The sequence below is a fragment of the Coregonus clupeaformis genome, chromosome 21 (genome assembly GCF_020615455.1).
Source record: "Coregonus clupeaformis isolate EN_2021a chromosome 21, ASM2061545v1, whole genome shotgun sequence".
In the NCBI taxonomy this organism is placed as follows: Eukaryota; Metazoa; Chordata; class Actinopteri; order Salmoniformes; family Salmonidae; genus Coregonus; species Coregonus clupeaformis.
In genome coordinates, this window is record NC_059212.1 from 24,959,681 (window position 1) to 25,030,401 (window position 70,721).

The 70,721-nt window shown below is 43.1% G+C and overlaps 3 protein-coding genes and 1 pseudogene across 3 annotated transcripts; 1 reads left to right on the forward strand and 3 right to left on the reverse strand.

The window, feature by feature from the left end:
* Positions 1-938: 938 nt before the first annotated feature.
* On the reverse strand, positions 939-2,915 carry LOC121534605 (transcription cofactor HES-6-like). Its single transcript, XM_041841182.2, has 4 exons — positions 2,544-2,915; positions 2,364-2,450; positions 2,162-2,243; positions 939-1,812 (listed from the first exon to the last, which is right to left on the reverse strand). Exons 1-4 carry the CDS (start codon positions 2,619-2,621, stop codon positions 1,349-1,351), a joined length of 711 nt encoding a protein of 236 aa, XP_041697116.1. The 5' UTR covers positions 2,622-2,915; the 3' UTR covers positions 939-1,348.
* Positions 2,916-4,442: 1,527 nt separating this feature from the next.
* On the forward strand, positions 4,443-16,458 carry LOC121535147 (integral membrane protein 2C-like). Its single transcript, XM_041841907.1, has 6 exons — positions 4,443-4,653; positions 6,499-6,633; positions 8,432-8,620; positions 13,768-13,878; positions 13,974-14,127; positions 15,114-16,458. Exons 1-6 carry the CDS (start codon positions 4,561-4,563, stop codon positions 15,203-15,205), a joined length of 774 nt encoding a protein of 257 aa, XP_041697841.1. The 5' UTR covers positions 4,443-4,560; the 3' UTR covers positions 15,206-16,458.
* A 586-nt stretch (positions 16,459-17,044) lies between these two features.
* Positions 17,045-17,980, reverse strand: LOC121534810 (annotated as a pseudogene).
* An 11,415-nt stretch (positions 17,981-29,395) lies between these two features.
* Positions 29,396-30,531, reverse strand: LOC121534606 (lysophosphatidic acid receptor 5-like). Its single transcript, XM_041841184.1, has one exon. It carries the CDS (start codon positions 30,513-30,515, stop codon positions 29,493-29,495), a length of 1,023 nt encoding a protein of 340 aa, XP_041697118.1. The 5' UTR covers positions 30,516-30,531; the 3' UTR covers positions 29,396-29,492.
* Positions 30,532-70,721: the final 40,190 nt, after the last annotated feature.

Consider the following 70,721-nt stretch of genomic DNA (forward strand, 5'->3'; position numbering starts at 1 on the left):
GAATGTGTGCGTTATAGAAATCTAACCTAACATAGCAGGCGTTAAAAGAAAATGCCTGAGTGGAGTTCGAAAACGCCTAAACGGAGTTCCTACATCCGTTTTTTTAGCAGGAAAGGAAGCTAGTTTGAATTAGCTGTATCCCAGAAAACGGATACATCTGGTTGTTGGCAACTCCACTAAGGGTGTAGAAATCATTGGGGAGGAACTCAGATCCACTAATTGAGGAGAAGAAACTAACGTCCGTGGTTGTGACGTAGCGTTTGACCAGAGCAAGGAGTTTGGTTAGCCTGTCAAGACCAAAGCCAGACATTCTCACCTGATAAAGGTCCACTGGTCCAGCTGTGCTGAAGTAGTCTTCAAAGCCTACCTTCACACACACAAATGGCACACAGTGCTTATATGATTAATAACTAGAAAACAATGCTACCAGTGTATTGCTGAAATGTGATTACTGTGGAATGACTGTTTGATGCTAGTTTAGCAGGCATGAATTTAAACCATTTCTGGTCCCTGTGGAATGACTGTTTGATGCTAGTTTAGCAGGCAAGAATTAAACAATTTCTGGTCCCTGTTTTAGAAGTGTGCTAGAGCAATAGACTTCCCTGAAACAATGGACCGATTGTCCATTACTTCATGTGAACATTTTCACAGCTAAGTAAATAGGATAAACTGAGTCCATTATGATGAGAAAGTACATTTAATTAAGTGAACTAAGTCAGTGTATAACAATTTATGTCTGAAATTAGATATTGACATGATCAGCCACAAACCATTTGTTATTACAATGTTACAGATGACATACAATATTTATTTTATTAAACCTACACAAATAAAATAATTTACACACAACACTGCATTACTAAGTGTGGTTTACTGGGACATAGTACTTTCTATACAGCCATACTATCAACAAATACATATTTACATCTGTACCCCCTTCACTGAAGGTAAATAAACAACCTATATCTGGCTAAAAGACATCTCAGATCTATAACAATGTGGACTTATTCAAAGTTGATTTAAACATTACAGTTCATTCATTAAATAGTATTTGATATGTATTATTATTTATTCAAATGCATTAATAGAATGGTTCTGATACAAAAAAAAAGCTTTTTAAAATGATGCCACCTCTAGCCTATTTGCAACCGGACTTTGCATTACCAAGTATAGTCATTGTAGTGATAGTGTCCCACTTCTCATGCTATTCCTATATCTGTCATCCAACAGTCTAACAACATTACAAGGAATTTAATCTTCAAATATACTGAACAAAACCCAATATACAATAACTTTTGTAGGCTATTCCTCTAGTAATGGACAGTTGTGGGCTTCCAGTAATTTGGCTCTACCAAGGTCTCCACATGGACTTGGAATAGGCCACTGTGGGCATGTTCAGAACATCCTGGTTCTCAGCGTCCACAGAGATGTGGCTCTGCTCAGAGTCAGTCTCGTCCAGATCCGAGCACAGGTCATCACTGGAGGAGGTGGAGGGCGCCGGGGAGAGGGCTGAGGAGCTTCCGCTGGAGATGCTCCTTCCTCCAGCGGAGACCAGTGCTGCGTAAATGCCCTCAGAACTGGGCCAAGTGCTGCTGCTGTTAGTGGAGCAGTCCGTCATGATATCCTGGAGCATCACCTGGAGTCTGTCCTCATCGTTCAGGGGCATACATTCCAGGAGGTGGTTCAAGAGCTCCGCCGCGAGAGTTGCGTCGATTCCCGGGCAGTTGGACACAAAGGTGTGCACCTCATGCATGCATTGGATGTAGCCAGCAGCAAACCTTTCACTTGCCTCATGGCTCACTGTGTCTACCTCTGACAAAGCACAGACAGAAGCCCCGTTTATACCTGGTTCTAACATGCATTCGTTGTCCTGATCCTGTCCACATTCTGATGTTGCCCACATTTTTAGACAGGTGTAGACGACTAAAAGACGCATTGTGATCTGATTGTGATCAGATCCTATAAGTGTAAACAGACAAGATCATGTCAAGATCAGGACAAGATCAGGATGAAGGACACATGTTAGAGGCAGGTATAAATGAAGCTAAATAGATACAGTAATGAGACTCACAGGACATAGGCCAACACATAGAACATTCTACCAGTTGGATGAAAATGTCCATGTGCATAATAACATTGCGTGAATAATCCTATACCTTACCATGTGCTTGATTTTGAAGGATACTCTCCACTCGTTTTACAGTCATTTCCAGCACTTCTGCATTCTCCATCTTTGATTGTAACTGTGAATGACAGATTGATAGGCTACAATGTAAATAACTGGTTTACAATGCAACGACAATAGGCTACACAAAGAGAGGGGACATGTGATATAAAGTGACATAAAATGTGCAAAAACGTACATCTGTGTCTGCGAGAAGAACTCTGAGTTCCTGCAAACTTTCATTGATGCGAGCCCGTCTCTTTTTCTCAACCAACGGCTTTCTGGTCTGGAAAGAAAAACACAATTCACCGCCACGTTAATAAATGAGGCTACATTTAGTCAAACCAAAGACCACTCAATACACGACAATTTGGCCTACCTTTCTGTCCACTTTAATGCCGTAGTATTCATCTTCGTCTCTACTCAGTCCTTTTTTGTTATTGTGAGTGGGGGCCATGTTGTAGAAGTTTAACCCAGACACTGCCCGAGGTTTGGTAAATCCACACGACCGTTACACTCCGTGAATGGGACAGATGGCCGCCGGTCCCTGCTGCAAACAAAGCCGAGCTGTACTTTTGCGCACACTGGTACTAGATTTGTTATGCAGCCTCAAGCGCAACGATAGTGCCAGTAGTAGGTATTTATAACGCCTCATTTAAATGTGAATAGAGGGGCTGAATGCGAAGGGCTGACTGCGTGAGCAAGAGATTGTTAAACGCACTTGCGAATCAGCCAATCGCTGGTCTAGACTTTTGTCCTCTGCGCACCATAGAAATTGTCTGCAGAGAGAGAGGACTTGGCTAGACCACAAGAGGGATATTCTTTAGTTTCTGTCCCAGGCCGAAATAAATTGGTATTTTATAACCCACAATTCTAGTCTGCTCCTGACACCAATACGCTTTGAAAGATAGATGGAAATGAAATGATGACAAGAAACAGCAAAGAGACAATTAATCATAACTTAACACATAAAACAGATATTTATTGAATTAGGAAATATAAAACAATAAGTAAACAATATGCCCAAAGGATCATTATGAATGTGCCCTATAAATGTTAGATTTTGTACTCATCGTCATAACTTCCGACTCAAACAAACACTTAACCAATTCCCAAATCCATTAGCAAATTCCATTAGCCCATTGAATCGTGCAACATTAACAGACAATTCTCACGTTGTGTAATTAGTCACCTTTACGTGTATTTCAAGTTTAATTGTGGGCCATTGCACTTAATACATGTCCTGTCCAAGGTTGAGGCCAATTCCAACCCAATTCAAGACAATTAACAGAATGGGACATTGGGCCAAATTTGAATAGGAAAATGTGTCACATTATCGTCCAGTCCTTAGTATTGAATAGGCTAAATACACTTCTTCTCTACACCATGTGGCTCAGTTCGTAGAGCGTTGCACTTGCAATGCCAGGGTTGTGGGTTCGATTCCCACTGGAGACCAGTACAAATAAAAAATGCATGCACTCACGACTGTAAGTCGCTCTGGACAAGAGCGTCTGCTAAAATGACAACAAATGTAGGCCAACTCAACCTTTGGCATATGGGCTCCAACCATGCTTATCTTTATTGAGAGTTGTGAAATGAATTGAAGATAATATTTTTTTTTTCTCCATTTGTGCTCTATTGCTCCGATCGGACAGACAGACAGACAGCTAATACATTGCTATAGGGGTTGTTTCCTCATATGAATAGTTTATTCATGCTTAGGCCTACTAGGAAGATGCACATATAGTATGGCCTTTAGAATAATGAAACACAAAATTAATTTTCCACTGTGTAAAGTCAGACTCTGTAGTGATTATAAATATGTGCTTAACATTCACATAGCTTACTCTCACATATCCAATTTCACGTCATTAAAGAGATTATTTCAGTTTCACTCCTGTATAGGCGTATCATTATAGACTTCCGGATGATCAGAGTTTTTTCAGGAAAATCAGCAGAGAAAAAGCGCTAAAAATAAGATAAGGAAGGTATACCCATATCTGGTGCAAACCTTCAGAATAAAAGTCCCTTAACGACTCTCGCAAATAAACCCCATATTCTTAATCTAATTCATGCAATGAAAAACGTCCATTTAGGTGCAAACTTGTATAAGTCCAGCAATATCTATACAAACTCAATTATTATAAAACACAATAACATAAACAACAGGCTAATAAAAGCAACATTTTAATCAAACTCATATGGATGTCGACTATTACTTTGAAAAGTGATAGTGGTATGATTTTTTTTCGAGTCCCACATAGGATTGTTCGTCACAGCTACGCTTATCTGAGGTCAGAGAGGAGCTTGATAGGACGGGGGCGAAAGAACAGTACAACTATATATTCAACCAGCATCGAATGAGGAAGTCAGTGTGTTGAAAAAAATAAACAAAGATGGTGAAGATTACTTTCCAGTCGGTATCGGCGCAGAAAGCAGAGAAGGAGCTCGATGGAGACAAAGCCGAGATTCTCATGCCCTATGAACACGTGAGTTCAGCATCTCCTTTCTATATTCCATGTATTGACATAGCGTTGTGGAGAAAGAGGGATTTTTTGCTGACCAAGATGCAATAATTAGATTATATCAGGGCTATTTTTCCAAAACAAACCATAACATCAGCAGTAGGTCATTCTGAATATAGTACCACTACATCATTTATTGTTACAATATTCTGTGTTGGTACTATTGTTACCAGCAATGATACACTGTTGCAGTGAAAGCGCTGGAAACACGGATAGAAAGTAACCTTTTAAAAGCGATACAAGCCAGGCAGCACAGCAGGAGGATGTTGACATTACGTCACCTTCTTAGGCTTAGGCTAGGTGTGTGGGTTGGGGGGGACACTGCAGGGGTGTATTCATTCCGCTGATTTTGTTGCAAAACTTTTCTTAAACGGAACGAAACGGGGCGGGACCTACCTTAAATAGTCCAATAGAAACTCTCGTTTTCCTGTTTGCTTCCGTTTGGTTCTTAAACAGTTTCTGTAATGAATATACCACAGATGTAGCCACGAATTGTAGGCTATACTAGACAATTTTTGTCGAATAATAGCTATGTTTATCGAAAGCTTTCAATACAAAACGTTTATGTTTTGATATTGGGAAGTTGTATCACGTCAATAATTACGATGTAAATTGTGCATAAAAATGGAAACGTTATGGCTGCGCTATGGTTACCGAAGTGGTTTCCCCCGCCAATCCAGCAGGAAGCGCGTGAGAGCCACCTGCGCAGTGGGGCTGTTTATTTTTATTTTTTTTAAATGAGGGCGCAATGCATTAAGTTAAATAGTGTAATGTGATTTATTTTCCTTGTGTCATGATCACCCTAATCTATGCCGTCTGCACTGATCTGAAAATACTTCACAGGTGCAATATGGTAGACATAGGCCTACTTCGGGTGGCTTTCATCTGTTCTGTTCATTCAAACCAGATGAAGGAAAGGAGATGAGGAAAGAAATGAAGTCACACTGTAGAGAGTCATAAGAAATATGCTTTGGTTACATAACTGTCAGGGAGCTGCTAAAAGGGTGGCCATACTGGATTTGCATAAAAAGCAAAAAAAGACGGTAGGGAGGTGGGAGACGGGATTCTTGCAAAGGTGTCATAGGAGACATATATATACCAAATCTGTATAAGGACTATTAATACCAACTCCGGCTTGAGATTCCTCTTCCACGCAATCGCTCTGATCTCCCTCCCACTGGAGGTGTGTGATGTAACAGCTGTCACAGCTACAAATAAGGCATTTGGAAGTAGAGGCCTATGAATAGAGCTACCAGACAACCGCGCCAGCCTCCTTCGCCGTCACTCGGCACACACAACGCAACCTGTCTCATCCCTTTTTATTCTCCGTAGTCCCTAGCAACCGTGTGTGGGTACCGTCTCTAGCTAGCGACTAGCGTATCGCTAATAGCGAACAGATTGACGGTAGGGCTGAGAGACTGTGGGTGGGCTGTTGGGATGAGGAGGCATTTCTAGCCTTAAGCCTACAGTACGTCTTAGAGATGTCCTCTCTGACTAACCGCTTGGCAAGGACAGAGTGGTCTCATCAGACTAAGCAAGAAAATATGGCTTGGTAGGATGTAGAACAGGAAAGCGTGGCTGTGTGAGAGGTTCACTCTAAGATATTATATGACTGATTATTTCTGCTCGGATGAATTTGATTATATCATAGTCATGAGTTTTTTTTAGGTGAAGATAACTGCTTAGCTATTACCACCAACATAGATTGAAACGGAAACTGCTGTTACATAGTGGGAGCATCCTGCTGATAATTCTTATTGAACTTACATTGGCCTGTAGGTCTGACCTGTGTATTGTTTCTTCCACCAGGAGCTGGTTCTTCCTCTGAGGCCCAAGAAGTCTCATCTGAATGGACTCTGTTGTCTCACCTTTGGCCTGGTGGTGTTCATGTCAGGACTGGTGCTGGCCTCCATATACGTCTATCGCTATTACTTCATACCACAGGTACTATACTACTGTACTTCACTATACAACACTACATAACTACCACTAGTAACTTATTTTTCATACTACAGGTCAGATATTATATTACTTTTACATACTACCTCACACAACTTACTACACTATACTACTATAATATAACTATACTACACTACATAACTACCACTAGTAACTTATTTTTCATACTACAGGTCAGATATTATATTACTTTTACATACTACCTCACACAACTTACTACACTATACTACTATAATATAACTATACTACACTACACAACTACCACTAGTAACTTATGTTTCATACTACAGGTCAGATATTATATTACTTTTACATACTACCTCACACACCTTACTACACTATACTACTGCACAACTACCAGTAGTAGCTACTACTACCTGCTACATCATACCTCACATATTCAATCATACAGACAGATTGGTTCTGATTGAAGCAATGATGATTCATATACAGTACCAGTCAAAAGTGTTTCTTTATTTTTTACTATTTTCTACATTGTAGAATAATAGTGAAGACATCAAAACTATGAAATAACACATATGGAATCATGTAGTAACCAAAAAAGTGTTAAACAAATCAAAATATATTGTATATTTGAGAATCTTCAAAGTAGCCACCCTTTGCCTTGATGACAGCTTTGCACACTCTTGGCATTCTCTCAACCAGCTTCATGAGGTAGTCACCTGGAAGGCATTTCTATTAACAGGTGTGCCTTGTTAAAAGTTAATTTGTGGAATTTCTTTCCTTCTTAATGCGTTTGAGCCAATTAGTTGTGTTGTGACAAGGTAGGGGTGGTATACAGAAGAAAAGAAAGCCCTATTTGGTAAAAGACGAAGTCCATATTATGGCAAGAACAGCTCAAATAAGCAAAGAGAAACGACAGTCCATCATTACTTTAAGACATGAAGGTCAGACAATCTGGAAAATCTCAAGAACTGAAAGTTTCTTCAAGGGCAGTCGCAAAAACCATCAAGCGCTATGATGAAACTGGCTCTCATGAGGACAGCCACAGGAAAAGAAGGCCCAGAGTTACCTCTGCTGCAGAGGATAAGTTCATTAGAGTTACCAGCCTCAGAAATTGCAGCCCAAATAAATGCTTCACAGAGTTCAAGTTACAGACACATCTCAACATCAACTGTTCAGAGGAGACTGCATGAATCATGCCTTCATGGTCAAATTGCTGCAAAGATACCACTACTACAGGACACCAATAAGAAGAAGAGACTTGCTTGGGCCAAGAAACACGAGCAATGGACATTAGACCGGTGGAAATCTGTCCTTTGGTCTGGAGTCCAAATTACCAAGAAGGAGTGTGATGGAGTGCTGCATCAGATGACCTGGCCTCCACAATCAACCGACCTCTATCCAATTGAGATGGTTTGGGATGAGTTGGACCTCAGAGTGAAGGCAAAGCAGCCAACAAATGCTCAGCATATGTGGGAACTCCTTCAAGACTGTTGGAAAAGCATTCCAGGTGAAGCTGGTTGAGGGAATGCCAAGAGTGTGCAAAGCTGTCATCAAGGCAAAGGGTGGCTACTTTGAAGAATCTAAACTCTAAAATATATTTTGATTTTTTAAAACACTTTTATGGTTACTACATGATTCCATATGTGTTATTTCATAGTTTCGATGTCTTCGCTAGGTAGAAAATAGTAAAAATTAAGAAAAACCCTTGAATAAATAGGTGTGTCAAACATTTGACTGGTACTGTAGATATACCACATATAGATATCCCCCTGACTATCCTAACCCTGTTCTGATCTGTTCTCTCTCTGTGTTCTAGATTCCTGAGGACAGTCTGTTCCACTGCAGGGTGCTGTATGAGGACTCTGTGTACGCCCCCATGCACGGCAGACAGGAGCTGGAGGAGAACGTGGGCATCTACCTAGACGACAACTACGAGCAGATCAGCGTGCCCGTACCCCATTTCGGAGGGAGTGACCCCGCAGACATCATCCACGACTTCCACAGGGTAAGAACCAAGGGACCCTCAGTCATCCCTATGCCAATACACACAGCCAATGTGGAGTCTGATACAAGGCAGCCATTTTGTGCCAGAATGCTCACCCATTGCCAACTGGTATACATATGAGCATATGATTCTGGAGAATGTGTCTTTAAGGGTCTGTGTTCTACAAGGCAATGAAAGCTTTATGTGACCTTCTCTGTTATTAAGTGTCAGACTGGAGTACATCTGTGGGTTTGTGTCACGAGAATTCTGTTATCTCAATGGTTGAAGTCAACTACTTCTTAAATCTTTGAATAATTCCCAGAGGTGTAAATCTCTAGTTTAAATAATGAATTAAACAAAGACCCCTTTCTGCAATGGTCAGCCTTTATTCATGAGAGCGCTCTGCCACAAAATGGACGTACAATATTTTTATACACACACGTCAGAGGAAAAATCCCACCCTGCTTTAGGCGGGCTGTATTTTTCCACTGTACACATCTTGTAAACTCACACCTGGGTTTAGCTCATGTGGTTATCCTCTGCTCTCCTGACCATCAGGTCACACATACACACACACATATGTTCTTATCATAGTCTACTCCTTGCTCGGGCAGGCTGCATTTTTTCTCTATTCCCATACATAGTTATTGCTGTTCTCACAATATCCTGCAAGCCTTTCACTCCCCTTCCCTGTGTGTTTTTGGAACCAGTCTCCTGTTATTGGTTTCAATCGTTTTGCACTTCTGCTTGCCTAATTACAAGACACAAATACTCTGTTGCTGGGCAAATATGCATCTTATATAAACACATTTGATTAACTCTCTAAGCCAGGGGTGTCAAACGTCCGGCCCGCGGGCCGGATCAGGCCCGCAAACGGGTTTAATCCGGCCCGCGAGATGATTTTTGAAAAAAATAAAATAAATTAATAATAATAATTTTGTAAAGTATAAAAATGCGCTGCAATTTTTCAATAAAATAAACTGCTGTTCCAATTGCGTCCACCGGATGGCGCAATAGCAATTGTGTTAAGCAAGCAAACTGTTTATACCGGGGCAGAGCAAGTAGGTCAAGCACGTGCAGCCAATGAGCTACTTTGTTTTGCCCGCGATATTTATTACGGCTTCTACTTTTAACATTATGTGCTTTGGCACCCTCATTGCCCCAATATGTCTCTGTCAAAAAAGAGAAAAGTGGACGCAGAGTGCAGAGTGTTCCAAGAAAAATGGTCATCCTATTTATTCACGGAATTGAATGGGAAAGCTGTATGTTTGGTGTGTTCAGAGCATGTTGCAGTGCTGAAAGAATATAACCTTCGTCGCCACTATGTGAGTCTTCATGCCGACAAATATGACAACTTTCAAGGACAGCGGAGATGAGAGAAGGTGAATGAACTGTTGGCGGGTCTGAAGAAACAGCAGTCTGTGTTTACTCACAGCCGAGACATCAGTGACGCTGCAGTGAAAGCTAGCTACCTCATTGCTAATGAAATCGCAGTGGCTTCAAAACCATTTAGTGAGGGTGAATTTGTAAAAACATGCATGATGAAGGCAGTGGAGATTGTGTTGCCCTGAAAAGCGGCAGGCTTTTGCAAATATCAGCCTGACAAGAAACACAGTTGCAGACAGGATTTCCGATCTTTCAGTGGATTTGGACAGCCAGTTGAAGCAAAAGTAAAGTCATTTATTGCGTTTTCGGTTGCAATTGATGAAAGCACGGACATTACAGATGTTGCACAACTGGCCATTTTCATCCGCGGAGTTGATGACACATTGACCGTCACCGAGGAGTTCGTGGAGTTGGTGCCGATGACATACAACGACAGCAGCTGATATTTTTACCGCACTCGTCGGCGCGCTGGACAGGGTCGGAGTGGACTGGTCCCGCGCTGTCAGCCTGGCTACAGATGGTGCGCCCTCAATGATCGGGAAAAAAGCAGGCGTTGTGACAAAGTTCAGAGAGAAAGTGCAATCTGCAAATGGAGGACGTGATTTTTTGACTTTTCACTGTATTTTGCACCAGGAGGCTTTGTGTTGCAAGTCATTAAAGATGGATAACGTCATGAAGGTGGTCATCCAAACTGTTAATTTCATCCGATCCAGAAGCCTGAATCACCGTCAGTTTGACAGCCTTCTCAGAGAGAAAGACCACATCTATGGCCTGCCATACCACACTGAGGTAAGATGGTTAAGCCGAGGTGCTGTGCTGAGGCGTTTCTTTGATTTACGAGAAGAAATTGAACAGTTCATGGAAGAAAAGGGCAAACCAGTGTTAGAATTTCATTCCGCAGAATGGATGCAGGACCTTGCATTTATGGTGGATGTTACAGAGCACCTGAATAACTTGAACAAACAGCTGCAAGGGCGCAACAAAGTTGTCACGCAGTATTATGACAGCATACGTTCTTTCAAGTTGAAGCTGTCATTGTGGGAGACGCAACTTGCCGGTGGTGATGCAGCTCACTTCCCCTGTCTGAAAAATGTGTGCGCGACCCAACATGTGGCAGACATGAAGCGGTTCAAAGATAAAATAACGGGACTGTTACGGGAGTTTGAGCAACGCTTTCAGATTTATGTTTATATGTTTTTATGTTGATGTGCTATTGTTTTTAATTGATTTTATTTTATTTGTATATTTAACCTATTCTTGACTCTGTGGTTCTTGCACTTGTTTGGGGAACAGGATTTCATTATTTGTATCTAAATTTCTGCCTGAGAAATGACACCCTGATATAGTTCTGTGATCTGTGATATACACTGCTCAAAAAAATAAAGGGAACACTAAAATAACACATCCTAGATCTGAATGAATGAAATAATCTTATTAAATACTTTTTTCTTTACATAGTTGAATGTGCTGACAACAAAATCGCACAAACATGATCAATGGAAATCAAATGTATCAACCCATGGAGGTCTGGATTTGGAGTCACCCTCAAAATTAAAGTGGAAAACCACACTACAGGCTGATCCAACTTTGATGTAATGTCCTTAAAACAAGTCAAAATGAGGCTCAGTAGTGTGTGTGGCCTCCACGTGCCTGTATGACCTCCCTACAACGCCTTGGCATGCTCCTGATGAGGTGGCGGATGGTCTCCTGAGGGATCTCCTCCCAGACCTGGACTAAAGCATCCGCCAACTCCTGGACAGTCTGTGGTGCAACGTGGCGTTGGTGGATGGAGCGAGACATGATGTCCCAGATGTGCTCAATTGGATTCAGGTCTGGGGAACGGGCGGGCCAGTCCATAGCATCAATGCCTTCCTCTTGCAGGAACTGCTGACACACTCCAGCCACATGAGGTCTAGCATTGTCTTGCATTAGGAGGAACCCAGGGCCAACCGCACCAGCATATGGTCTCACAAGGGGTCTGAGGATCTCATCTCAGTACCTAATGGCAGTCAGGCTACCTCTGGCGAGCACATGGAGGGCTGTGCGGCCCCCCAAAGAAATGCCACCCCACACCATGACTGACCCACCGCCAGACCGGTCATGCTGGAGGATGTTGCAGGCAGCAGAACGTTCTCCACGGCGTCTCCAGACTCTGTCACGTATGTCACATGTGCTCAGTTTGAACCTGCTTTCATCTGTGAAGAGCACAGGGCGCCAGTGGCGAATTTGCCAATCTTGGTGTTCTCTGGCAAATGCCAAACGTCCTGCACGGTGTTGGGCTGTAAGCACAACCCCCACCTGTGGACGTCGGGCCCTCATACCACCCCTCATGGAGTCTGTTTCCTGACCGTTTGAGCAGACACATGCACATTTGTGGCCTGCTGGAGGTCATTTTGCAGGGCTCTGGCAGTGCTCCTCCTGCTCCTCCTTGCACAAAGGTGGAGGTAGCAGTCCTGCTGCTGGGTTGTTGCCCTCCTACGGCCTCCTCCACGTCTCCTGATGTACTGGCCTGTCTCCTGGTAGCGCCTCCATGCTCTGGACACTACGCTGACAGACACAGCAAACCTTCTTGCCACAGCTCGCATTGATGTGCCATCCTGGATGAGCTGCACTACCTGAGCCACTTGTGTGGGTTGTAGACGCCGTCTCATGCTACCACTAGAGTGAAAGCACCGCCAGCATTCAAAAGTGACCAAAACATCAGCCAGGAAGCATAGGAACTGAGAAGTGGTCTGTGGTCACCACCTGCAAAACCAGTCCTTTATTGGGGTTGTCTTGCTAATTGCCTATAATTTCCACCTGTTGTCTATTCCATTTGCACAACAGCATGTGAAATGTATTGTCAATCAGTGTTGCTTCCTAAGTGGACAGTTTGATTTCACAGAAGTGTGATTGACTTGGAGTTACATTGTGTTGTTTAAGTGTTCCCTTTATTTTTTTGAGCAGTGTACTTCTGTGAATCACTGAGGCATTGTGTGTTTGTGTGTTCTTTGTCCTCAGAACTTTCAAATAACTTGAGGTGTTTTATGATTAATAGTGATGTTGTGCTTTTGGACACTGTCCTCAGGCTCCAGCTTTATGTTTATATGTTTTTATGTTGATGTGCTATTGTTTTTAATTGATTTTATTTTATTTGTATATTTAACCTATTCTTGACTCTGTGGTTCTTGCACTTGTTTGGGGAACAGGATTTCATTATTTTTATCTACATTTCTTCCTGAGAAATGACACCCTGATATAGTTCTGTGATCTGTGAAACAGTTCTGTTAATCACTGAGGCATTGTGTGTTTGTGTGTTCTTTTTCTTTAGAATTTTCAAATAAACTTGACGTGTTTTATGATTAATAGTGATGTTGTGCTTGTACTATTTTGGACACACTGTCCTCAGGCTCCAGCTTTATGTTGTATGTTGATCGTATTAAAACAAAGAAAACAATCTGAAGTTGTTGTTTTTAAGTTATATATACCATGATTTTTCCGGTCCGGCCCACTTGGGAATAGATTTTCCTCCATGTGGCCCCTGAGCTAAAATGAGTTTGACACCCCTGCTCTAAGCTCTAGTCTACTAATAGTCATACATTATTAGTTTAACTGAGGGTGTGACATTTTAGTCATATCTTACTCACACATTTCTTTATCAGTTTGGTAAATGCTGACGTTTCCTTCCTCCTTCAACTCTGCTGCAAGACGTGGAGCAAAGACCTTTCTGCTACTCAAAGGTAAAGAGTTATTCAATACCTCGGAATTGATGATACATTTTTTGTTGTCATTTCTAATTCCAGGGTCTGACTGCGTACCACGACATTGCCCTGGACAAGTGTTACGTGATTGAGCTCAACACCACCCTGGTCATGCCACCAAGGAACCTGTGGGAGCTGCTGGTCAACGTCAAGGTATGCTATTGTGTTATGTCTATCTATTTGACTTAATCTGTGTATGCCCTGTGAAGGACAGTTATATAAAGTGTGTTTGTCTCTCTCTCCAACAGAAGGGGACGTACCTGCCCCAGACCTACATCATCCAGGAGGAGATGGTGGTGACGGGGAGGGTGAGGAACATGAGACAGCTGGGGCCCTTCATCCACCGGCTCTGCTACGGAAAAGACACCTACCGCCTCAAACGCCAACGCGACGCACGTCGACGTAAGTAACACACACACACACACTCAGATATATTCTCTCACGCGTCGGCATACAATTTCACACTCACACACACACTCGCAATCACACACAGATGTCCTTGTCAACATGAGATGAATGTAAGTGCTATGTCATCAGTTAGACTCTTGCTGTCCTGTACAGAGCAGAGGAGAGGAGAACAGAAGACTGTGTGTTTCATAGTAGTCACTGAGTCAAGAGAGAATCCGTGGGTTGGCTGACTGTGTGGTGGGAGAAACGCTGACTGTCAGAGGCCTCCATATGAAACCCATCATCACAAAGGAAATGGAGATGGCCATGTCGATATCAGAGCTTCCTGTGTGGGCTCAGACAGGGTGTGTGTGTGTGTGAGAGCATGCACGTATATGTGTGTGGGCTCCGCCAGGCGCTAGCCTCCCACAATATGAGTTGTTGGCAAACTTCCACACACATATCCCTGTATGATTACCATGTCAGAGCCATCACGTGTGTGTATGTGAGTCATTTCTCCAACACACCATCAGGCAGCATGCGTGAGGGAGGAAGTGACGCATAGTAGGGATTTGCTCTGTAATTGGCCAATTATAGAACCAGAGCATTGATGTAACATGCTTCCTTGCCACTGAGCACATATGGACTGATAGGCAACTCCATTGATCCAAGATGAGGCTAGTACTGGTAGTCATGGTAACAGTGAATGAGGTAGGCAGCTCCCTCAACTGTTGTATTTCTGAATAAAGCTAACTAGTCTTATGAGAATGCATGTACATAGACTATCATAATGGTTAATAGGCGGCCAATATGTGGACATATGAACACAAATGGGGAGTGGCCAGTACCTCTGTAACCCAGCACAGCAATAGCACAATAGATATCCCAATCCCTATCATATCATATCAAAAGTATGTTATAGGTATAACATAATGGAACATGACACATAACCCTGGATGTAAGCTTACCTATCTTCTCTTCTTCTCCATCCCTCTCTCTAGGCATTGACAAGCGCGAGGCGAGGAACTGCCACAGCATCCGTCACTTTGAGAACACCTTTGTTGTCGAGACGGTGATCTGCGACAGGGTCTAACTTTCCGAGGGAGAAGATGGCGAGATGGCCACCCTACACCACCAAGCCAACTCTGAAACCATACCTTGCACATCCCTTAGGCTTTATATTGCACTTTAAAAATATTGTGTTTGTCCAATAGTTATTGATTTGAATGTTTATTGTATTCCTTTTTTTTGTCCCAAGTTGAATTGTTGTTTACTGCTCTGGTGTTGATTCTATTTGTTATTGTATTCCAATGGTCTGTATATTTTGATAATGCCAGTAATGCAATGAATCCGTAGCTTTTTTGTTCCTTGGGTTTTAATGTCATGTTGTTGCACAGATGTTTTTTTCATTTGATATGTCTTCATTTGAGGTCGACGCCAGCATAATCAGATGAGTTGTGTTGTGTTTTTACTTAAATCGATTCCGATTGAGTTGGCATGTTCATCCTTTCTGTATTTGACTTTTCTTCTATTTGTAACCCTGTGCAGTGTGTGTAACAGTGAAGAGAATTGGGCATAATGCTGCTTCATGCGCTGTGCAGACAGACATGTTTTTATTGGTCTCTCGGTTCAACCAAAGTGAACCCATGATGATGTCCTGTTTTGGTTGTCCCGAATTGCCCAAAACATACCTCATATTTTAGATGTTTTGTTCACCTGTAATTTAAATCATGAATTGTGTATATGTATTTAGCATCATTCCTATAAGCAATATATACTGTATATGGATTTTCCTTGGATTTCAAATTCGAACGTACATAGATTTTTATCTAAACTTGTTTTGTGATTGAATGATCATTTCTCTATGGTTTGTTCCTCTTCGTGGTATCTTCCACTCATTGACTCTGTCTGGCTCTCACGTGGCTTAGACTGAAGTAGCAGTGCTTTCAATGGGCCAACGGAACCAAATATATAGTCATTAACGCTATGTTGAATCATGAGGGTGTTACTTAGGCATATTTTGGGACGGATCTCAGGAGAATTGGGACATGGCCGTCCTCTTCCTTCTGTTTAGTGGGATCAGCCTCTTGTCTGCAGTTGAATCTTTGTAGCCAGTTTCCATCCCTACTATCCTGATCTCTCCATTGCTTGCCTGTCTCACGCTCTTAACCTTTTTTTACTATACTATATGATATGGAAGAATTCTGTTGCTGTTGTAAAGGGACCTACTGTATGATATATATATTTTCATGAGATGTCCCCTTCTCTTCTGACTCGCCATGCTGTACTGTCATTTGGCTTGTAATAGCTTATCTTACTACCTAATGAATAAACAATTAAACTATACTTCTTAGTTCATTATCTTTGCATTTTCATTGTCCTGTGTGTGACTTAGAGAAACAGAATGACACATGGCTACCAAAATCTACAACGTTGAACATATTTCTTATAGAAAAATAGAAAGTCAGACCAATTACCAATAATCTGAGAAAATAACATTGCTACATTTCAACTACATCTCCCTTCAGAAGAAGACATTCAACAGGTCTATAAAACAGCTTTATAAAATATTAAAATATAGGACGAAGCTACAATTTAACTGTCATATACAACATTTGGTACATTATGTATCTAGGATACTTCAGAGCTATTAGTGACATCTCTCCCCTGCGACACAAACACACAATCATGCACACACACAAACACAAACGCACACACCACAACTGACATTTTATTCCCCATCACACTCATAATAGACAGAAGAAATACGTCTTCAAAGGAAGTGAGACTAAGCGATACAGGACAAATGAGGGTGCTTTTTAACTCAACACCCTAACCAATATAATTTCATTCTGTTTGCCATTTGATTTCTCAGCAGCTTCCTGTGTCTCATTTGCATACACAAATAGAGTACAGAATGTGTAAGAACAACTTAACGTCCACCATTAACTTGTTCAAGACCATCTCTAGCATTCTCACCTCTACTAATGCCAGTCCTCCACCACAAGGCAGAATTAGGCAGAACCGTTACATTAGCCTCTGTGGTTCCTGTAGTCCCTCTCCCTCTCTTGAGGATCTTGGAGCTGAAGTAGTAGATGAGAGGATCCAGGCAGCTGTTCACACTAGCCAAGCAGATAGTCCCAATATGGAAGCCAAAGAAGGGGAACTGGGATTGCAGGTAGTATAGCTTGTAGAGCCCATATGACCATGGCAACATGAAAGGGGATGTAACACACTGTGTAGATCGAAAGGTTGGTCACAAGCAGCCACACCATCTGGCTCTTATCCACAGAGGAAGAGGAGAAGGATGAGGAAGAGGTGGCCTTCTGTACTCTCAGCTTTGGCACCCCCGCCACTGTACAGCCTACGATGACGGCAAATAGAACAACATTCCCCAGGACAGTGGAAACACAGGCGATATAGAACCCAAAGCGCCACTTTTCCTGAGTGTAGCCCTCGAAGCAACGCCACATGCTGCACCTCTCGTCCAGGTCAGCATGGTGATTCAGCGCCACGGGCACCGCCATGGCACCACCCATATGGCCACGCCTGGTGTCCTCAGAGGGTGCGAGCGCAGCGGATAGATCACAGCCAGGAACCGGTCCACGCTAATAAACATGATGAAGTAGGAGCTGGAGTAGAGGTTGATGGAAAACAGAGTCCCAGAGACCATGCAGGCCAGGTGTCCGTAGGGCCGGTGGCCCCTGACGAAGGACAGGATCCGGAGGGGCATGGAGAGGGTGAAGAGGAGGTCTGAGAGGGCCAGGTTGGCCATGTAGATCACGGGCATTGAGCGGAGCCCCAAGCGGCATAACAGGAGCCCCAGGGAGAGGGTGTTGAGTGGAAGACCCAGGGCCAGAGGGGGTATTTGTTGTGGGTGATGTTGCAGGTGACGTTAGTCATCTCTGAAGGAATAACATGAACTGACTTAGAGACAAATTAACTGATTGAAAAAGTGACTGATTAACTGACTGACACTGAACTGCTGCAGCTGTCAGAGCTGGAGAATGAAAGATAAAGATGTTTCCTCTTTTAGAAGTTCATGTCTGTGGATTCCTCAGATGCAAGTTTTGTGGTCAAGCTAGCTTTTTACCCTTGGGTTTCTCTCTACTGTTGACATGTAAGTGACCCTTACAAAAAAAGAATGCAGTTTTGAAACTGCAGTAAAAGTGCAGTAACTGCAGTCGATTGTGGTATTTTGGACGCAGTAATTGCAGCATACTGCAGTTAAACTGCACTCTGACTGCAATCTTTTTTCGTAAGGGGAGTAGGGGAGAGCCGGGATGAAAGTAACACGGGTGAAAGTAACAAGCCCATTTTCACAGATAACACAGAACCAAAATGACGTAGCGAAGTCAGCACGTTCCTAATATGGAGGACGACCTCCCTGGAAAAAAACAGCCCAGTCTGAACATGTTTTGCCGAGTTATCAACAAAAAAATGGTTTTGAATGATGTAATTACAAAAACGGACCCGGAAGCGTTTTTCGGTTGTAGAGTTTTGTTTAGTTGTTTAAAGTTCCAAACATATGGCATTTTTTAACCCATCTAGTGACTAAATGCCAGCATAGGTTTCAAGTATCACGCTAGCTAGTTTTGGGTGTTAGCCTGGGAGAAGTTACAGGAGAGACACAGGTAACACAATGTAAACTGATAACCTGGAATAAAATAAAATAAAGTTTAAGCACAGGCCATTGTCTCCTCTAGTTCATATTGCTTTTATAATGTTAGCAAAATACAGTGGGGAAAAAAAGTATTTAGTCAGCCACCAATTGTGCAAGTTCTTCCACTTAAAAAGATGAGAGAGGCCTGTAATTTTCATCATAGGTACACGTCAACTATGACAGACAAATTGAGATTTTTTTTCTCCAGAAAATCACATTGTAGGATTTTTTATGAATTTATTTGCAAATTATGGTGGAAAATAAGTATTTGGTCACCTACAAACAAGCAATATTTCTGGCTCTCACAGACCTGTAACTTCTTCTTTAAGAGGCTCCTCTGTCCTCCACTCGTTACCTGTATTAATGGCACCTGTTTGAACTTGTTATCAGTATAAAAGACACCTGTCCACAACCTCAAACAGTCACACTCCAAACTCCACTATGGCCAAGACCAAAGAGCTGTCAAAGGACACCAGAAACAAAATTGTAGACCTGCACCAGGCTGGGAAGACTGAATCTGCAATAGGTAAGCAGCTTGGTTTGAAGAAATCAACTGTGGGAGCAATTATTAGGAAATGGAAGACATACAAGACTACTGATAATCTCCCTCGATCTGGGGCTCCACGCAAGATCTCACCCCGTGGGGTCAAAATGATCACAAGAACGGTGAGCAAAAATCCCAGAACCACACGGGGGACCTAGTGAATGACCTGCAGAGAGCTGGGACCAAAGTACCAAAGCCTACCATCAGTAACACACTACGCCGCCAGGGACTCAAATCCTGCAGTGCCAGACGTGTCCCCCTGCTTAAGCCAGTACATGTCCAGGCCCGTCTGAAGTTTGCTAGAGTGCATTTGGATGATCCAGAAGAGGATTGGGAGAATGGTCAGATGAAACCAAAATAGAACTTTTTGGTAAAAACTCAACTCGTCGTGTTTGGAGGAGTTGCATCCAAAGAACACCATACCTACTGTGAAGCATGGGGGTGGAAACATCATGCTTTGGGGCTGTTTTTCTGCAAAGGGACCAGGACGACTGATCCGTGTAAAGGAAAGAATGAATGGGGCCATGTATCGTGAGATTTTGAGTGAAAACCTCCTTTCATCAGCAAGGGCATTGAAGATGAAACGTGGCTGGGTCTTTCAGCATGACAGTGATCCCAAACACACCGCCCGGGCAACGAAGGAGTGGCTTCGTAAGAAGCATTTCAAGGTCCTGGAGTGGCCTAGCCAGTCTCCTGATCTCAACCCAATAGAAAATCTTTGGAGGGAGTTGGAAGTCCGTGTTGCCCAGCGACAGCCCCAAAACATCACTGCTCTAGAGGAGATCTGAATGGAGGAATGGGCCAAAATACCAGCAACAGTGTGTGAAAACTTTGTGAAGACTTACAGAAAACGTTTGACCTGTGTCATTGCCAACAAAGGGTATATGACAAAGTATTGAGAAAATTTTGTTATTGACCAAATACTTATTTTCCACCATAATTTGCAAATAAATTCATAAAAAATCCTACAATGTGATTTTCTGGATTTTTTTTCTCATTTTGTCTGTCATATGATGAAAATTACATGCCTCTCTCATCTTTTTAAGTGGGAGAACTTGCACAATTGGTGGCTGACTAAATACTTTTTTTCCCCACTGTATCAACAAGTGACAATGTTTGAAAATTATATATTACATTAGAATTATGCCTTAATCAATTGACTTGATGGATCAGCTACTCACATAAGCTTTTAACGACAGGTAAGTGGTTAAAAAATATATCTTTATGATTCTGGGGGTCAATTACCTTATGTTAAGCCATGGAAATGTGAAGAGAATAAAGACGTTTATTCTATCAAGACACGAGGAGAGTCCATGACAAGGACAGCTGGAGCTGCTGGAGCGCACCTGATTGTTAGGGCTAAGGATTAAGTCATTGAAAATGGTGAAAAACACCTCCTACTACATTCCCATTGAGTGAGATGAGAAAATTATAGTTAATATGGATCCGTTTATGTTTAGAAAATATATTTTTCACCATTTTGAACCTATAGTATTAATTATTCAGATCGACACAAACATGAAATTATGGCTGATAGTACATTTGTTGAAAGTAACAAGTATTACAAACAAGAAACATGGAGATAAGACAGATATTGTGCACTTCTTGCCAGCTGTCCCAAGGCTGAGTTACTCCACTCCCGCCTCGCCGGCAGGTGACCTTGCAGTTAGAGCATTGAGTCAGTAACCGGAAGGTCGGTGGTTCAAATACCCGAGCCGACAAGGTGAAAAATCTGTCGCTGTGTCCTTGAGCAAGGCACTTAACCCTAATTTGCTCCAGGGGTGCCGTACTCTTATGGCTGACCCTGTAAAACAGGGGTGTCAAACTCAAACTCATTCCATGGAGGGCCTAGTGTCTGCTGGTTTTTGGTTTTTCCTTTCAATTAATACATAGACAAACATGTAAGGGGAGTTCCTTACTGATTAGTGACCTTCATTCATCAATCAAGTACAAGTGAGGAGCAAAAACCCGCAGACACTCAGCCGTCAGTGGAATGAGTTTGACACGTGCTGTAAAATAAACATATTTCACTGCACCTATCTGGTGTATGTGAAAATAAAACATACTTTTTCCCCTTCTTTTTCTTTATTGTTACAAAAGTAACGTTGCTATAGTTCTGTTCTTGGTCTATTTAACTGAAACTCATCTACACTCAAAATGAAATTAGTTGCTAATGGTAGAGGACATACAGTATATAAGTTGTTTTTAATCTAATATGGTGTCTCTAGCTCTATCGATCTTTGAGTAATTAGAAGAAAAAAACGTGTTTATTTCGTCCCGGTACTCCCCTAAAGCCAATGGGGAACCTGTGTGTGACAAGCCAGCAGCTTCTAGGAGGAAGTCGTAGACCTAGGTTTGAGCAGTCACTATGAATGTCGAAGATTGTGCAAGAGCTGCTATCGCATGTGCACCTAGCAGCAACAACCTACAGTCCTCTCATTCTAAAATGATATGACAAGGTGCCTTCTCGCAGATGAATAGCTGGAGTTATACGGGACGGTTGAGCTAACGTGCGTTAATGTGATAAGCATAACTGTTGTCAGTAACAGCAAACTTTCCAGGACATAGACATGTCTTACATGGGCAGAAAGCTTAAATTCTTGTTAATCTAACTGCACTGTCCAATTCATAGTAGCTATTACCATGCTATTGTTTGAGGAGAGTGCACAACAACAAAAAAACTTATCATGGCAACTGGTTTGATACATTCACCTCTGAAGGTAAATAATGTACTTACAATCAGTAATCTTGCTCGGATTTGTCATTCTGAGGGTCCCAGAGATAAAATGTATCAAATCAAATCAAATTTTATTTGCCACATGCTCCGAATACAACAGGTGTGGACCTTACAGTGAAATGCTTTCTTACAAGCCCTTAACCAACAATGCAGCTAAGTAAAAAAGAAAAAATAGCTAATAATTAAAGAGCAGCAGTAAAATAAAATGAAAGTAGGGAGGCTATATACAGGGGGTACCGGTACAGAGTCAATGTGCGGGGGCACCGGTTAGTCGAGGTAATTGAGGTAATATGTACATGTGGGTAGAGTTAAAGTGACTATGCATAAATAATAAACAGAGTAGCAGCAGCGTAAAAGAGGGGGTTGGGGTGGCGTGGGGTGCGGTGGGGTTGGGGGACAATGCAAATAGTCAGGGTAGTCATGATTAGCTGTTCAAGAGTTATGGCTTTGGGGTAGAAGCTGTTAAGAAGCATTTTGGACCTAGACTTGGCACTCCGGTAACACTTGCCGTGCGGTAGCAGAGAGAACAGTCTATGACTAGGATGGCTGGAGTCTTTGACAATTTTTAGGGCCTTCCTCTGACACCGCCTGGTATAGAGGTCCTGGATGGCAGGAAAATTGGCCCCAGTGATGTACTGGGCCGTACGCACTACCCTCTGTAGTGCCTTGCGGTCGGAAGCCGAGCAGTTGCCATACCAGGTGGTGATGCAACCAGTCAGGATGCTCTCGATGGTGCAGCTGTATAACTTTTTGAGGATCTGAGGACCCATGCCAAATCTTTTCAGTCTCCTGGGGGGGAATAAGCTTTGTCGTGCCCTCTTCACGACTGTCTTGGTGTGTTTGGACCATGATAATTTGTTTGTGATGTGGAACTTGAAGCTTGAAGCTCTCAACCTGTTCTACTACAGCCCCGTCGATGAGAATGGGGGCGTGCTCAGTCCTCTTTTTTTCCCCTGTAGTCCACAATCATCTCCTTTGTCTTGATCACGTTGAGGGAGAGGCTGTTATCCTGGCACCACACTGCCAGGTCTCTGACCTCCTCCCTATAGGCTGTCTCATCGTTGTCAGTGATCAGGCCTACCACTGTTGTGTCATCGGCAAACTTAATGATGGTGTTGGAGTCGTGCCTGGCCATGCAGTCATGGGTGAACAGGGAGTACAGGAGGGGCCCCCGTGTTGAGGATCAGTGTGGCAGATGTGTTGTTACCTACCGTTACCACCTGGGGGCGGTCCGTCAGGAAGTCCAGGATCCAGTTGCAGAGGGAGATGTTTAGTACCAGGGTCCTTAGCTTAGTGATGAGCTTTTAGGGCACTATGGTGTTGAACGCTGAGCTGTAGTCAATGAATAGCATTCTCACATAGGTGTTCCTCTTGTCCAGGTGAGAAAGGGCAGTGTGGAGTGCAATAGAGATCGCATCATCTGTGGATCTGTTGGGGCGGTATGCAAATTGGAGTGGGTCTAGGGTTTCTGGGATAAGCATAGTTTTGTTTGATAAAATCAATTTTTATATTCAAATGTAGGAACTGGGTTCTACAGTTTGAACCCTTGCTGTCTCTGGCTACACACCCACCCCGCCATCTAGATGTGTGAAAGTTAGTGTATAAGCTAATGATCCATCATGTAAAACATTCCTGGGAGTGTGTAAACTTACATTTTGTATTACCATATCATGTTAGTATGTTCTCTATAGTTATGTACTTGAAAATGTATCAATTGACCAATTCGGCACATTTGGGCAGACTTGATACAAAATAGTCCAGTATTGCAATGCTTCACTGGATTCACAGAAACTTTGCACACACACTGCTTCCATCTAGTGGCCAAAATCTAAATTGCACCTAAACTGCAATATTATATTGTGGCCTTTCTCTTGAATTTGAAAGATGATGAAACAAAAAAATAAATAGAAAACACATGTTTTTTTGTTTGTATTATCTTTTACCAAATCTAATGCATTATATTCTCCTACATAAATTTCACATTTCCACAAACTTCAAAGTGTTTCCTTTCAAATGGTATCAAGAATATGCATATCCTTGCTTCAGGTCCTGAGCTACAGGCAGTTAGATTTGGGTATGTCATTTTAGGCGAAAATGGAAAAAAAGGGTCTGATCTTTAAGAGGTTAATGCTGCTGATTTCATTACCATCTTTGATGTCTATTTTTAATTGTGCCAGTCTCAAAGGGGGCTTACAGCTTTATCCTGTCTGGCATCCCTATGTTCTACATTGTAGAATAATAATGAAGACATCAAAACTATGAAATAATACATACATTATTATTCTACAATGTAGAAAATAGTAAAGATAAAGAAAAAGCCTTGAATGAGTAGGTGTGTCCAAACTTTTGACTGGTACTGTTCAGTCGTGGTCAAAAGTTTTGAGAATGACACAAATATACATTTTCACAAAGTCTGCTGCCTCAGTTTTTATGATGGCAATTTGCATATACTCCAGAATGTCATGAAGAGTGATCAGATGAATTGCAAAGTTCCTCTTTGCCATGAAAATGAACTTAATCCCCAAAAAACATTTCCACTGCATTTCAGCCCTGCCACAAAAGGACCAGCTGACATCATGTCAGTGATTCTCTCGTTAACACAGGTGAGAGTGTTGACGAGGACAAGGCTGGAGATCACTCTGTCATGCTGATTGAGTTAGAATAACAGACTGGAAGCTTTAAAAGGAGGGTGGTGCTTGAAATCATTGTTCTTCCTCTGTTAACCGTGGTTACCTGCAAGGAAACATGTGCCGTCATAATTGATTTGCACAAAAAGGGCTTCACAGACAAGGATATTGCTGCTAGTAAGATTGCATCTAAATCAACCATTTATCGGATCATCAAGAACTTAAAGGACAGAGGTTCAATTGTTGTGAAGAAGTCTTCAGGGCGCCCAAGAAAGTCCAGCAAGCGCCAGGACCGTCTCCTAAAGTTGATTCAGCTGCGGGATCGGGGCACCACCAGTGCAGAGCTTGCTCAGGAATGGCAGCAGGCAGGTGTGAGTGCATCTGCATGCACAGTGAGGCGAAGACTTTTGGAGGATGGCCTGGTGTCAAGAAGGGCAGCGAGGAAACCACTTCTCTCCAAGAAAAACATCAGGGACAGACTGATATTCTGCAAAAGGTACAGGGATTGGACTGCTGAGGACTGGGGTAAAGTCATTTTCTCTGATGAATCACCTTTCCGATTGTTTGGGGCATCCGGAAAAAAGCTTGTCCGGAGAAGACAAGGTGAGCACTACCATCAGTCCTGTGTCATGCCAACAGTAAAGCATCCTGAGACCATTAATGTGTGGGGTTGCTTCACAGCCAAGGGAGTGGGCTCACTCACAATTTTGCCCAAGAACACAGCCATGAATAAAGAATGGTACCAACACATCCTCTGAGAGCAACTTCTCCCAACCATCCAAGAACAGTTTGGTGATGAACAATGCCTTTTCCAGCATGATGGAGCAGCTTGCCAAAAGGCAAAAGTGATAACTAAGTGGCTCGGGGAACAAAACATCAACATTTTGGGTCCATGGCCAGGAAACTCCCCAGACCTTAATTCCATTGAGAACTTGTGGTCAATCCTCAAGAAGCGGGTGGACAAACAAAAACCCACAAATTCTGACAAACTCCAAGCATTGATTATGCAAGAATGGGCTGCCTTCAGTCAGGATGTGGCCCAGAAGTTAATTGACAACATGCCAGGGCGGATTGCAGAGGTCTTGAAAAAGAAGGGTCAACACTGCAAATATTGACTCTTTGCATAAACTTAATGTAATTGTCAATAAAAGCCTTTAACACTTATGGAATGCTTGTAATTATACTTCAGTATACCATAGTAACATCTGACAAAAATATCTAAAAACACTGAAGCAGCAAACTTTGTGAAGAACAATACGTGTGTCATTCTCAAAACTTTTGACCACAACTGTAGATGATGAGAAATCCCAGGAGTGGTCAGTGCACGTTGCATGACCCGTATGGTAAATGGAAGGAAGGAGAAAAGCCTGTTGATATTATTGTTGTTTGAGGAGACTCTACTTGAATATTTGAAGCTTGGATATTTGAGGTATGCGGTGAGAGCATTTGTGTCCAAACCATTACAGTGTGGGAATTGTAAAGGATATGGTCACGTGTAAAATGTTTGCAGATGGGTACAATATTGAAGAATCTGTGAATGTAAAATGTTGCAATGTAGTGGTGATCATACTCCGGACTTCCTTGAGTGCCCTGTTAGGGTGAAGGAGGTCGATATCCTATGTGGAGGCGGTGAAGAGAGTTGAAGTGGCAAGAGGCAACAGTGTTGAAGACATTGCGATATTGTTAGTGTTTTAAGTCAATCGAGTGATCTGGATACACTCATCGTGAAGAAGGTGGATTTTGTGGCATTTATAGCCACAGTGATTCATTGCACAGCACACATGTCTAAGAAGTCCAAAAAGCTGGATATCATTGTATCTGCAGCCGAGAAGTTGTTGGGGCTCCAAGACTTCACGGCAGAAGCACTACAAGGACTGATGTCGCTTGGAAATGTCCCGCACTCACAGGACGCTACTGAGCCTGTGTTGGGACCTGATTAGAATTAGGTTTTTACAGAACAGCAGGTTGATTTTGTTTAGTTAATTTCTATTTTGGTAGTTTGTATGATGTTTTATTTATTTTTACCCAAATGTTTTCCTTTTTGGGATCCTTATTATCCACCTGTACAGTAGGTGGCGGAATGCACATCTAATTGTTGCGAACGCCATTATACCATAGAAGAAGAAGAAGAAGAAGAAGAAGAAGAAGAAGAAGTGCATGTCAGAGCAAAAACCAATCCATGAGGTCGAAGGAATTGTCCTAGAGGGCCGAGACAGGATTGTGTCGAGGCACAGATCTGGGAAAGGATACTAAAACATTTCTGCTGCATTGAAGGTCCCCAAGAACACAGTGCCCTCCATCATTCTTAAATGGAAGAAGTTTGGAACCACCAAGACTCTTCCTAGAGCTGGCCGCCCGGGCAAACTGAGTGATCAGTGGAGAAGGGCCTTGGTCAGGGAGGTGACCAAGAACCCAATGGTCACTCTGACAGAGCTCCAGAGTTCCTATGTGGAGATAGGAGAACCTTCCAGAAGGACAACCATCTCTGCAGCACTCCACCAATCAGGCCTTTATGGTAGAATGGCCAGACGGAAGCCACACCTCAGTACATGACAGCCCGCTTGGAGTTTGCCAAAAGGCACCCAAAGGACTCTCAGACCACCATGAGAAACAAGATTCTCTGGTCTGATGAAACCAAGATTGAACTCTTTGGCCTGAATGCCAAGTGTCACATCTGGAGGAAACCTGGCACCATCCCTACAGTGAAGCATGGTGTTCACAGCATCATGCTGTGGGCACGTTTTTCAGCGGCAGGGACTGGTAGACTAATCAGGATCGAGGGAAAGTTGAATGGAGCAAAGTACAGAGAGATCCTTGATGAAAACCTGCTCTATAGCGCTCAGGACCTCAGACTGGGGAGTAGGTTCACCTTCTAACAGGAGAACGACCCTAAGCACACAGCCAAGACAACACAGGAGTGGCTTCGGGACAATTCTCTGAATGTCCTTGAGTCGCCCAGCCAGAGCCCGGACTTGAACTCGATCAAACACCTCTGGAGAGACCTGAAAATAGCTGCTCTCAGAGCTTGAGAGGGTCTGAAGAGAAGAATGGGAGAAACTCCCCAAATACAGGTGTGCCAAGTTTGTAGCAGCATACCCAAGAAGGCTGTAATCGCTGCCAAAGGTGCTTTAACAAAGTACTGAGTAAAAGGTCTGAATACAATTTTGACTATTTTGTGTATGTCCATTACATGACATCCAAATAAAAATCCATTTAAAATACAGGTTGTAATGCAACAAAATATGAAAAACGCCAAGGGGGATGAATACTTTTGCAAGGCTCTGTACATTCTCCTTTATCTTTGGATTTTCATTTTCATTGTCCTGTGTGTGTGTGTGTTATTAGAGAAACAGAATTAAACTTATGATAATACAAAGGCTATCATTGGTTCCAAAATCTACAACGTGTAATATATTTATTATATAAAAATAAACCCAAGCACAGAAGTCAGACCAATGACCAATAATCAGACAAAATAACATTGCTACATTTCCTGTCAAAGGAAGACATTAAACAGGTTTATAAAACAGCTTTATGAAACATAAAAATGTATTTAGGATGAAGCAATTTAACTGTCATAGACAACATTTGGTACATTATGTATCTAGGAAACTTTAATACTATTTGAGACATCTCTCTCCCCTGCCACACACAAACAGTGCCCCATTACATTCAAAATAGGCAGAAGAAAGATTTCAGGAAGTGAGACTTTAAGCGATACAGGACAAAGGAGGGTGCTTCTTAAGTCAACAGCCTAAACAATGTTGTTTCCCAGACTGGTCTCATAGACTAGATGTAACATAGTACATTTAAATCCTGGACACTCAAATGAAAAGATGTAACTTTGGTATTGTTAAATAAGATAGAAGGTCACTTAAGGCAAAAATAAAAAGAGGATTGTTGGTCGGGGTGGATGTATGAATGTATAATGTGAATTTCTAGCAACCCAAAGGTTGCTTGTTTGAATCTCATCAGGGACAACTTAAGCATTTTATCTCATTAGCAACTTTGCAACTACTTACTACTTTGCAACTACTTAGTATGTTAGCTAACCCTTCCCCCAACCTTAACCTTTTTAGCTAACCCTTCCCAAACCGTAATATTAACCCTTTAACTTAACTCCTAACCTTAACCCCTAACCCCTAGAGCTAGCTAATGTTAGCCACCTAGCTAACGTTTGCCACAACAAATTGGATTTCGTAACATATCATACTTTTTGCAGATTTGTAAAATATTGTATGTTTTGCAATTCGTAACATATTTTACGAATTGCAATTCATAACATATCATTCTAATTCTCATTTGTAGCATATCATACAAAATGGATGATGGATTAAATGTGCAATATGTAGAAGTCACTTTGCCATTTCCTGGTTGCTAATATTCAGTTTGAGACAAAACAAGCAGTCATTGTCTAAACAATCATTGTATCATCGAAACCGCTGTGAAATGTATTTTCCATAACTACCAATATTGTATTTTCAGCTGTTTAAAGCTGATGTACAAAACCTAAAGTAAAAGATGCTAAAAACAAAACTTAAGAACGGGAAGCATAGAAATAGCGCACATAGAACATATATACCACTTCGTAGACCTGCTTTCAATGAGAAAGACAAATCTATAACTCACATTTCTTGTGATAATGGCTGGAGTGAAATGGTATCAAATATATCAAACACATGGTTTCCATGTGTTTGATGCCATTCCATTCGCTCTGTTCCAGCAACTATTATAAAGCTGTTCTCCCGTCAGCAGCTTCCTGTGTCTCATTCGCATACACAAATAGAGTACAGAATGTGTAAGAACAACTTAACGTCCACCATTAACTTGTTCAAGACCATCTCTAGCATTCTCACCTCTACTAATGCCAGTCCTCCACCACAAGGCAGAATTAGGCAGAACCGTTACATTAGCCTCTGTGGTTCCTGTAGTCCCTCTCCCTCTCTTGAGGATCTTGGAGCTGAAGTAGTAGATGAGAGGATCCAGGCAGCTGTTCACACTAGCCAAGCAGATAGTCCCAATATGGAAGCCAAAGAAGGGGAACTGGGATTGCAGGTAGTGTAGCTTGTGGAGCCCATATAAGACCATGGCAACATGAAAGGGGATGAAACACACTGTGTAGATCGAAAGGTTGGTCACAAGCAGCCACACCATCCGGCTCTTATCCACAGAGGAAGAGGAGAAAGATGAGGAAGAGGTGGCCTTCTGTACTCTCAGCTTTCGCACCCCCGCCACTGTACACCCTACGATGACGGCAAACGGCACTACATTCCCCAGGACAGCAGCCACGTAGAAGATATAAAGCCCAAAGCGCCACTCTTCCTGAGTGTAGCCCTCAAAACAACGCCACACAACGCACATCTGGTGATAGTTGGCACGGTGATTCAGTGCCACGGGCACCGCCATGGCACCAATCACCACCCATACGGCCGCACATGCTGTCCAGGCCATGCCTGGCGTCCTCAACGGGCGTGAGCGCAGCGGATAGACCACAGCCAAGAACCGGTCCACGCTAATTAACATGATGAAGTAGGAGCTGGAGTAGAGGTTGATGGAAAACAGAGTCCCAGAGACCATGCAGGCCAGGTGTCCGTAGGGCCAGTGGCCCCTGGCGTAGTACAGGATCCGGAGGGGCATGGAGAGGGTGAAGAGGAGGTCTGAGAGGGCCAGGTTGGCCATGTAGATCACAGGCATTGAGCGGAGCCCCAAGCGGCATAACAGGAGCCCCAGGGAGAGGGTGTTGAGGGGAAGACCCAGGGCCAACACGCCACTGTAGGTGGCCGTGAAGAGAGGGTACCTGTAGTGGGTGATGTTGCAGGTGGTGTTAGTCATCTCTGGAGGACTAACATGGACAATGACACTGAACTGCTACAGCTGTCAAAGCTGGAGATTGAAAGATAAAGACGGTTCCTTTTTTAGCAGTTTATGTCTGTGGTTTCTACAAATGCAAGTTGCTGAACAGGAAATGTTGGGAGATCCACCCACGCTAGTTTCACCCTTGGGTTTTTTTGATTCTTTTTTTATAAGATTGTATTTTATAGACAATACAAAACATACACATACAATTGACAACATTATACAAACATCACACCTGCCCAGACCCACTATCCAGCACCCCGATCTCCAGCACCCTTATCACTTTCTGTCACATGGCCTCAAACTGCACGATTTTGTTACTCTCCTTCGCCCACACTCTTTCCATTTTTAGATCAAGCATTTGACCTTTCCATTTAGCATGAACGACGGAGGATTGGCTGATTTCCAGTTTTTGAGTATACGTTTTTTAAAGATAATTGATAAGAGGAATATTGTCTAAACCATCAGGTATCTCACTGCACACACATGTCATGTCTTGATTGTTCCATAAGGTTGTGTTTCTAGGGAGTGATATTGGTTCTTGTAAAATAAGTTTCATTTTCTTCCATATCATTAGAGTGTTCTTAACTATGAAGTTAATGTTCTTAGCTTTGAAAATAGACACATCAAATATTCTGGGAATGAGCATGCACATCATCAATATGTACCCATTGTTCCTCTTTGTCGCAAGTAAAAGCCTTGGGTAGCGAGTTGATACAATTCCAAGTCTGGAAGGTTAAAACCACCCTCAGACATAGGAAGATGTAAAACCTTCATTTTTATTCGATATGTTTTTTTAAAAGAATGTCTTCGGTGGGGTAATTGGTAATACAGAAAATGAATAGAAAACCTTTCGATTGGAATGGCTTCCAAAGAGGTTTATTCTACCTGTAAGATTTATGGGAAGATGATTCCATTTAATTAGATCTGCGTTCATACTGCTGAGTAATGGAATAAAGTAATATTTCTAGATGTATTGTTTGTTGTCATTTATTAAGCATCCTACAGAGCCTTGCAAAAGTATTCATCCCCCTTGGCGTTTTTCCTATTTTGTTACATTACAACCTGTAATTTAAATGGATTTTTATTTGGATTTCATGTAATGGACATACACAAAATAGTCAAAATTGGTGAAGTGAAATGAAAAAAATAACTTGTTTCAAAAAATTCTAAAAAAGAAATGACAGAAAAGTGGTGCTTGCATATGTCTTCACCCCCTTTGCTATGAAGCCCCTAAATAAGATCTGGTGCAACCAATTTGTGACGAGTACTGATATACGAAGAGGCAGGACGCAGACGCAGGAATTAACAAGGTCAAGGTTTACTTAATAATGAGAAAGAGAATAACAAAGAGAGAGGACACGACGCTTAACAATTACACACAATACAATACAGAACAGTCCAGGGCTAAATAGGGTTGGTGATGAGATGAGGTGCAGGTGCGCTGGACGTGGTTAGGGTGCGTTGGGTTTCCATTCCGGTGTTGCCGAGGTGGTGCGATCAGTCCGGCGAATCAGAGCGCCGGAGGGGAGCAACAGGAGGAGACGTGACAGTCAGGAGGACGACCCCGAGGACGAGGAGCGGGCTAGTCAGGGTGGCAACGGTGGAAGTCCCGAATTAGGTTGGGGTCCAGAACGTCCCCAGCCGCAACCCAGCTCCTCTCCTCAGGACCATACCCCTCCCAGTCCACCAGGTAACAGAGCCGTCCCCCACGGAAGCTGGAGTCCAGCAGGTCCCTCACCGTATACGCCGGACTCCCGTCAATGTCCAGGGGTAGAGGAGGCGTACCCCGGAGGACGGCATCCGCCAGAGGACCAGGAACCACCGGCCTGAGGAGAAACACATGAAAAGTGGGTGAGACACGGTAGTGAGGGGGAAGGAGCAGCTGGTATGATACCTAATTTATCTGCCAGAGGACTTTAAATGGCCCCACAAACCAGGGGCTCAGTTTCTTGCAGGGCAGGCGGAGAGGGAGGTTTTTTGTGGACAGCCAGACACGATCACCAGGCTGGAATACAGGGGCCTCACTGCGGTGGCGGTCGGCTTGGTCCTTCTGCCGACGAATGGCCCTCTGGAGATGGACATAGGCGGCGTCCCAGACCTGTCCGGCCCTGTGGAACCACTCGTCACTTGGGTGTCCAAGGGGCCAGGGCCGGCTGGTACCCCAGGACGCACTGGAAGGGAGTGAGCCCCGTGGAGGAGTGAACAAGGGAGTTCTGGGCATATTCTGCCCAGGGAAGAAACCTCGACCACTCACCCTGCCGGTCTGGACAGTGGCAACGATGAAACCTCCCCAGCTCCTGGTTCATGCGCTCCAACTGCCCATTCGACTGAGGCCTATACTCGGAAGTGAGGCTGGCCGTGGCCCCAATCTTCTCCAAGAAAGCCTTCCACACTCAATAGTTCCTCTCTGCGGGGGTAAGCTTTTTAGAGAAAAAGGCACAGGGATATATTTTCTCTGGCTTACCGTGCCGCTGGGAGAGGACCGTACCCACGCCCTCCTCCGATGCGTCTACCTCCAGGATGAAAGGAAGAGATGGATCTGGGTGTTTTAGGATGGGTGCTGTGGTGAACCTCTCCTTCAGCCTCTTGAAGGCAGCATCAGCCTCAAGGTTCCAGGCCAGCTTCTGAGGCCCACCCTTAAGGAGAGAGGTGAGCGGGGCGGCTATGGAGCTGAAGGACCTCATGAAACGCTGGTAGAAATTGGCGAAGCCCAGGAAGCTCTGTAGGCCCTTGATGGTGGTGGGGACTGGCCATGATCTGATGGCGTCTGTCTTCACTCCTTCCATGAACACCCCATGAGGACTGATCCTGTATCCCAGGAAACAGATGGCCTGTTGGTGGAATTCGCATTTCTCCCCCTTCACCAACAAGCTGTGTTCCGGAGGCAGAGTAGGACAGCTCGGACGTCCTTGACGTGCTCCTCGAACGTAGCCGAGTAGATCAGGATATCGTCGATGTACACTACCACCTGTCTACTCAGCATGTCCCGGAACACGTAATTGAAGAAGGACTGGAACACAGAAGGTGCGTTGGCGAGGCCGTAGGGCATGACGCAGTATTCATAGTGGCCTGAGGTAGTGCTGAATGCCATCTTCCACTAGTCTCCTTGCCGGATTTGGGTCAGGTTGTAGGCACTCCTCAGGGCCAACTTGGTAAAGTACCGGGCCCCTCGTAGCTGCGCGATGGCCTACGGAACCAGAGGGAGGGGGTATCGGTACTTGGTGGTGACTGCGTTCAGCCCCCTGTAGTCAATGCATGGTCTCAGTCCTCCATCTTTTTTGGCCATGAACAAGAAGCTGGCGGAGGCAGGAGAGGTAGAGCGTCTAATGAACCCGTTTCAGGGTCTCCGCCACATACTTCTCCATTGTCTCCGCCATGGAAAGGGGGTAAATGCGACTCTTCGGGGGGTGTTGTCCCTCCAGCAGGTCAATGGTGCAGTCCCAGGGCGTGTGAGGAGGGAGACACGTAGCCTTTAATGAAGAGAAGACATCGGAGAGATCTGCGTACTCAGGTGGAATGTTGGGCTGGAGGGCAGACTCCGGACTCTCCACTGACGTGGAACAACAAACCACCGGCAGGCAGGTCTTCTGGCATGAGGTGGACCAGGCTGTGATACTCTTAGTGATCCAATTGATGGTGGGGTTGTGTATTCTGAGCCAGGGCAATCCCAAGACGATCCGGTGAAGGGGTGACGTGATGATGTGGAATGACAGCTCCTCGTGGTGCTCCGGTAGTGTAGGAATGGTGATGGTGATGGGGAGAGTGACGTGCGTAATGGTGCCTGATCCAAGGGGTTTATTGTCCAGTGAGGTGACGTGTAGCGGAGATGGCAGGTGGGGAACCCCCATTCAGAGACCAGCTCCCTATCTATAAGGTTCCCAGCTGATCCGGAATCTATCATTGCAGTAGAAATGGAAGAGAAGGAATAACCAGTCACCGTTATGGGAACTAAAAACAATGGTTTTGTGATAGGATATGACGTAACACTCACGGAGCGGCAACGGGAGTCATACCGCCTAGATAGGGAGCCGCCAGGAGATCTGTGGCCCGTGGTGGTGTAGGGGGTGCTGCCCATCTCCATGGGTGAGGACTCGGAAGCGGGGCAGCTTCCATAGCTCAGATGGGGTGAGCGTCGAGGCTCCGGGAGGTGTTGGGAATGCCGTCCCTCTCTCAACATGTCGTCAAGACGGATGGACGTGGTGATGAGGGTATCAAGGTCCATCTCGTCATCCTGACATGCGAGTTCCGTCTTAATGTCCTCCCGTAAGCCTCTCCTGAAGGCTGTGCGCAGAGCATGCTCATTCCAGCCGGAAGACACCGCCACCATGCAAAAGCTCAGAGCGTACTCGGACGTTGGCCCCTCTCTCTGTTGTAGATGGAGGAGACGCTCACCCCCGTCCTTTCCCACATGGGATGATCAAACACCGCCCTGAACCGAGTGAGGAAGGTGGCGTAGGGAAGCGCCACTGCCTCCTCACCTTCCATGAATGCCATGGCCCAAACCAGCGCCTTTCATTTAAGTAGCGAAATCACCAGCGCTATCCTGGCTTGGTCAGATGGATATGAAACCTGTAGCAGGAAGCCGCTATATTTAGTAGTTCCGGTAGGGCGAGGGTTCCTGCAGAAGTGGGTGGTAGCACGGGAACAGGTGGATTGGATGCACTCGCTGCTCCCTGAGGTGGACCCGGAGCGCTGGGCAGATTATACAGAGTTAGGAGCACTACCTGCATGGTGGCGTTCAACTGGGCAAGCTGCTGCTGGTACTGGTCGTGGCACTGGAAAAGTCCTGCTACATCCATTTTCGTGAGGTGTGTGATTCTGTGATGAGTACTGATATACGAAGAGGCAGGAATTAACAAGGTCAAGGTTTACTTAATAATGAGAAAGAGAATAACAAAGAGAGAGGACACGACGCTTAACAATTACACACAATACAATACAGAACAGTCCAGGGCTAAATAGGGTTGGTGATGAGATGATGAGGTGCAGGTGCGCTGGAGGTGATTAGGATGCGTTGGGTTTCCATTCCGGTGTTGCCGAAGTGGTGCGCTCAGACCGGTGGCTCAGTAGACCTGCAAATCAGAGCGCAGGAGGGGAGCAACGGGAGGAGACGTGACACAATTACCTTCAGAAGTCACATAATTGGTTAAATAAAGTCCACCTGTGTGCAATCTAAGTGTCACATGGTCTGTCACTTGATCTCACTATACAATGGGGAGAACAAGTATTTGATACACTGCCGATTTTGCAGGTTCTCCTACTTACAAAGCATGTAGAGGTCTGTAATTTTTATCATTTCTTCAACTTTGAGAGACGGAATCTAAAACAAAAATCCAGAAACTCACATTTTATGATTTTTAAGTAATTAATTTGCATTTTATTGCATGACATAAGTATTTGATCACCTACCAACCAGTAAGAATTCCGGCTCTCACAGACCTGTTAGTTTTTCTTTAAGAAGCCCTCCTGTTCTCCACTCATTACCTGTTTGAACTCGTTACCTGTATAAAAGACACCTGTCCACACACTCAATCAAACAGACTCCAACCTCTCCACAATGGCCAAGACCAGAGAGCTGTGTAAGGACATCAGGGATAAAATTGTAGACCTGCACAAGGCTGGGATGGGCTACAGGACAATAGCCAAGCAGCTTGGTGAGAAGGCAACAACTGTTGGCGCAATTATTAGAAAATGGAAGAAGTTCAAGATGACGGTCAATCACCCTCGGTCTGGGGCTCCATGCAAGATCTCACCTTGTGGGGCATCAATGATCATGAGGAAGGTGAGGGATCAGCCCAGAACTACACGGCAGGACCTGGTCAATGACCTGAAGAGAGCTGGACCACAGTCTCAAAGAAAACCATTAGTAACACACTACGCCGTCATGGATTAAAATCCTGCAGCGCACGCAAGGACCCCCTGCTCAAGCCAGCGCATGTCCAGGCCCGTCTGAAGTTTGCCAATGACCATCTGGATGATCCAGAGGAGGAATGGGAGAAGGTCACGTGGTCTGATGAGACAAAAATATATATTTTTGGTCTAAACTCCACTCGCCGTATTTGGAGGAAGAAGAAGGATGAGTACAACCCCAAGAACACCATCCCAACCGTGAAGCATGGAGGTGGAAACATCATTCTTTGGGGATACTTATGTCATGCAATAAAATGCAAATTAATTACTTAAAAATCATAAAATGTGAGTTTCTGGATTTTTGTTTTAGATTCCGTCTCTCACAGTTGAAGTGTACCTATGATAAAAATTACAGACCTCTACATGCTTTGTAAGTAGGAAAACCTGCAAAATCAGCAGTGTATCAAATACTTGTTCTCCCCACTGTATATACACCTGTTCTGAAAGGCCCCAGAGTCTGCAACACCACTAAGCAAGGGGCACCACCAAGCAAGCGGCACCATGAAGACCAAGGAGCTCTCCAAACAGGTCAGGGACAAAGTTGTGGAGAAGTACAGATCAGGGTTGGGTTATAAAAAAATATCTGAAACTTTTAACATCCCACGGAAAGAATATGGCACCACAACAAACCTGCCAAGAGAGGGTCGCCCATAAAAACTAATGGACCAGGAAAGGAGGGCATTAATCAGAGAGGCAACAAAGAGACCAAAGATAACCCTGAAGGAGCTGCAAAGCTCCACAGCGGAGATTGGAGTATCTGTCAATAGGACCACTTTAAGCTGTAAACTCCACAGAGCTGGGCTTTCCGGAAGAGTGGTCAGAAGAAAGCCATTGCTTAAAGAAGAAAATAAGCAAACACGTTTGGTGTTTGCCAAAAGGCATGTGGGAGACTCCCCAAACATATGGAAGAAAGTACTCCGGTCAGATGAGACTAAAATTGAGCTTTTTGGTCATCAAGGAAAAACGCTATATCTGGCACAAACCCAACACCTCTCATCACCCCGAGAACACCATCCCCACAATGAAGCATGGTGGTGGCAGCATCATGCTGTGGGGATGTTTATCATCAGCAGGGACTGGGAAACTGGTCAGAATTGAAGGAATGATGGATGGCGCTAAATACAAGGAAATTCTTGAGGGAAACCTGTTTCAGTCTTCCAGAGATTTGAGACTGGGACGGAGGTTCACCTTCCAGCAGGACAATGACCCTAAGCAAACTGCTAAAGCAACACTTGAGTGGTTTAAGGGGAAACATTTAAATGTCTTGGAATTGCCTAGTCAAAGCCCAGACCTCAATCACATTTAGAATCTGTGGTATGACTTAAAGATTGCTGTACACCAGTGGAACCCATCCAACATGAAGGAGCTGGAGCAGTTGTGCTTTGAACAATGGACAAAAATCCCAGTGGCTAGATGTGCCAAGTTAATAGAGACATACCCCAAGAGACTTGCAGCTGTAATTGCTGCAAAAGGTGGCTCTACAAAGTATTGCCTTTGGGGGGGTGAATAGTTATGCACCCTCAAGGTTTTTGTTTTTTGGTCTTATTTCTTGTTTGTTTCACAATAGAAAATATTTTGCATCTTCAAAGTGGTAGGCATGTTGTGTAAATCAAATGATACAAACCCCCAAAAAATCAATTTTAATTCCACGTTGTAAGGCAACAAAATAGGAAAAATGCCAAGGGGGGTGAATACTTTCGCAAGCCACTGTAAGTATTTAATATTTTTTGTACTCCAATTAAAGGGGAATTTCACCCTGGCTCTGCATATTGCAGCACAATGGTGAGGCAAACAATAAAACAAGTTTTTTGTGCATGCCAGCAAAGCCACCACACAACACTAAACAATACATTAATTTCACTATAACAGAGAAAAACCGTGCCCACAAACTGTTAGAGCCTACATAAAGCTATCCCAACAGCAGAGTCGCAACAGCAGTCCCAACACCTTACCACTGCTACACCTGGCTATCAGCGGAGCCTTGTCTGGCAGCGAAACAGTTCACTCTGCCTCATTTACTGCCTAAAAAAAACATAGCTGATATGGCTGACTTGCTTAAACAAATGTGGTTTCTACTGACAATTGAGATGTACAAACTATGGCATAAGGGGATGACGAGCGGCTAAGAGGCAATCCGTAGTTTCGACTATGACATTAATGAGCGAGCTAGGACGGACGTTGTTCAGCACTTTTTAAATGTACAGTGACAGAATTCAGAACATGGGTCGTTCTTATAGTATTCTCCCTGTACACCAAGTCAGAACCGTAGGATAAATAAAGGGGGTATATAATTAGACAATGAAAGCTCTTACAATATTCAATGATCACATTTCTCTAAAACAGGCTATAGGCTACATGTGCACCACCAAGTCAGAACAGTAGGCTAAATTATGAGGGGAAAAGGGACCAAATGATTAGGGTGAGGCACATGGGCTACTAACAGCTTACTACACAACATACACTTAGTTTTACTTTCTTAGCTACAGTATACATATCTCCCTGGCATATTACATAATTTATGCAGCAGCATACAATACATTTTTTGACTCACCTTGTTGTGCTCACTTGAACAGGAAGGTGGCGCAGCAGTCCTTCATGGGCAAACCTTGTTATCAAACTTTGTCATCAAAGTCTGGCATTCTCTGTATTTATGGTGCTTTCAAGACAACTGGGAACTCTGAAAAAAACAAGGTTGAATCATGATGATGTCATGGATCTTCAGGTCGGAGCTCTAGAAAGAGGCCCGTGTTCCCGACTTGCAATTCCGAGTTGGATGACCATAAAAAAAATATTTTCCCAGTCGGAGCTAGTTTTTTTCTGAATTCCCAGTTGTCTTGAACTCAGTGAAGTCTGAGAATTCCCAGTTCCGAGTTTCCAGTTGTTTTGAGCGCGGCAGAAATCATGCTGTATTGACAGCATGTCCAAATTTTGAATGTTTATCCTTTTAAGCTTGGAAAAGAGACCCTTAAACCCAGACTTGGACCACACACCCACTCCACTGAATAGCAGGATAGTGATTGCTTTGCAATGCTTGCAGTTAGCCACTGATTACTTCCAAACCACTCATTGTTGAATTTGTGATTTCCAACTTGTTGTGTAATGTTTATGTCCAATGGCCGATGAGCACTTATACGTTTTATCTATAATTTCTCTTCATTATTTCTCTTCATATGACAAGGACTGAAAAGGATTTGCCAGTAGATTGTTGACTTGATTCATGATGATGATTGCTAGCTTGCTAGCTAAGATTTTGAAAGTATGATGTTGACATGATCAGTCCAATCAAAGCTCCTGTAGATAAAACGTCATTTTACGTCATTTTATCTGTGGCCAATGACCTTCAGCCTTCTTGGATGTGCACTTCTAATGTAACTCTATGGCAGCACCCAAGGGGCTTGAATTTTCGATCTCTACCAGTAGATTTTGCGGTGATGTAGTGTCCCCATGAGTGACAGAACACCGAGCCAATCAATGCACAACTAGAGAACATTACCAACCCCTACGCTCCGTATTTTTCTACTGGCTGCCCCACCACCACAGAATGCACTGAGCTAGGCTGAAGCACCTGCATTTTGGAGCTGCCTTACACAAAAAAGCAAAAAAGAGACCAAGTTTGTATGCGGCTTTATTAACTCAATGTTTATAAAAAAAATGTACATTGTTTTCAAACTGATATGTGACACGTATTCATGTCAAAATAACATGCAAAACAGGCACCACACTTATTTATTTATATACAGTACAAGTCAAAGGTTTGGACACACCTACTCATTCAAGGGTTTTTCTATATTTTAAAAATGTTCTACATTATAGAAAAATAGTGAAGACATCAAAAATATGAAATAACACGTATGGAATTATGTAGTAACCAAAAAAGTGTTAAACAAATCAAAATATATTTTATATTTGAGATTCTTCAAAGTAGCCACCTTTTGCCTTGATCACAGCTTTGCACACTCTTGGCACTCTCTCAACCAGCTTCATGAGGTAGTCACCTGGAATGCATTTCAATTAACAGGTGTGCCTTGTTAAAAGTTAATTTCTGGAATTTCTTTCCTTCTTAATGCGTTTGAGCCAATCAGTTGTGTTGTGACAAGGTAGGGGTAGTATACAGAAGAAAGCCCTATTTGGTAAAAGCCCAGTACATATTATGGCAAAAACAGCTCAAATAAGCAAAGAGAAATGACAGTCCATCAGTACCTTAAGACATGAAGGTCAGTCAATCCGGAATATTTCAAGAAATGTTTAAGTTTCTTCAAGTGCAGTTGCAAAAACCATCAAGCGCTATGATGAAACTGGCTCTCATGAGGACCACCATAGGAAAGGAAGACCCAGAGTTACCTCAGCTGCAGAGGATAAGTTCATTAGAGTTACCAGCCTCAGAAATTGCAGCCCAAATAAATGCTTCACAGAGTTCAAGTAACAGACACATCTCAACATCAACTGTTCAGAGGAGACTAAGGAGACTACGTGAATCAGGTCGAATTGCTGCAAAGAAACCACTACTAAAGGACACCAATAAGAAGAAGAGACTTGCTTGGACCAAGAAACACAAGCAATGGACATTAGACCGGTGGAAATCTGTCCTTTGGTCTGATTAGTCAAAATTTGAGATTTTTGGTTCCAACCATTGTGTCTTAGTGAGACGCAGAGTAGGTGAATGGATGATCTCCGCATGTGTGGTTCCCACCGTGAAGCATGGAGGAGGAGGTGTGATGGTGTGAGGGTGCTTTGCTGGTGACACTGTCTGTGATTTATTTAGAATTCAAGGCACACTTAACCAGCATGGCTACCACAGCATTCTGCAGCGATATACCATCCCATCTAGTTTGGGCTTAGTGGGACTATCATTTGTTTTTCAACAGGACAATGACCCAACACACGTCCAGGCTGTGTAAGGGCTATTTGACCAAGAAGGAGAGTGATGGAGTGCTGCATCAGATGACCTGGCCTCCACAATCACCCGACCTCAACCCAATTGAGATAGTTTGGGATGAGTTGGACCGCAGAGTGAAGGAAAATCAGCCAACAAGTGCTCAATATATGTGGGTACTCCATCAAGACTGTTGGAAAAGCATTCCAGGTGAAGCTGGTTGAGAGAATGCCAAGAGTGTGCAAAGCTGTCATCAAGGCAAAGGGTGGCGACTTTGAAGAATCTCAAATATAAAATATATTTTGATTTGTTTAACACTTTTGTGGTTACTAAATTATTCCATATGTGTTATTTCATAGTTTTGATGTCTTCAATATTATTCTACAATGTAGAAAACAGTAAAAATAAAGAAAAACCATTGAAAGAGTAGATGTGTCCAAACTTTTAACTGGTACTGTTTACAATAGTGAAGACACCAAAACTATGAAATAACACATATAACACAGCTTCTCTAGGCATATACATTGTTCTTTAAAAGTAATTTCCTCTCAATCTTAAATAGACATGCCCCATTCAAAAAATACAGAACTAAGAACAGATATAGCCCCTGGTTCTCCTCAGACTTGACTGCCCTTGACCAGCACAAAAACATCCTGTGGCGTACTGCATTAGCATCAAATAGCCCCCGCGATATGCAACTTTTCAGGGAAGTTAGGAACCAATATACACAAGCAGTTAGGAAAGCAAAGGCTAACTTTTTCAAACAGAAATTTGCATCCTGTAGCACTAACTCCAAAAAGTTTTGGGACACTGTAAAGTCCATGGAAAATAAGAGCACTTCCTCCCAGCTGCCCACTGCAATGAGGCTAGGAAACACTATCACCACCGATAAATCTACAATAATCGAGAATTTCAACAAGCATTTTGCTACGGCTGGCCATGCTTTCCACCTGGCTACCACTACCCCGGCCACCAGCTCTGCACCCTCCGCTGCAACTTGCCCATGCCCCCCCGCTTCTCCTTCACACAAATCCAGACAGCTGATGTTCTAAAAGAGCTGCAAAATCTGGACCCCTACAAATCATCTGGGCTAGACAATCTGGACCCTTTCTTTCTAAAACTAGCCGCCGAAATTGTCGCAACCCCTATTACTAGCCTGTTCAACCTCTCTTTCGTAATGTCTGAGATCCCCAGAGATTGGAAAGCTGCCGCGATCATCCCCCCTCTTCAAAGGGGGGTGACACTCTAGATCCAAACTGTTACAGACCCATATCCATCCTGCCCTGCCTTTCAAAAGTTTTGAAAGCCAAGTCAACAAACAGATCACCCGACCATTTCGAATCCCACCGTACCTTCTCCGCTATGCAATCCGGTTTCCGAGCTGGTCATGGGTGCACTTCAGCCACGCTCAAGGTCCTAAACGATATTATAACCGCGATCGATAATAGACAGTACTGTGCAGCCGTTTTCATTGACCTGGCCAAGGCTTTCGACTCTGTCAACCACCGCATTCTTATTGGCAGACTAAATAGCCTTGGTTTCTCAAATGACTGCCTCGCCTGGTTCACCAACTACTTCTCAGATAGAGTTCAATGTGTCAAATCAGAGGGCCTGTTGTCTGGACCTATGGCAGTCTCTATGGGGGTGCCACAGGGTTCAATTCTTGGGCCGACTCTTTTCTCTGTGTATATCAATGACGTCGCTCTTGCTGCTGGTGACTCTCAGATCCACCTCTACGCAGACGACACCATTTTGTATACATCTGGCCCTTCATTGGACACTGTGTTAACAAACCTCCAAACGAGCTTCAATTCCATACAACACTCCTTCAGTAGCCTCCAACTGCTCTTAAACACTAGTAAAACTAAATGCATGCTCTTCAACCGAACGCTGCTTGCACCCGCCCACCCGACTAGAATCACTACTCTCGACGGGTCTGACCTAGAGTATGTGGACAACTACAAATATCTAGGTGTCTGGTTAGACTGTAAACTCTCCTTCCAGACTCACATTAAGAATCTCCAATCCAAAGTTAAATCTAGAATCGGTTTCCTATTTCGCAACAAAGCCTCCTTCACTCATGCTGCCAAACATGCCCTCGTAAAACTGACTATCCTACCGATCCTTGACTTCGGCGATGTCATTTACAAAATAGCCTCCAACACTCTACTCAGCAAATTGGATGTAGTCTATCACAGTGCCATCCGTTTTGTCTCCAAAGCCCCATATAATACCCACCACTGTGACCTGTACGCTCTTGTTGGCTGGTCCTCACTACATATTAGTCGCCAAACCCACTGGCTCCAGGCCATCTATAAATCACTGCTAGGCAAATCCCCGCCTTATCTTAGCTCATTGGTCACCATAGCAACACCCACCCGTAGTCTGCGCTCCAGCGGGTATATCTCACTGGTCATCCCCAAAGCCAACACCTCCTTTGGCAGCAATTCCTTCCAGTTCTCTGCTGCCAATGACTGGAACAAATTGCAAAAATCTCTGAAGCTGGAGACACTTATCTCCCTCACTAACTTTAAGCATCAGTTGTCAGAGCACCTTACCGATCACTGCACCTGTACACAGCCCATCTGAAATTAGCCCGCCCAACTACCTCATCCCTATATTGTTATTTATTTTGCTCATTTGTACCCCAGTATCTCTATTTGCACATCATCTCTTGCACATCTATCATTCCAGTGTTAATACTAATTGTAATTATTTTGCACTATAGCCTATTTTATTGCCTTACCTCCATAACTTGCTAAATTTGCACACACTGTATATTATATGTATTTCTGTTGTATTTTTGACTTTGTTTTGTTTTACCCCATATGTAACTCTGTGTTGTTGTTTTTATCGCCCTGCTTTGCTTTATCTTGGCCAGGTCGCAGTTGTAAATGAGAACTTGTTCTCAACTGGTTTACCTGGTTAAATAAAGGTTAAATAAAAAAATTAATAAAAAAAATACTTGGAAGGAGGAGGAATGGAGGGAAAAAAGAGGCAGAGGAGGTTGGAGAGAGGAAGAGGGTGAGCTTGAATCTTTTAAAAATGGTGGGAAAAGGGAGATAGTTTGTTAAAGAAGAATGGTAGAAAGTGTTAGCAGAGTGAGCTGTACACCGTATCAAAGACAGGAGGAGAAATGGAAGTGAGTGAGGGGGAAGTATCGGAGGGGTTAGGTGTGGTGAAGTTCTCGAAGGCTTGCACCTAGGGTCAGGATAAAGATGAGTCTGTGACGGTAGGAGTGACATTTTTGGAAAAGGTGGACCCTTGCCTTTTGGCTGATCCATTTGTGGTTTCAGGGTGGGTGAAAACAGAGTTGGGGGGTGTGGAATCGGTGAAGTGGTCTGGTGATAATTGTTTGTGTTTCTGCTGGTGAGAGTGAGCAGGTGCTCCACGTTAAACAAATGGGGACAAGAGATGTGATTTGTTTTGCTCTCAAGAAAAGGGCGCCATTGAAAGGAGTGATTACTGGGGTGGCAGTAAATGTGAAAGCTGACCAACTGAAGGGGAAGATTCCCGGTGTTTGTGATGCTCGTCGTTTGGTGCGACGCAGACAGGGTGGCGTGAGTGGTGAAACAGAAGAGTCATTGTCTGTTCTTTTGAGTTTTGATGTTGAGTCTTTGCCCAACAAAGTGATGTTAGGATATATAAGTTATCCTGTATGAGCTTTTCTGTCAAGCTTATGGGCATGTGGCAGCAGTGTGTAGGAGGGAGGTTCCTAGGTGTGAGAAGTGTGCAGAAGGGCATGAAACAAAATAATGTGTAGCACTAGGGAAAAGTAGTGGTATGTGTTAATTGTAGGGGTTCCCATGGGGCTGGGGATCAGAAATGTCAGTTGCGAGAGAAGCAGGTTGAGGTTTCCAGGGTTAGAGTAGTGCAGAAGTTGTCGTATGCTGAGGCAGTAAAGAAAGTAGAGGAAGATGGGTCAAGGGGGAGGGATCCTGAGAGGAGTGGTGTGAGTAGTAGATCTGTACCAGTACAGAGGGATAGGCAAACAAGTGATATATGTTTCAGAAAGATTTGATTTTGTTTGCGTTTATAGCAATGGTTATGAACTGTACTGCAGGGATGGAACGTAAGTCGCAGAAAATTGAGGTTGTTGTGGCAGCTGCAGAGAGTTATTTGGGTGTACGAGATTTGACGTCAGAAGAGTTACAGGGTGTATTGAGTGGTGGTGTCCCGTCCTTTCAGGTTGTTGGCCTGAGGTAGGACTAGATAGATTTAAATAGTGGAGTAGGGTGGTGTTTTCTTTTAGTGAGTGTAGGGTTAGATGGTAGGGTATTTGTTGATTTATTTGTATTTCTTTTTTTCAAGCAAAGTATACGGGAGTTATACTCCAGTCTAGTAGGTGGCGATAATGCAGTATTTATTGGATGCCAACCACCGTTAAACCTCATCGAAGTTTAAAGTTTTCTCTTAGCTACTTCATGTAGCTAATGTATTCTTGCTTCGCATATTCCTCTGATTTATAAGATACTGTTGCACAAACAACATGCTGATTTAGGGCTACACCATCACTGGTATTATCAGGCTGTATAGCTAATTACGTTTGCTCTGACTCAGTATATTTACTAGCGAGCTAGAAAGATTTAGGCCCAACTTGCTAAGAAAAGACAAACTAGCTGTTTGCAGATGTAAGAAACACAAACCAATAGTGTAATTATAGAATGCTAGTGGATTTACATTAGGAAGCAAAGTGAAAACAGCATCGTTGTCATCAACATTGTTGCATGCGCTGCATTGACCCTGTAGACTGAACGCAAGTGTCTCGTGGTCGAGGAACAACAATGTGCTCCTTGAGTGACGGGCGGGGCTAGGTCTGTGTGGAAAGCGGCATGGAGAGAGAGCTGAGAGAGATGTCTGAAGTAGCGAAGTAAACTATAAAAATTGACGTTACACACGGTGTATCGCATTTAACAAACCAAACATTCAAATACCGTTATAGAAGGTAAAGTAATATCCGAAACCGGTCTGTGCATCAATACCGGCATATCGTAAAATACAGTATACCACCCAGCCCTATTATACAGGCAGCCCAATTCTGATAATCTGATGTGATTAAGACCAATTAGTGGAAAAAATATCAGAATTGGGCTGCCAGTGTAAACGCAGCCAGTGTGGCTCAGCATAAGACCAAGTAGAACACACAGGAGGTTGCTGAGGGGAGGACGGCTCATAATAATGTCCGGAACGGTGTGAATGGAATAGCATCAAACACATGGAAACCAGGTGTTTGATACCATGCCACTCCAGCCATTACCACGAGCCATTCCTCCCCAATTAAAATGCCACCAACCTCCTGTGGTAGAACAGTTCCTGGAGAGCTATTGGTTTTCGCTCCAACCCCAGTTGTAACTAACCTGGTTCAGCTTATCAACCAGCTAATTATTAGAATCAGGTGTGCTAGATTAGGGTTTGCCTGAACCCTACAGGACAGTAGCTCTCCAGGAACAGGGTTGGAGACACCTGATTTAGAACCACCATACAATAAATATGAATATTTTCTATCAATCTTTGCCCTTATGGATTCACAGATTATATTTATTTTAGATGTACATGGCTCTGTAGCATCAAAAAGATGCCAGACATTCAGATATCCAAAGAATGTTTGTTTATTTGTCAAATTCTAAAATACAGGGGAGTGAACACTATTTAATGCTAACTCAAGAGAACTGGGTATTCAACAACAAATGTATATGGTAAAAGTAACATACCAAAAAAATTGTATGAACAGTGTAGTTCAGTGTCTCAAGTTTAGAGACACACAAGTGCAGAGAACTGTAGCTACAGATTGTTACACCAGATAATGTGATTTACTCAAATAATTTTGCCGACATCTTGTCTATTTCAAGTCTTCTCTCATTGATCGAGACAGGTGGGTGTCCACTCCAAAGTGCTGCATGTCATGATGACAGAGACCTGTCTCGATCAATGAGTGAGAAGACTTGAAATAGACACGATGGCAGCGCACATATTGTTGTATTACTTTATGGAGCAAAAAATTATTTATTTTAAATTCAAACTAACCCCCTGCAACTGGACACAGATATTTTATGAGACTCCTATTTCCCCGAATCGAGGACAAAGACGGCATCGCTAAGGTTGATAGAAAATTCTCTGTGCTACACCAAACAGTACCTATCCTGTAACTCCCAGTAATGGATACCAAAAATCTTTGGTTAAATCCAATTATCTGGTGTAACAATCTGTAGCTAAGATAATTGGTGAACAGCAGATGATGGGAGAGGTGGTCATGATGAAATTGCCATTCCAAAGAAACATACAGTAAGTTCAGGGAATACTTGTGAAGCTGTGGGGGGAGTCTTATCAAACTGCCATTCAGCTCCTCATGAGTAATCTGCTTGAAATCCAGCATATTGTCTAATCCCTCGAGAGGGATACAGTTCACGGTATACAGTTCTGCTAAAGGCAAACCCTTACGAATAGTTTTTGCAGTTGGAGTGCAGTACACCTGCAGTATAACTGTAGTTAGAGTGCAGTATAACTACAGTATACTGCAAATACTGCATCCAAAATAAGTTTATTTTTACTGCAGTAATTTTGCTGTGTAACTGCAGTTATTCTGCAATTACTGCATTTAAAATACCACAGCCGACTGCAGTTACTGCACTTTTACTGCAGTTTCAAAACTGCAATAATTTTTTGTAAGTGAAGAAATTCTGTTTCTGTATCTAGAATCCATTCCAGGAAGAAGCCCAAGCCCCGTGGTATTTTCTGTAAGACAATAAAAAATGATACTCTATTGTACAGTTTGAGCAGTTGCACTGTGCCAGCATAACATCAACATTAGGGTAGACTAGTTGAACATGGATGCATGTGCACAGAAACAGATTACATTTACAACAATATCTAGCCTAATTGAAAGAAATATGGCATGACCCTCAACCTTTGCACAGTGACCAGACCGTACAAATGAGCCTAGGTATGAAGGTAGACAGTATAGACCTGCAGCCATGTCTTTTTATAGTAAAATCAGCTTCAGTTTTAGAGATTTACAACAGTAAATTGTTGTATTATTGTTTCTCCTCACTGTTTGCTAGTAAACTTAGCTAGCTAGCTTGCTGGATATGCAATACTTGTTATTTACATCTGTTTGGAATCCTATCTTGCGTCATGCCTATAATTTTGTGAGATTGAAATGCATCCACGGTCATAATCATAACCAATTTCAACCCTCGTCAATTATGTTACATAACTAGCTAGTACTGTTAACATATAGACTAACATGTTATTAAATTGTGTTCTTACACTGGTACAGTCATGCCCTATGAGAGATGTACAACTGCGCATGTGCGAAAATAAAGAAAGGGCATTCCCCCGTTCTGGTTAAAACACCAACGATGAACATGTGTGTTTATTCCTCCGTTAAGTAAACCGGTATTCCTGTCCTGAAGATGACAGCACCAACAAGTACAATTATTTACAGTTGCTGATGTTACACATGTTTGCTAACAAGTTAGCAGGCGCCAGGCTAACTAGCTAGCCAAATCTTCATGTTCTAACACAGGGTTCCCCAACTGGTGGCCCGCGGGTGGTTTGAGCAGTCAGTGTGAATGTGGAAGATTGTGCAAGAGCTGCTATGTGTACCCTAGCAGCAACAACCTACAATCCTCTCATTCTAAAATTATAATTTCGTTAACCATATGATCATTATGGCAAGTTGACTTTATTTTTCTTGCTGACGAATAGCTGGAGTTAATGCTGCTGATTTCTTTACCATCATTGATGTCTATTATTAATTGTGCCAGTCTCAACGGGGGTTTACAGATTTATCCCCGGCTGTCTGGCATCTCTATTATGTTTTCTTTGGTGTCTCTTCTATGTTTTTATGTTATTTGTAGGTACAGCCAGTATTTTCTTAGAGGCCGATTCCAACTTAGGAAATGTGCACCTTTCCTACACACACCTTTCCTTTGCACTTCTCAGTCAGTGGCGGTCGGTGCTGTTTAAGATGAGGGAGGATGATACTTTTTTTTATGAACATGGCCTTATTTCTATTACAGCATATTGGATGACTGTCATTCATATTCCATTCACCCATCTCAATGTAGCATCGATAGGTTTAGCCTACTACATGATACTTGAATTTTCCCTGTACCCATCATGAGGTTGCTATGAAGGAAAGTTTACAACGTAGGTGCATAGGTCGAGAGAATATTGAGTAATCAAGGTGACAGACAGTGACACATTCAATACCGCCTTGCACACTCTTGCCTGCATCTAGCTGATCTAGGGTTTAATCATTAGTCCAACAGTTGCAAACAAGAGTTTGTATTGGACAAATTCAGGTATGTTTTATCCCCGTTTCTTTCCGTTTGCTTCCGTTTTAGAGATGTTTTTCAGCAGAATCGGCGCAATGAATACACCCCTGATCATATGCAAAGACAGTTCACGTTCATACCAGACACATACAAACAGCTTGTTGTATATTTATATCATTCCTTCTCGCATCTATGTGCTTTCCTCCGCTCACCTTTTCCCTTCACTTGTGGACTTCAGTGCAGAACTCATCAGCTGTCTGTGACCAGGCGAAAAAACCTTTCCAAGCCAAACCTTCATATCATGACTGCTAACTGCTACACACAGCCTACATTGTTGTCACGTCATAGTCAACATAGGAATAGCTACTAGAACTAAGGTGTTAGTAAACCCGCTACAATCATGCAGAACAGTGTAGTCAGCAGCAATCAGTTTATCAATTACACCGGCCGGCCCTGGTGGCAATAAATTAATAAAGCCAAAAGCTTACCTTGACTTGGAGGAGTTCCAGTGCTGGATAGCCATAGCCAGCTAGCTAACATAGCATCCTTCTCTGTTTGAGCCTGGTGTTTGAGTTGGCTAAACTGGCTAGCTGCATTTGACACTAGCTAAGTAAGGGAAAGTGAAAGTGATAAATGTCTTAATTAAGACACTAATTAATTAAGATACTCTCGAATGTCTTAATTATAGGCTACCCTGACTTTCTAAGCTCTTGGAAGTAAGGCTCCCAAATGTCCTGGCCTACTCCAATTTGGAGATGCTTTAGCTATCTATCTAAACTCCAAAAAGTCATTTTATGGCTGCGCTTACTGCAGCAAAGAAGGACATTTTGAAAGCATGGTATGACCAGGAGGCTCACTTGAACACTGTGGATCTGCTACTATCTTGACTCTGGAGAGGTCACCCCTAGAATCCACAGAGCTAATGCCAATACAATATCCACCTAGTGGAGAGCCATCTCCTTCATGCCATCATAAATAAGGAGAGGAGTCAGCTCATGACCAAATACAGAACTTTTTCCATCTCATCCCTAATTTGAGATATGATTTTGAATAGGCAAAATGCATAAACCTATATTTTGGGCTGTTGTAATTGTTTTGTCTTTTTTTGTTTTGTTATTGTCCTGTGTTGTGGTTGTCTATTGGTATGTCTGTATTTATGCATTGGACCGAGTATCTGTCCATAGGACCACTTTAAGCCATACACTCCACAGAGCTGGGCTTTACGGAAGAGTGGCCAGAAAAAAGCCATTGCTTAAAGAAATAAATAAGCAAACATGTTAACATATAGACTAATATGTTATAAATTGTGTTCTTACACTGGTACAGTTATGCCCTATGAGAGATGTACAACTGCGCATGTGCGAAAATAAAGAAAGGGCATTCCCGCGTTCTGGTTGAAACACCAACGATGAACATGTGTGTTTATTCCTCCGTTAAGTAAGCCGGTATTCCTGTCCTGAAGATGACAGCACCAACAGGTTATGGGCCCAGGAGGGAACATGGAAGCCGATGGAATAGATTATGTTTCGACGGAGATGAAAAAAACTACGAGTTATGGGAGACGAAGTTTTTGGGGCACTTGCGTTTGCTAGGGCTAAAGGCCACCATATTGAGCGTGGATGAAGATGAAGAAGACGGAGAGAAAAATGAAGAAGCCTACGCCGAATTGATACAGGTTTTGGATGATAAAAGTCTTTCCCTGATAATGAGAGAAGCAGCAGATGATGGGAGAAAAGCGTTGAAGATATTGAGGGAACATTATGCAGGTAAAGGGAAGCCACGTGTGATTAGCCTCTACACTGAGCTAACTTCTCTTCAGAAAGCCAGTGACGAAAGTGTTACGGATTATATCATTCGTGCTGAGACGGCTATTACAGCACTGAGGAATGCTGAAGAGACTTTAAGTGACGGGCTGTTGATTGCAATGATTCTGAATGGTTTGCCCGAATCATTTAAGCCGTTTGCCATCCACATAACGCAGAGTGACGAGCCGACAATTTATGGCAAGTTCAAAACCAAGTTGAGGAGCTATGAAAGCACCGAGAAGTTTAGCGCCATTTCCACTGACGACAACGTGATGAAGGCAAGTAACATTAAAGTTAGCTGGCCAAGAGGAAGAGATAAAGGGACCGAGATAACCTGCTTCAACTGTGGCCAGAAAGGGCACAAGGCCCGGGAATGTACCGTTACTGGAGAGCACAGAGAACGGAGACAGTGGTGTAGTTTTTGCAAGAGCTCCACTCATACTGATGCAAATTGTAGACGAAAAAGAAGAGACAATGTGAAACAAGCAACAGATGCTGAAGGCCACACATTTGCATTCAAAATAAGTGACTGTCAGGTTCGTGGACTGAAACAAAAAGGGCTGATGGTTGATACGGGAGCAACGTCACATATAGTCACGGACATCGGGAAGTTTAAGGAGTTTGACGAGACTTTCAAACCGGAAAAACATTCCGTGGAGCTGGCTGACGGAACAAGAACGAATGGTGTCGTAGAGAGGAGAGGTGCAGTGGATGTTTACCTGAGAGACAACACGGGTCGTCGGGTGAAAACAACGCTGACGAAGGCGCTGTACGTGCCGTCGTTTCCACAGGTAATTTTCTCTGTTAAAGCAGTGACAGCCAACGGAGCTTCAGTCAACTTTCAACAGGGGTGTAAAAAGCTCATCCACAAGAACGGTACCACTTTTGACATCGAGGAGTACGATAGACTTTACTATCTTAACACTGTAAGTGATGAAAATGATGATGGATGTCATGGGTGCTATGATATTCACACATGGCACAAAATTATTGGCCACTGTAATTTTGAGGATGTGTCAAAGTTAGAAAATGTGACAGAGGGAATGAAAATCACAGGTAAGATTGACAAATCTACCCTCAACTGTGAAATCTGCACACAGGGAAAATTTGTTCAGAGCAGAAACAGAGAGCCTGATGAAAAGGCAAAAGCAGCTCTTGAGCTTGTGCACACTGATTTGGCTGGCCCTATTGCGCCAGAGGCGAAAGACGGGTTCAGATATACTCTAGCATTTACGGATGATTATTCAGGGGCAGTTTTTGTGTATTTCCTAAAAGCAAAAAGTGATACTGTAAAAGCTACTGAGAAGTTTATTGCTGATGTGGCCCCTTATGGAAAAATAAAGTGTGTCAGGTCAGATAATGGCACAGAGTACACAGCCAAAGAGTTCCAGTCACTGCTCAGTAAGAATGCCATAAGACATGAAACTTCAGCCCCTTACTCACCCCATCAAAATGGGACCGCTGAGAGAAATTGGAGAACACTGTTTGAAATGGCAAGATGCATGCTACTTGAGAGCAACCTACCAAAGAAATTGTGGACATATGCTGTAATGACTGCTGCAGTAATTCGCAATAGGTGTAGGACAGACTCCACACTACATGTTTACTGGGAGAAAGCCTGATCTTTCAAAGATGAAAGAATTTGGATCTGTTTGCTATGCATACAGACAGAACAAGAAAAAGTTGGACTCAAGATGCGAAAAGGGTATTTTTGTCGGGTATGATAAAAATAGTCCAGCATACCTAGTCTACTACCCAGACACTGGAAAAGTTCTTAAAAACAGATTAGTCAAGTTCGTTACAAAAGGTGTAGTCGAACGCCAAACTCAGACAGATTTGGAAATGAGTGATGATCTTCATGGGGGGAGATTTGAATCCCCCATGCCAAAAGCCAAGATGGCAGATCAAAATTCCGAAGAGACACAAGATGTGAAAAATCGAGACTTCAGATAGTCAGAGTCCACGCTGTCCAGACAGAGAGAGGAAGAAGCCCCAGTACTTAAAAGACTATGAGTGTAAAGTGAAGTGTGATGACCAGATACCACCTAGTGTTGACTACTGCTACAGAGTAATGTGCAATGCACCACAAACCTTCAAAGAAGCAATGATTTCACCAAAATCAGAGATTTGGGCTATTGCTATGAAGGAGGAGATGGATTCCCTTAGGGAAAATGATACATTCACATTGACCACACTGCCAGAGGGTAAAAATGCAGTGGGGGGCAGGTGGGTCTATGCGGTCAAAAACAATTCAGATGAGACTGAGACATACAAGGCAAGATATGTTGCAAAGGGGGTATAGTCAAGTGGCAGGAATAGACTATAAGGAGACTTTTTCTCCAACTGCAAATATGACATCAGTACGTTGTTTGATGCAGCTAGCAGCTCAGTATGACTTAGAGTTACATCAGATGGATGTCAAAACAGCATATCTACATGCTCCTATTGACTGTGAAGTGTACATGGAGCAACCAGAGGGTTTTGAAGTCAGGTCAGATACAGGTGAGCAACTAGTCTGCAAACTGAACAAGTCACTGTACGGCCTGAAACAGTCAGGAAGGAACTGGAACAAAATGTTGCATGATCACCTTAGTGAAAATGGTTTTACACAGAACCCAGCTGATCACTGTGTTTATAACAAACAAACTGCAACAGAAAGGATCATTTTGATAATTTGGGTCGATGATCTAATTATCGCTGCTAGTGATAGTGACTCACTCACAAGTGTAAAAGAGATCTTGGGAGGCTTGGACATTTCCTAGGCATTGATTTTACACAAAGTGAAGGGAAAATAAAGATGAGCCAAACAAGGTACATAACCAAGATACTGGAAAGGTTTGGTATGTCAGACTGTAAAACAAGGTCAACACCATGTGAACAAAAACAAAACTTTGATGGTGATGGTGAACCTATTGATTCAAAAAGGTATCGTGAAGTGATAGGCAGCTTGATATATGTGATGACATGTACAAGACCGGATATCAGTTGGATTGTCAGCAAGCTGTCACAATACCTATCAGAACCAAAAGAGCAACACTGGATAACAGCTAAACATGTGTTGAGGTACTTGAAGGGGACAATGAATCAGGAGTTGTGTTACAAAAAGGGGGTGGAAAAACTCAACCTCGTAGCATATAGTGATGGTGATTGGGCAGCAGATCAAAGTGACAGACGAAGCATAACAGGGTATTGTTTTAGTTTAACTAAATGTGGACCTGTTATTTCATGGAGGTCTAAGAAGCAGCCAACAGTAGCTTTATCTACATGTGAAGCAGAGTACATGGCACTGGCTGCTACTACACAAGAAAGTTTGTACCTTGTACAGTTATTGGGCCAGATGGATAGTGAGTGCCAATATGCACCAGTAACAATCTTTCAAGATAACCAAGGTGCAATTGCTCTGTCAAAGAACCCAGTATGTCGTCAGAGATGTAAACATGTTGACATCAGATATCATTTCATTCGATCTGCACTCAGTGATGGCAAAATAAGTATTGAATATTGTCCAACGGCAGACATGGTTGCAGATGTTTTGACTAAACCTGTAACGAAGTTCAAAAATGAAAAATTATTGGGTTATATGTTTGGAATGTAAACTGACATTTGTGAGATGTATAACTGTAAGCTAAATGTGTTGATAGTTAGGTTGAATACGACTTGTACAGTATAAGAGCAAGTGGGGGTGTTAACATATAGACTAATATGTTATAAATTGTGTTCTTACACTGGTACAGTTATGCCCTATGAGAGATGTACAACTGCGCATGTGCGAAAATAAAGAAAGGGCATTCCCGCGTTCTGGTTGAAACACCAACGATGAACATGTGTGTTTATTCCTCCGTTAAGTAAGCCGGTATTACTGTCCTGAAGATGACAGCACCAACAAAACACGTTTGGTGTTCACCAAAAGGCATGTGGAAGACTCCCCAAACATATGGAAGAAGGTACTCTGGTCAGATGAGACTAAAATTGAGCTTTTTGGCCATCAAGGAAAACACTATGTCTGGCGCAAACCCAACTCCTCTCATCACCCCGAGAACACCATCCCCACAGTGAAGCATGGTGGTGGCAGCATCATGCTGTGGGGATGTTTTTCATCGGCAGGGACTGGGAAACTGGTCAGAATTGAAGGATGGTGCTAAATACAGGGAAATCTGTGTGTCGACCCCCCTTATCCATTTCTCAACTGTTCCTGGGTCCGTTGCCATTGCTGAGACTGCCTCCTACCAGTGTCTGTGGGGAGGGAAGAGCTCCATCTCAGCTGCTACCTACTAGGCCCTCTCCGGCCCCCGGGCATGGCCTGGCACAGGCACCACTTCAACACCCACAGCCACTCCTCCACTGCAGGCTCCTCCTGCCTCTGCCTCTCCGCCTAGACCAGCACCCAGAAACCACCACCTCATAGCCAGGCCCAACGCAGCCAGCCCACTGGGGAAACAGAAGATAACATTGTCAATACAACATAACAATAACAGGCCGCTACTGAGATGGACAGTGAGACACTTAAGCGTGTTAACCCTCGCAAGGCTGCCGGCACAGACGGCATCCCTAGCCGCATCCTCAGAGCATGAGCAGACCAGCTGGCTGGAGTGTTTACAGACATATTCAAGCTCTCCCTATCCCAGTCCGCTGTCCCCACTTGCTTAAAGATGTCCACCATTGTTCCTGTACCCAAGAAAGCGAAGGTAACTGAACTAAATGATTATCGTCCCGTAGCACTCACTTCTGTCATCAGGAAGTGCCTTGAGAGGCTAGTTAAGAATCATATCACCTCCACCTTACCCGACACACTAGACCCACTGCAATTTGCATACCGCCCCAATAGATCCACAGATGATGCAATCGCCATCGCACTGCACACTGCCCTATCCCATCTGGACAAGACGAATACCTATGTAAGAATGCTGTTCATTGACTACAGCTCAGCCTTCAACACCATAATACCCTCCAAGCTCATCATTAAGCTCGGGGCCCTGGGTCTGAACCCCGCCCTGTGCAACTGGGTCCTGGAATTCCTGACGGGCCGCCCCCAGGTGGTGAAGGTAGGCAACAACACCTCCACTATGCCAGTGATGGAAAAAGTACCCAATTGTCATACTTGAGTAAAAGTAAAGATACCTTAATAGAAAATGACTCAAGTAAAAGTGAAAGTCACCCAGTAAAATACTACTTGAGTAAAAGTTAAAAAGTATTTGCTTTTAAACATACTTAAGTATCAAAAGTAAATGTAATTGCTCAAATATACTTAAGTATCAAAAGTAAAAGTATAAATAATTTTACATTTCTTATATTAAGCAAACCAGACAGCATCATTTTCTTGTTTTTTATTTATTTACGGATAGCCAACACTAAGATATAATTTACAAATGAAGCATGTGCTTGGTGAGTCCGCCAGATCAGAGGCAGTAGGGATGACTAGGGATGTTCTGTTGATAAGTGTGTGAATTAGGCCATTTTCCTGTCTTGCTAAGCATTCGAAATGTAACAAGTACTTTTGGGTGTCAGGGAAAATGTATGGAGTAAAAAGTACATCATTTTATTTAGGAATGTAGTGAAGTAAAAGTAAAAGATACAGATACCCCAAAAAATGACTTAAGTAGTACTTTAAAGTATTTTATTTAAGTACTTTACACCACTGCACTACGCTGATCCTCAACATAGGGGCCCCAAAAGGCTACGTGCTCAGTCCCCTCCTGTACTCCCTGTTCACCCATGACTGCGTGGCCACGCACGCCTCCAACTCAATCATCAAGTTTGCAGATGACACAACAGTGGTGGGCCTGATTACCAACTACGACGAGACAGCCTACAGGGTGGAGGTGAGGGCCCTGGCGGAGTGGTGCCAGGAAAATAACCTCTCCCTCAACGTCAACAAAACGAAGGAGCTGATCGTGGACTTCAGGAGACAGCAGAGGGAGCACGTCCCCATCCACATCAAGAAGGTGAAAAGTTCCTTGTAGTACACATCACTGACAATCTGAAATGGTCCACCCACACAGACCCTCACAAACCTTTACAGATACACCATTGAGAGCATCCTGTCGGGCTGTATCACCGCCTAGTACGGCAACTGTACTGTCTGCAATGCAGAGCTCTCCAGAGGGTGGTGCGGTCAGTCCAATGAGTCACCGGGAGCACACTCCCTGCCCTTCAGAACATCTACAGTACCCAGTGTCACAGGAAGGCCAAGAAGATCATCAAGGACCTCAGCCAACCGAGCCACAGTCTGTTCACCCCGCTATCATCCAGAAGGGGAGGTCAGTACAGCTGCACCAAAGCTGGGACGGAAAAACAGCTTCTATCTCAAGGCCATCAGACTCTTAAATAGCCATCACTAGCCGGCCACTGCCCAGCACCCAGCCCTGTACTTAGTCACTGTCACTAGCCGGCTAGCACCCGGTTACTCATCACTGCACCTTAGAGGCTGCTGCCCTATGTACATAGACATGGAACACTGGTTACTTTAATAATGTTTCCATATTGTTTTACTCATTTCATATGTATATACTGTATTCTAGTCAATGCCATCCTATTCAGCTATTGTTGTACATACACTATTCTATCCACGTATTCTTCAGATATACTATATATTCTATCCACATACTGTCCATAATGTCTATACATCACATGACATATACAATACCAGTCAAAAGTTTGGACACACCTACTATTCAAGGGTTTTTCGTTATTTTTACTATTTTCTACATTGTAGAATAATAGTGAAGACATCAAAACTATGAAATAATACATATGGAATCATGTAGTAACCAAAAAAGTGTTAAACAAATCAAAATATGTTTTATATTTGAGATTCTTCAAAGTAGCCACCCTTTGCCTTGATGACAGCTTTGCACACTTTTGGCATTCTCTCAACCAGCTTCATGAGGTAGTCACCTAGAATGCATTTCAATTAACAGGTGTGCATTGTTAAAAGTTCATTTGTGGAATTTCTTTCCTTTGTTTGAGCAAATCAGTTGTATTGTGACAAGGTAGGGGAGGTATACAGAAGATAGCCCTATTTGGTAAAAGTCCATATTATGGCAAGAACAGCTCAAAAAAGCAAAGAGAAATGACAGTCCATCATTACTTTAAGACATGAAGGTCAGTCAATATGGAACATTTCAAGAACTTTGAAAGTTTCTTCAAGTGCAGTCGCAAAAACCATTAAGCACTATGATGAAACTAGCTCTCATGAGGACCGCCAAAGGAAGGAAAGACCCAGAGTTACCTCTGTTGCAGAGGATAAGTTCATTAAGAGTTAACTGCACCTCAGATTGCAGCACAAATAAATGCTTCACAGAGTTCAAGTAACAGACACATCTCAACATCAACTGTTCAGAGACTGCGTGAATCAGGCCTTCATGGTCGAATTGCTGCAAAAAAACCACTACTAAAGGACACCAATAAAAAGAAGAGACTTGCTTGGGCCAAGAAACACGAGCAATGGACATTAGACCGGTGGAAATCTGTCCTTTGGTTTGATGAGTCCAAATTTAAGATTTCTGGTTCCAACCGGCGTGTCTTTGTGAGATGCAGAGTAGGTGAACGGATTATCTCCGCACATGTAGTTCCTACCGTGAAGCATGAAGGAGGAGGTGTGATGGTGTGGGGGTGCTTTGCTGGTGACACTGTCTGTGATTTATTTATAATTCAAGGCACACTTAACCAGCATGGCTACCACAGCATTCTGCAGCGATATTGTCACGTGAATTTCTATCTCTAATTCAACCTAAGCTTGAATCATTACCAGAGGTTGTAAAGCTCTGGTTTTAATCATCAATGATTCAAGGTCCACAATCCACAAGTAATTATCGGTAAATTTTTATTCAAGGAGAGCTCTGACCAAAAACACAAACATACTGTTTTTATACCCCTTGACAAACAAAGGCATTATGCTCCTCCCACCTTTAGGTGGCTTTCTTAAAACAGTTCCCGCCTTCTTCTTTACCCTTGAATGTTTAGTAATGTTAGTGGGTTGACACTACATGATAATTCGAATATCGTATACACATTTCTACTGTATTTGGGGTGAAATCTTTTAGTCATTATTTTAATACACAAATTCATCTATAAATCCACCCTTTTGACTAAATGGTTTCATCTTCAGGATAAATGTATTTACAAACATGTTTAATCTCAGAGATCAGTTCTATTTATCTACATCCAATCATAGGTCTTCTTTTTAGGATTTTCCCTATGACCTTCATACATCAGAACCAATAAACGTTTCATCCAATTGCGGTCTTTCAGGGTCAAAGTCGTCGTTATCCCCCAAGCCTGGAGGATCGTATTTCCCGCTCTCCTGGTCATAGTCCGGAGTCGGTCCATCTCTTATCATTTGGTGAGATATTGCATTCACCAACGCCTTGCTCACCAATCCTCGGACACAGGGAACAAGACAACAACCACATAATACAAGAATTCCCATACAAACACTGACTGCCCCTAAGATGGTTGCTGCTATGGTTTTCCATTTACCAAACATGGTATCAAACCATCCTGTCCAAGATGTACTAATTCCTGAGTTTTCAGCCCATTCTTTACTTAGCGCAGTTAATCCGGCAAGAGCTCTGGTCACCGTCCCCTCCGGTGCGGTGTTGTTAGGGATAAATGTGCAACAATGGCCCCCCACCATTTTACAGACTCCACCCCTTTCTGCCAGCAACATATCCAGAGCTAACCGATTTTCCCAGGTCATAAGTGAGGTGGCCGATAATTGCTCGGAGATCCCCTTTACTGCATCTCTAGTCTGGTTAATAAATCGTTGTTGGTTGTAATAGATATAATTAATCCAATCCACATTTTTGTTTATTGTCACCCACCAGAAAAATGTTGTGGTGAACCCCTCCCATATCTGATTCATAGCTTTGTATTCATCTGGAACACCCCTGGGGATGCCTATACCATCTATCCAAATGGGGCTATTTCCTTCCTGACCTATATTCCTTTTCCTTCTTATTATTCTTCCTGTCACTGGTCTTTGATGACTAATTCTTACAGGCTGGACCAACAATACTGGTGCACAAGTACCCACCCATCCCTCTGGTAATGTCTGCCGAATACTCCCTTTTTTAGTGCATGCCCACCACACATCAGTCAGAGGGATGGTTAGGTTCCTAATTTTTTCCCTCCCTTCCTTATCTAAATCAGTCACATTAATTATCTCCTTACAGCCATCAAAATCACCCAAGTTACGGGTGCCATTTCTATGTCTGTAACACTGGTATTCGCCAGGAGTTAAAGTGAATCTAGGTGGGCTGGCCGAGTATGTCAATTTTGCCAGCCCAATCCCTGTGCAATTGGGCTCTTTTTGATTGGACCCCAGGTCTAATACACAGGGAAACATTGCCTTTGGCATTGGGGCGGTCAACATTGTTGGTCGCCCAATGGAGCATGCATAACAATTGGTCTCCCCCAAGGCCCTAGCGGTGTATTTCATCCACTTTAACCAGAGATTCTCATCAGGGACCCCCTCCACTTCCCCATTGTTCCATTCTTGGAGGAGAAAATCTTTCATAGTGGACGGGTTAGTCAAATTGACTCCGTCATCCCTTGACTGATTTACTCGGTCTATTGTCATTAATGGATTAATGACAGTACCTGCTCCCTCTATATCTTTTGACTCCATTAAATATAATCTTAGACAAGTATCCCGTCCGTATACGTCCGCGCAAGCCCAGTAAGTTCTTTTCATGTCCTCTTTAGTGACCTTTACTATCGTTACTACCATCTCCGTGGGGATGTCGTTATACCTTCTTATCCTCCATCTGGACGTCCAGCCCCCCCGTCTCATATCTCCTTCCCCCCAGTATGTCTAAATACCTGAGCCCAGGAACAATCCGCTGAGGGGCTGAACATAAATACAACGGGATCTTATAATCCCATGTTGCTTGCTTATCCGCTCTGATAAGATCCCTAATCATAATTTTGAATCTTACTCCCCACCCTTCTCTGACTCCTATTTTGTAGATCACTCGCCCTTGATGGTCAGTATGTCGGGTCGCTTTCCCTTTATTTCTTAATAATGGTAAGGCCATAGCGTAATTGGTGCGAGGTGGTGGTGGATTTTGACCTACCACGACTATTGCCGAGACTATGATGCAGCTCAGGGTCACCCATATTCCCAAAAACCGCCAACCCTCTTCTGTCTTGAGTCCTTCTGCTCGGTACCACCCCATACTCACACCCTAGGAACACACTACAGTGATGATAGGTCTGGGTAGGAGATCTTCGTTGACAGAGGTGACCCCCGGACCCTGTGGCCCAGTTCCGCTCGTCAACTCTGCGTGTGCTAAGCGGTGCTTGTATGTGGTCCTACCTTCTTGCAGTGGGTAACATGGACCCAGGTTCCTCTCTCTGCTATTCTAATGGCAAAGGCGGTGACCAATAGAACCTGGTAGGGGCCTTCCCAACGGGGCTGCTTCCAGTCTTTCTTCTTTAGGGATTGTATCCACACCCAGTCTCCGGGTTGGATGGAGTGGGTTACCCTCTCCTTTAGTTCTCCTGTGGGGCACAGAATCTTTGACATACGTGTTTGGTTAATGAACAGTCTTCTCATATGTCCCGCCAATGTCCCTTCTACTTCTGTATCTGCCTCCTCTAGTCTGCCTAACTCGGGCATTCTATATGGTCTCCCAAACACTTTTTCAAAGGGGGATAACCCATCTTTATCCGGTGTCACCCTAATTGTCATTAATACTATTGGTAGACATTGTACCCAATTTCTTCCTGTACTCATGTGCGTTTTTCTTAAACGTGATTTAATCGTCGAATTAGTGCGTTCAATCAAACCTGCTGATTCCGGATGATATGAACAATGTTTTTTCATATTAATATGTAACTTCTGTCCAATATTATCTATTACCTGGTTGGAGAAGTGAGACCCATTGTCGGAATAAATAGTTTCTGGCAATCCGAACCGAGGGATTATTTCCTGACATAAAGCTTTAGCTACTGTGAATGCATCAGCGGAGGAGGTTGGAAAGACTTCTACCCATTTGGTATACTTGTCTATCACAGTCAAACACCATTTTTTCCCTTCACTTCTTGTAAGTTCTATAAAATCAATTTCCAACTGTTGGAATGGATATCTGGCCTGGGGAAATTCCCCTTTTGGTGCTCTCTGCTTTCCTTGATGATTACTTTGTGCACATATAACACACCTAGAACACATTTTTTAAAAGTAATTTGTTATCCCGTACGCTACAAAGTGCTTTCTAATTTTTTCCACCATCCCCCCGGTTGATACGTGACTTTGCCCATGTATCAAAATTGCTGCATATCTAAACAGAGATTTTGGTAATATACAGTGGGGAAAAAAAGTATTTAGTCAGCCACCAATTGTGCAAGTTCTCCCACTTAAAAAGATGAGAGAGGCCTGTAATTTTCATCATAGGTACACGTCAACTATGACAGACAAATTGAGAAAAGAAATTCCAGAAAATCACATTGTAGGATTTTTAATGAATTTATTTGCAAATTATGGTGGAAAATAAGTATTTGGTCACCTACAAACAAGCAAGATTTCTGGCTCTCACAGACCTGTAACTTCTTCTTTAAGAGGCTCCTCTGTCCTCCACTCGTTACCTGTATTAATGGCACGTGTTTGAACTTGTTATCCGTATAAAAGACACCTGTCCACAACCTCAAACAGTCACACTCCAAACTCCACTATGGCCAAGACCAAAGAGCTGTCAAAGGACACCAGAAACAAAATTGTAGACCTGCACCAGGCTGGGAAGACTGAATCTGCAATAGGTAAGCAGCTTGGTTTGAAGAAATCAACTGTGGGAGCAATTATTAGGAAATGGAAGACATAGAAGACAACTGATAATCTCCCTCGATCTGGGGCTCCACGCAAGAGCTCACCCCGTGGGGTCAAAATGATCACAAGAACGGTGAGCAAAAATTCCAGAACCACATGGGGGACCTAGTGAATGACCTGCAGAGAGCTGGGACCAAAGTAACAAAGCCTACCATCAGTAACACACTACGCCGCCAGGGACTCAAATCCTGCAGTCCCCCTGCTTAAGCCAGTACATGTCCAGGCCCGTCTGAAGTTTGCTAGAGTGCCTTTGGATGATCCAGAAGAGGATTGGGAGAATGTCATATGGTCAGATGAAACCAAAATATAACTTTTTGGTAAAAACTCAACTCGTCGTGTTTGGAGGACAAAGAATGCTGAGTTGCATCCAAAGAACACCATACCTACTGTGAAGCATGGGGGTGGAAACATCATGCTTTGGGGCTGTTTTTCTGCAAAGGGACCAGGACGACTGATCCGTGTAAAGGAAAGAATGAATGGGGCCATGTATCGTGAGATTTTGAGTGAAAACCTCCTTCCATCAGCAAGGGCATTGAAGATGAAACGTGGCTGGGTCTTTCAGCATGACAATGATCCCAAACACACCGCCCGGGCAACGAAGGAGTGGCTTCGTAAGAAGCATTTCAAGGTCCTGGAGTGGCCTAGCCAGTCTCCAGATCTCAACCCCATAGAAAATCTTTGGAGGGAGTTGAAAGTCTGTGTTGCCCAGCGACAGCCCCAAAACATCACTGCTCTAGAGGAGATCTGCATGGAGGAATGGGCCAAAATACCAGCAACAGTGTGTGAAAACCTTGTGAAGACTTACAGAAAACGTTTGACCTGTGTCATTGCCAACAAAGGGTATATAACAAAGTATTGAGAAACTTTTGTTATTGACCAAATACTTATTTTCCACCATAACTTGCAAATAAATTCATTAAAAATCCTACAATGTGATTTTCTGGATTTTTTTTCCTCATTTTGTCTGTCATAGTTGACGTGTACCTATGATGAAAATTACAGGCCTCTCTCATCTTTTTAAGTGGGAGAACTTGCACAATTGGTGGCTGACTAAATACTTTTTTTCCCCACTGTAGGTAAATTACCTTGATGCCACATTTCCCCCTTCTTGACTGCTCCCATTTTCTCCCATCTACTCACTTCCTTCATCGGTGCTCTTAACTGGCTGTCTATCAGTAATGCTTTATCAATGTCTACCTCCTCTTTTAGATGTAAGTATGTGGGTGATTGTGGTTTGAGACCTGCCTTTTTCGCTTCCTCATCTGCCTTTCTGTTGCCGTTGCTTATGCTATCTACACCTTTAGTGTGAGCATCACATTTACAGATAGCTAACTTCTCTGGTAGGAGTACAGCATCTAAAAGATTCAAAATTAACTGGGCATGTGTAATGGTTTTGCCAGAAGTGGTTACCATTCCCCTGTTTCTCCATTGTGCAGCAAATACGTGTACTGTATTAAATGCATAGGCACTATCGGTGTAAATAGTAACCTTTTTCCCTTTACTCAAATGACATGCCCGAGTGAGAGCCACTATCTCTGCCTGTTGTGCAGAATAATTTCTAGGTAATGATTCAGCTTCCAAGACGTCAGTCTCTGTTACAACTGCATATCCTGTAGCATTCGTACCATCAGGGTTTTTTCTAGATGAACCATCAACAAACATAGTCACTTCCCCATCCACTAAGGCTAGGTCTTTTAAGTCAGGTCTTGGCAACACAAGTTTCTCAGTTTCAGTTATACAATCATGTGGGCTGCCATCTGTCGCAATAGGAACTAGAGTAGAGGGGTTTAGAGTTGTACACCGTTCAATGGTCAAATTAGGCATATTTAACAGGATTATAATACAAGATAAATGTCTAGCAGGTGACATATAGGCCATTTTATGCTCCAACAACAGTATGGATACTGCATGCGGAACCTTTAGTGTTAAATCGTGGTATAAAAATATTGATGCCGAATCTTGCACTGCCTGAGCTGCAGCTACCACAGATTGTAAACATAGTGGCAATGCTTGTGCTACCTGGTCTAATTTAGATGAATAATACGCAATGGGTTTGTTCTTATCCCCATGTTTTTGAGTCAAAACCGATGTCATATATCCCTCCCTACAATCTACCGTCTGGGTAAAAGGCCTGTCATATCTAGGAAAAGCTAAGGCTGTTTGGGAAGTGAGCAACTTTTTTATCTCTATAAATTGTTCCTCCGCCTCAGAGTTCCAAATGATTTTATCATGTGCTGCCATTGCCTTCCCATAGATAAGATCACTTAACTTCCCAGTATGCAGTGCATAATGTGGTACCCAAGCTCTACAGTAGTTTATCATCCCCAAAAAGCTCATCATTTGTTTTTTTTTCAATGGTTTTGGCGCTTCAAGTATAGCAGTTTTCCTGGATGAGTTTAACATTCGCCCTTCCTGAGTTATAGCGTGTCCTAGGTAAATCACCTCGCTCTGCCAAAGTTGAAGTTTCTTTTTGCTCACTTTGTGTCCCTGTTCTGCCAAGAAGGTTAACAATTGGATTGTATCCCTCTTACATACCTCCTGAGTGGGATTAGCCAATAGAACATTATCTACATAAACTAACATTTGGCTTCCCTCCTGAGGTTCAAACTTTCCCAAATTCCTAGTTATAGCCTGGGCAAAGATTGTAGGACTTTCCGAGTAGCCTTGAGGCATCCTAGCGTATGTCCATTTCCTTCCCTGAAAAGTAAAGCCAAACCACCCCTGACTATCCGGATGAACTGGGATACTAAAGAAAGCATTAGCTAAATCTATCACTGTAAAATAGGAGTTTTCTGGTTTCAATTGGTTCAGCAATGTATGTGGATCTGGTACACATGGAGCTCTGGGAATGATATTTCTATTAACCCCCTGCAAGTCCATTACCATCCTCCAGTCGGCACTAGGTGCCGCCTTTTTAACAGGAAATACTGGAGAGTTGCATTGTGCCTCGTCTCCAGGAATTATCACCCCTCCCTTAAGTAAATGCTCAAATGTAGGTGTTATCCCTTTTATTGCTTCTGGTTTCATAGGGTATTGCTTTTGGTATGGTCTATGATCGGATCGAGGAATCACTTGTACTGGAGCTACCCCCTTAATTAGTCCCACATCGGCTGGTCCTTGTGACCATAATTTGAACGGAATTGCTGCCAACTCATCCTCCTGTTCCTGAGTTAAGAAAATCTCTTCCTGTCATCCGTTAAAATTTGTCTCCAGGTGGACTCCGGCCTGGGTTTTTGCTCTCCAATTCAATTTTCTTCTATATCTCCCCGTGGAGTGGCTATACTGATCCCCATTTGGTGTATTTTGCCAGTCAGTGATGTTTTTCCCCTGTTTTATCCATTTACCTAGTGATAACCATTCCTCTGAAGGTTCTTTCACTAGGGAAACATGGGGGCTCCACCTTTCTCTGTACAGTCTCTGGCTTTGTGGTCCTAACTCCACCTCTACAGCTGCCCGTTTTTTATCATAGTGAACCCATTTTAACCCAATTGTTTTTTCTGTGGTTTTTAACAATTCTTCCTCATAATCTGGGTTAGGACCTGGGTGCTCATTACACAATAATGTACAGTGTAAGTCATCTACCGTCATCTTGGTTGATCCAATCACTAACTCATTACTTAGGTCCATTAGTGATTTCGGTATGTCTGTGAGTCCCCCCTCTTAGCAGATCCTGGCTATACCAATAGCATGGTTTTCCCTCCCGCTCAATACCATATTATCTCTTCGACATATGCCTTCATACCCCTTAGCGTTGGCTTTACAGCTACGTTCAACTGAGTCATGGCATCCCTTCCTAGCAAATTGACCGGACACAGGCTTGATACAAGTACAGGTATGCATACCTCTCCCCCTGAATCTTCATGTTTTAAAGTCACCGGGGCCGATAATCGCTCTATAAATTGATGGCCCGAGGCCGAGCGTACCATGGTTTTTTCCCCATTAATTCTAATTCCTTTGGGTATGTCGGCTACACAGATCGCTGTGCGACATGCCCCTGTGTCACACAAGAATTTAATATTTTTCCCCAATATTGTTAAGGTGAGGTATGGTTTCTGTTCTTGCTGCAGAGCCAATTCAATCGTTTCCAATTCAAACACTTCACACCCCGTATCAATGGTATCCTCTGACCCCTCTCCTTCACTATCTGTCTTACTATCTTCCCCTTGCTCTAGTCATGCCTCATCTTCCTCTTCCTCCCTACCGGAACTGGGTGGTGGGTGTTTGTAGGCCCTCTCTCTTTTTCCACCCCGATTATCTTGTTTGCCCCTTCTTTTATTGCCACAGTCGCGATGGTTATGACCTGTCTCGTTACAGTATTTACACGGGGCACAACATTCTCTTGCAAAGTGTCCTTCTTTGTCACAGTTAAAACACCTACTTCCTTTCCCATAGGGCAGGAAAGAGCGAGGCCTCCCTCCCCCCTCTTCTGGAGTTCTACCTCTCCCAGCTATCTCCCCTAGAGTAGCCATTAAATATTCTGCTCCCTTTTGTTCCTTTCTTACTTTATCCTGTCTACTATTCTGCTCATGATGGATTGCATATCTTTTGACCTCGGCTAACGATGTAGTTCCCCATCCCACTAAAGTTCTCTTAATATTCCTGCTTATTTCTGGTCTCATTCCACTAAGGAATGCTATTTTTAACTGCTGATGGTACGGAGTATCATTCCCTTGCCCTTGGGGAGGCTCAGGTATCCCACTATTTGCGTTAAATACATTTCTCAGTCTCTCTAAGTATTGGCTGATGGTCTCACTGTCTTCCTGTTTACATTCATGTACTTTGGAGAAGTCAGCATGTCGATGGTAATGTTCCCTTAAATTATTACACAATTCAGTTATTTTCCCAACATATTGCCCATCATCTGCCCATGGTAGGACTGCTCCATTGGCATCCCCTGAAACCCACTGCCCCCGAACAGCTGCCCAATCTTTCCCAACTAGGGTTCTGACTGCCCTTTCAATTTCCCCTGTGTTTAGCTTAAAGCTTGCCGCTAGACTCTCCAAATCCCTCCTGAACCCCTCTATTCCTGTCTTAGGGTGCACTACACCCTCTATAGCTCTCACTACATCTCGCTGTGTCCATGCCCTATATACATCCAGTGTGTCTGGTGCATGCTCCTCCCCAGCCCTTGGGTTCGGCAAGGCTATCAAAGGGTACTGGTCATCCCCTTCCTCATTATCTAACCACTCTTTCTTCCCTGGCTTATTGTAGTTTTCTAATCTTTTTAACTCCCTGTTTTTAAACTCTCTGTGTTTACTCTCTCTTGCTTTTCCTGCCTCTTTCTCTCTATCCAATTCTGCCCTTAACCTGACTATTTCATTTTGTAAAATGTCCCCCTCTTTGTTTTCTTTACTGGCCTCTTTACTCTGCCCCCCCTCTTCTTGCCCTTCCAACATTCCGGCTTGGCCGTCATATGGTGGGGGAGGGACGGGGATCACCCCTAATCTTCTCCTACACATGACAACGGTATCATCTGGGCTTTCTTTCCAAGCTTGCTCTACCAACTCTGGATATAACCTCTCTGCTCTTTGCTCTGGGGGAGGCCCTGAAACTTCTTTTTTTCTGTCCCTTTCTCTTTGCATCTCTAATAATTTTTTCTTTTGTCCTTCCTCTCTTTTTCGCGCCTCAAACAGCCATACCCTCGCTGTTTCTAGCCCCTCCTTTCACTGTTTTTTCAAATTGGTTCCGCAGTGTACATGCATCTGTTTGATCATAAGTTCTAATTTTTCTACTTCGAGATGCCCAATAAATCCATACTTTCTCTCCCAAACGGATCCATAAAACACATTCCTTCGATCTCTCCCTAACATATATCTTTCATCCCCCGTTAATTCCCGGGAAGATTTATTTCCCATGGTGGAAAAACCATTTCCCATGGTGGAAAAAATTCCCCCCTTTCGTAATAATTCCCAGAATTATTCTTCTAGGAGCTTATTATTTTTGTGCGTCTCTTGAGCCAATGTATGATTTGCTCTTGTAATTAACCATTTAAAATTATTCAACCCCTAACCCAGAGCTTTTATTTAAAACTCCGGTTTCATGAGAAGAGTCAAATAACCATTTTTTCTCACGCGACTTAATAATTTAGCTCCTTCCTTGAAACGATTTACACGTACACTGATGGATACTCAAGTCTCACACGTACATAACATTATACAGTCATTTGCTAAACCTATTTGTAACCTAGAGGTCGTAACTGCTCTAGTTTCATGAAACACACAGAGTTCTAGCAAATCCCCAGTTGTATACGCGACTTTTGACCCGTTTTATCTATAGCACACAACGAAAATCATCCCTTTCCCTGTTTATCGTAGTACTGTACCCAATACAGTCTCAATAAAAAACTAGTTTACATTGGTGATGGCCTTCACCCCTTGTCATTTCGGACTAGATTATTCTGGTAATAGCTATTTACCTAGGGTCAATTGCGGACCCTCCCTGTTTCGTAATAATTATTACTTTGGTAACTATTTTCTGCCCTCTCTCACTCTCTCATACAAGTTCAAATAATTTTACCAAAATTCATGAATTAAATTACTGACCTTTTCCTTGTAGTTTGGATTCAAATAATTTTTCAAACTCGTTAACGTCTTTATCGTTCATAAAGAGTAATCACCGGCCTGTTTATTAACCTTAACGTCGAAGGCCAGGACTATTCTTCACGGATGCAATCACCCGGCCGTGCACGGATTTCGGTGTCTCTAGAACGATAAAGATGTATTAAGATCCGGCTCGAAGGACCAATCTGTCACGTGAATTTCTATCTCTAATTCAACCTAAGCTTGAATCATTACCAGAGGTTGTAAAGCTCTGGTTTTAATCATCAATGATTCAAGGTCCACAATCCACAAGTAATTATCGGTAGATTTTTATTCAAGGAGAGCTCTGACCAAAAACACAAACATACTGTTTTTATACCCCTTGACAAACAAAGGCATTATGCTCCTCCCACCTTTAGGTGGCTTTCTTAAAACAGTTCCCGCCTTCTTCTTTACCCTTGAATGTTTAGTAATGTTAGTGGGTTGACACTACATGATAATTCGAATATCGTATACACATTTCTACTGTATTTGGGGTGAAATCTTTTAGTCATTATTTTAATACACAAATTCATCTATCAGATATACCATCCCATCTGGTTTGCGCTTAGTGGGATTATCATTTGTTTTTCAACAGGACAATGACCCAAAACACACCTCCAGGCTGTGTAAGGGCTATTTGACTAAGGAGAGTGATGGAGTGCTGCATCAGATGACCTGGCCTCCACAATCACCCGACCACAACCCAATTGAGATGGTTTGGGATGAGTTGGACCGCAGAGTGAAGGAAAAGCAGCCAACAAGTGCTCAGCATATGTGGGAGCTCCTTCAAGACTGTTGGAAAAGCATTCCTCATGAAGCTGGTTGAGAGAATGCCAAGAGTGTGCAAAGCTGTCATCAAGGCAAACGGTGGCTACGTCGAAGAATCTCAAATATAAAATATATTTTG

Bases quoted from the DNA above. Each gene is read 5' to 3' on its own strand.
- LOC121534605 (XM_041841182.2), bottom strand. From the start codon at position 2,621: ATGGCCCCCACTCACAATAACAAAAAAGGACTGAGTAGAGACGAAGAT. The intron at 2,451-2,543 runs GTAGGCCAAATT...TTTTCTTTCCAG, and splicing joins GCATTAAAGTGGACAGAAAG to ACCAGAAAGCCGTTGGTTGA. The intron at 2,244-2,363 runs GTACGTTTTTGC...TGTCATTCACAG, and splicing joins TTCTTCTCGCAGACACAGAT to TTACAATCAAAGATGGAGAA.
- LOC121534606 (XM_041841184.1), bottom strand. From the start codon at position 30,515: ATGACTAACACCACCTGCAACATCACCCACTACAGGTACCCTCTCTTC.
- LOC121535147 (XM_041841907.1), top strand. From the start codon at position 4,561: ATGGTGAAGATTACTTTCCAGTCGGTATCGGCGCAGAAAGCAGAGAAG. The intron at 4,654-6,498 runs GTGAGTTCAGCA...TTCTTCCACCAG, and splicing joins TTCTCATGCCCTATGAACAC to GAGCTGGTTCTTCCTCTGAG. The intron at 8,621-13,767 runs GTAAGAACCAAG...TTCTAATTCCAG, and splicing joins TCATCCACGACTTCCACAGG to GGTCTGACTGCGTACCACGA.